At 40.0% G+C, this 72,089-nt stretch overlaps 1 protein-coding gene across 1 annotated transcript; it reads left to right on the top strand.

Annotated features, from left to right (window-relative positions):
• The first annotated feature begins 15,754 nt into the window (after nt 1-15,754).
• On the top strand, nt 15,755-69,068 carry Rab40 (RAS oncogene family member Rab40). The gene is made up of 5 exons (XM_053773553.2): nt 15,755-16,592; nt 36,454-36,647; nt 51,010-51,232; nt 60,808-60,950; nt 68,449-69,068. Exons 1-5 carry the CDS (start codon nt 16,424-16,426, stop codon nt 68,545-68,547), a joined length of 828 nt encoding a protein of 275 aa, XP_053629528.1. The 5' UTR covers nt 15,755-16,423; the 3' UTR covers nt 68,548-69,068.
• Nucleotides 69,069-72,089: the final 3,021 nt, after the last annotated feature.

Genomic DNA, 72,089 nt, shown 5'->3' with positions numbered 1-72,089 from the left:
AGTCAGGTGATTCAGAGGAAACTGGCTGGCACTACAGTGCATGAGTTACACCTAAAATATCTGATGAATAGGTTCACGATACAACAAATTGTTGAGGGGTTGGGAGATCTGTTTCTCATTTGAGTATAGGTGTGAGAGAAGAGTCACCACCATCACCACATAAAAACCCAGACAGTTACTCAAAGATCTCGAGAGATCAGTCTAAAACTCATACGACTAACGTTGGAGTGTACTATGGTAAAGAAGTGTCTAAGGTAAGAACCTCTAAGCAGGACCTCAGAGGCCCTCATGCCAGAATATGCGTGTTCTGCGAAGGCGAACACGCTAGCACGAGTTGCCCGGAGTACACAACACTGAGCAGTAAGCAACAGAGACTAAAGGAGTTGAGACTCTGGTTCAAGTGTTGTGAGGAACACTTTGCGAGAGACTGTGGCACCCAGCTCAGTGAGTGTCGAGTCTGTTGCAAAGGTTAGCACCATACTGCACTATGTCTCAATAATTTAAGAGAACCCCAGGCTAGTAGGGATATCTCTCAGGTAGAGATAGAAAGTGAGTCTGAGCCTGAAATGGTAGCCAGCGTGATTAGTGGGAGTGAAGTCTCTAATCCGAGTGAGAATCACGGAGGTGCTGCCCTACCTACAGTCATGGCAATAGTTATGAATTACCTGGAGTTTACCTGGAGAGAGTTCCGGGGGTCAACGCCCCCGCGGCCCGGTCTGTGACCAGGCCTGGTGGATCAGAGCCTGATCAACCAGGCTGTTGCTGCTGGCTGCACGCAACCAACGTACGAGCCACAACCCGGCTGATCAGGAACTGACTTTAGGTGCTTGTCCAGTGCCAGCTTGAAGACTGCCAGGGGTCTGTTGGTAATCCCCCTTATGTGTGCTGGGAGGCAGTTGAACAGTCTCGGGCCCCTGACACTTATTGTATGGTCTCTTAACGTGCTAGTGACACCCCTGCTTTTCATTGGGGGGATGGTGCATCGTCTGCCAAGTCTTTTGCTTTCGTAGCGAGTGATTTTCGTGTGAAAGTTCGGTACTAGTCCCTCTAGGATTTTCCAGGTGTATATAATCATGTATCTCTCCCTCCTGCGTTCCAGGGAATACAGGTTTAGGAACCTCAAGCGCTCCCAGTAATTGAGGTGTTTTATCTCCGTTATGCGCGCCGTGAAAGTTCTCTGTACATTTTCTAGGTCGGCAATTTCACCTGCCTTGAAAGGTGCTGTTAGTGTGCAGCAATATTCCAGCCTAGATAGAACAAGTGACCTGAAGAGTGTCATCATGGGCTTGGCCTCCCTAGTTTTGAAGGTTCTCATTATCCATCCTGTCATTTTTCTAGCAGATGCGATTGATACAATGTTATGGTCCTTGAAGGTGAGATCCTCCGCCATGATCACTCCCAGGTCTTTGACGTTGGTGTTTCGCTCTATTTTGTGGCCAGAATTTGTTTTGTACTCTGATGAAGATTTAATTTCCTCATGTTTACCATATCTGAGTAATTGAAATTTCTCATCGTTGAACTTCATATTGTTTTCTGCAGCCCACTGAAAGATTTGGTTGATGTCCGCCTGGAGCCTTGCAGTGTCTGCAATGGAAGACACTGTCATGCAGATTCGGGTGTCATCTGCAAAGGAAGACACGGTGCTGTGGCTGACATCCTTGTCTATGTCGGATATGAGGATGAGGAACAAGATGGGAGCGAGTACTGTGCCTTGTGGAACAGAGCTTTTCACCGTAGCTGCCTCGGACTTTACTCTGTTGACGACTACTCTCTGTGTTCTGTTAGTGAGGAAATTATAGATCCATCGACCGACTTTTCCTGTTATTCCTTTAGCACGCATTTTGTGCGCTATTACGCCATGGTCACACTTGTCGAAGGCTTTTGCAAAGTCTGTATATATTACATCTGCATTCTTTTTGTCTTCTAGTGCATTTAGGACCTTGTCGTAGTGATCCAATAGTTGAGACAGACAGGAGCGACCTGTTCTAAACCCATGTTGCCCTGGGTTGTGTAACTGATGGGTTTCTAGATGGGTGGTGATCTTGCTTCTTAGGACCCTTTCAAAGATTTTTATGATATGGGATGTTAGTGCTATTGGTCTGTAGTTCTTTGCTGTTGCTTTACTGCCCCCTTTGTGGAGTGGGGCTATGTCTGTTGTTTTTAGTAACTGTGGGACGACCCCCGTGTCCATGCTCCCTCTCCATAGGATGGAAAAGGCTCGTGATAGGGGCTTCTTGCAGTTCTTGATGAACACAGAGTTCCATGAGTCTGGCCCTGGGGCAGAGTGCATGGGCATGTCATTTATCGCCTGTTCGAAGTCATTTGGCGTCAGGATAACATCGGATAGGCTTGTGTTAATCAAATTTTGTGGCTCTCTCATAAAAAATTCATTTTGATCTTCGACTCTCAGTCTGGTTATCGGCTTCCTAAAAACTGAGTCATACTGGGACTTGAGTAGCTCACTCATTTCCTTGCTGTCATCTGTGTAGGACCCATCTTGTTTAAGTAGGGGCCCAATACTGGACGTTGTTCTCGATTTTGATTTGGCATAGGAGAAGAAATACTTTGGGTTTCTTTCGATTTCATTTATGGCTTTTAGTTCTTCCTGCGATTCCTGACTCCTAAAGGATTCTTTTAGCTTAAGTTCGATGCTTGCTATTTCTCTGACCAGTGTCTCCCTACGCATTTCAGATATATTGACCTCTTTTAGCCGCTCTGTTATTCTTTTCCGTCGCCTGTAAAGGGAGCGCCTGTCTCTTTCTATTTTACATCTACTCCTCCTTTGGAGTGTTCAGTGGTCAGTCGTCACGTGAGGTCACAGACCCTGAGCTGCTTTGGGGATTAGCGTGGACGGTTACAAAGCATGGCTTGCTTCTGCAGTGTTTTAAAAACTGAGTTTGGAGAGTTGAAGGAGGAGGTCTTGCTTCTCCAGGAGGAGATTAGGAGGCTGAAGGTCCACCTCAATGGGCCTGGGAGAGAGTGTGAGGTGGTTGGAGATGTGGGGAATGAGGCTTCTAGCAGTGAGGTGCAGTCTGTCTCTCACTGTGAGGAGGCTGTAGGTGGGGAGGTAGCAACGGGTACCAGCAGTGAGGTGCAGCCCAGCACCTGCTACAAGTGGCGAGTTGTTCACAGTAATGGGAGGCGCATCAGAGTAAGGAAAGTTAAGAGTGAAGATCTGAAGGTAGGAAATCGCTTCTCTGTTCTCCAGGATGAATGTACTTCAGTGGCCAGTGAAGGTAAGGGTACTACTGCCCCTGCTAATGAAGGTAAGCGCATTCTTGTGGTTGGTGACTCTCAGGTAAGATATGTTGACCGTGCTTTTTGTAATAGGAATAAGAAGATGAGAGATAGAGTGTGCTTCCCTGGAGCTGGTGTTGGGGACATTGTCAACAGACTGGATAATATCATGTCAGGTAATGGGAACAAGCCCATTATCTGTCTCAGTGCTGGTGGAAATGATATTGGGAAGGGTAGGAGAGAAGAGCTGCTAGATAAGTACAGGTCAGCTATAGATTTCATTAAGTCTAAGGGAGGGATCCCAATCATATGTAGCATCTTGCCTAGAAGGGGAGTAGGAAATGAATGGTTGTCTAGGGCAATTGGTGTAAATTGCTGGCTAGACAGATACTGCAAGGAACTTGCAATCCCATTCATTGACAACTGGAACAACTTTTATGGCAAACATGATATGTATGCAAGGGATGGGGTTCATCTCTCTGGGGCAGGGGTGGTAGCACTTGCAGACTCGATTGAGAAGGCCATTGGTGAAATGCCTATGATTTTAAACTGATGGAAGATAGAGGTATGGGTGTGTGTGGGAAACAAGCAGGTTGCAACACTAGGGTTGGAAACAGTAAATGTATAAAAGGCATTCAGCATGAAGTTATAAATAAAGACAATAGAACAGGTCAGAAAACAAAGGGGGACAGCAGAGGGCAGCAAGGGACTAGCTCCCTTAAGGTTTACTATACTAATAGCAGGAGTGTTAGAAATAAGATAGATGAGCTAAGATTAATTGCAAGTGCAGGAAACATAGATATTATTGCTATAACAGAGACCTGGCTCAATCTGAAAGATAGAGAGATGCCATCTGAATGTCACATACAAGGCTATAAATTATTCCACACTGACAGGGTCAACAGGAAAGGTGGTGGAGTAGCGATGTATGTCAGAGACAATTTAAATTGTTGTGTTAGACAAGATATTAAATTAGAAGCGTCAGCCACTGAATCTGTTTGGTTACAGCTTCTCGAGGGCCGAGAAAAACTAATTTTGGGTGTGATTTACAGGGCCCCAAATCTTGATAGGGAGTGCAGTAAACTTCTATGGGACGAAATTCGTAAGGCATCTACATACGAAAATGTTGTGCTAATGGGAGATTTCAACTATAGACAGATTGACTGGAGCAATTTGACAGGAAATTTAGAGTCGGGTGACTTTCTTGATACGATCCAGGATTGTTTTTTAAAACAGTTTGTGACAGAGCCAACTAGGGGAAATAACCTCCTTGACTTGGTTCTTGCCAGTAGGGAAACACTAATTAATAATCTTGAGGTTAATGATGAGCTTGGGGAGAGTGATCACAAATCACTCAGTTTTAACATATCATGGAATTCCCCTAATAATGGCAATCAAGTCTCCGTCCCTGACTTTCGCTTGGCTGATTTCATAGGACTGAAAAATTACTTAGGTGGGCTGAACTGGAATGACCTGACTAGGGGTCAGGTAGGTGGTGATGGTTGCCGATATGATGCTTTCCAGGGCATAGTTCTAGCTGCTCAGTCAAATTATGTTCCAAATAGGGAAATCAGATCAAACAAAAATGATCCTAAATGGATGAACAATAGATTAAAATATCTGATTGGTCAAAAGAGAGGCATATATAGGCAAATCAAAAGAGGAGAGGGGCAATTAAGAAATCGATATATTCAGTTAAAGAGAGAAATAAAAAAGGGAATTAGAAAAGCAAAAAGAGATTATGAGGTTAAAGTTGCAAGAGAATCGAAGACTAACCCAAAAGGATTCTTTCAGGTATACAGAAGTAAGATCAGGGACAAGATAGGCCCACTCAAAAGTTCCTCGGGTCAGCTCACTGACAGTGATAAGGAAATGTGTAGAATTTTTAACACATACTTCCTCTCAGTTTTTACACAGGAGGATACCAGTGATATTCCAGTAATGATAAATTATGTAGAACAGGACGATAATAAACTGTGCACTATTAGGGTCACAAGTGACATGGTCCTTAGGCAAATAGATAAATTAAAACCTAACAAATCCCCAGGCCCTGATGAACTGTATGCAAGGGTTCTAAAGGAATGTAAAGAGGAGCTTAGCACACCTTTGGCTAATCTTTTCAACATATCACTACAAACTGGCATGGTGCCAGATAAGTGGAAAATGGCAAATGTGATACCTATTTTCAAAACAGGTGACAGGTCCTTAGCTTCGAACTATAGACCAATAAGCCTAACCTCCATAGTGGGAAAATTTATGGAATCAATAATTGCCGAGGCAGTTCGTAGCCACCTTGAAAAGCATAAATTAATCAACGAATCTCAGCATGGTTTTACAAAGGGACGTTCCTGCCTTACGAATTTATTAACTTTTTTCACTAAGGTATTTGAGGAGGTAGATCATGGTAACGAATATGATATTGTGTATATGGACTTCAGTAAGGCTTTTGACAGGGTCCCACATCAGAGACTATTGAGGAAAATTAAAGCACATGGAATAGGAGGAGAAATTTTTTCCTGGATAGAGGCATGGTTGACAAATAGGCAGCAGAGAGTTTGCATAAATGGGGAGAAATCAGAGTGGGGAAGCGTCACGAGCGGTGTTCCACAGGGGTCAGTGTTGGGCCCCCTGCTGTTCACAATCTACATAAACGACATAGATGAGGGCATAAAGAGCGACATCGGCAAGTTTGCCGATGACACCAAAATAGGCCGTCGAATTCATTCTGACGAGGACATTCGAGCACTCCAGGAAGATTTGAATAGACTGATGCAGTGGTCGGAGAAGTGGCAGATGCAGTTTAATATAGACAAATGCAAAGTTCTAAATGTTGGACAGGACAATAACCATGCCACATATAAACTAAATAATGTAGATCTTAATATTACGGATTGCGAAAAAGATTTAGGAGTTCTGGTTAGCAGTAATCTGAAACCAAGACAACAGTGCATAAGTGTTCGCAATAAAGCTAATAGAATCCTTGGCTTCATATCAAGAAGCATAAATAATAGGAGTCCTCAGGTTGTTCTTCAACTCTATACATCCTTGGTTAGGCCTCATTTAGATTATGCTGCACAGTTTTGGTCACCGTATTACAGAATGGATATAAATTCTCTGGAAAATGTACAAAGGAGGATGACAAAGATGATCCCATGTATCAGAAACCTTCCCTATGAGGATAGACTAAGGGCCCTGAAACTGCACTCTCTAGAAAGACGTAGAATTAGGGGGGATATGATTGAGGTTTATAAGTGGAAGACAGGAATAAATAAAGGGGATGTAAATAGTGTGCTGATAATATCTAGCCTAGACAGGACTCGCAGCAATGGTTTTAAGTTGGAAAAATTCAGATTCAGGAGGGATATAGGAAAGTACTGGTTTGGTAATAGAGTTGTGGATGAGTGGAACAAACTCCCAAGTACCGTTATAGAGGCCAGAACGTTGTGTAGCTTTAAAAATAGGTTGGATAAATACATGAGTAGATGTGGGTGGGTGTGAGTTGGACCTGATAGCTTGTGCTAACGGGTCGGTTGCCGTGTTCCTCCCTTGAGTCAATGTGACCTGACCTGACTAGGTTGGGTGCATTGGCTTAAGCCGGTAGGGACTTGGACCTGCCTCGCATGGGCCGGTAGGCCTTCTGCAGTGTTCCTTCGTTCTTATGTTCTTATGTTCTTAGAGGAATAAGCCTTGTGCATACATCGAGTGCCACCGAGTTAATCTGTTCTAGGCATAAGTTGGGGTCTGTGTTGCTTAGTATATCTTCCCAGCTTATATCGGTTAGGACTTGGTTTACTTGGTCCCACTTTATGTTTTTGTTATTGAAGTTGAATTTGGTGAATGCTCCCTCGTGACTAGTCTCATTATGTCGGTCTGGGGCTCCACACATACATGTCTGAACCTCAATTATGTTGTGATCTGAGTATATTGTTTTTGATATGGTGACATTTCTTATCAGATCATCATTGTTAGTGAAGATGAGGTCTAGTGTATTCTCCAGTCTAGTAGGCTCTATTATTTGCTGGTTTAAATTGAATTTTGTGCAGAGATTTAAAAGCTCGTGTGAGTGTGAGTTTTCATCAGAGCTGCCTCCTGGTGTTATTACTGCAACAATATTATTTGCTATATTCCTCCATTTTAGGTGCCTTAAGTTGAAATCCCCCAGGAGCAAGATGTTGGGTGCAGGAGCTGGAAGATTTTCCAGACAGTGGTCAATTTTTAACAGCTGTTCCTGGAATTGCTGGGATGTTGCATCCGGAGGCTTGTAGACTACCACAATGACTAGGTTTTGGTTCTCGACCTTTACTGCTAAAACTTCCACTACATCATTTGAGGCATTAAGCAGTTCTGTGCAAACAAGTGACTCTGCAATGTACAGGCCAACCCCCACCCCTTTTGCCTGTTCACTCTGTCACATCTGTATAGGTTGTAACCTGGGATCCATATTTCGTTGTCCAAGTGATCCTTTATGTGGGTCTCAGTGAAAGCTGCGAACATTGCCTTTGCCTCTGCAAGCAGTCCACGGATGAAAGGTATTTTGTTGTTTGTTGCTGGCTTTAGACCCTGTATATTTGCAAAGAAGAATGTTATCGGACTGGTGGTATTGTTGGTACTGGGGGGGGGGATTTTTTTCCGGCATTAGTATCTGTATCTGTTGGTTTGGAGTGGAGGCTATCGACTGTGGTTCCATTCCAGGAATGACTGGATTTGGTGTACGATTTCTGCCATTTCCTGCCAGTTTTTTTTTCCTTCCTGGCACTAAAAAACCTCTCCCTCTTGAGTGGCTATGGCTACCCAGGTTTTCCCATGGCCTGGATGTTTTGTATCTTTTTGTCCCCTTTAGATGGTATGCCTGGCAATTTAAGTTATAGCACAGTCTTTCCTGTACTGAAGAGGTACACAGTTCAGGGTGAAAAATCTTACAGGAAGGGAGTTTGCATTTTCCTGTTGTCATATGGGCATGGCATTTTCTAGGGTGGTCATAGTTGCACGTCCCATCTGTTTTTCCAGATTTCCCATGCCAGCAGATACCAAGTGCATAGTATGTGCACAGGCTTGGTTTCCGTTTGCCTTGGGTTTCTGTGACTGTATTCCCTGTTGGTGCATGTTTCCCTGTCTTACTTCTATCCTCCCTAGCACCAACAATGGAGCTCCCACCAGTTGTTTTTGGTAATATATCCTCACTATTGCTAGTGGAGTCCTCTTGTTTGCTATTTCCTGCGGTATTTCTAGTTTGCAATATTGGTTTTATCTTATCTTTGACTACACTTGTTTCCCTACTATGGCTCCTGTCCCCTATGAGGTCATTTATATGCATTCCTTCCTGCGTATAATTCCCGACTACCTGGACAAAATCTCCAGCTTCACCATTACTGTCTCCCAGGACAGCATCTCCAGCTTCACCATTACTGTCTCCCAGGACAGCACCTCCAGCTTCACCATTACTGTCTCCCAGGACAGCACCTCCAGCTTCACCATTACTGTCTCCCAGGACAGCACTATCAGCCCCACATTTACTGACTACCAGGACTTCATCTCCAGCCGATTATTCTTTGACTCAGGAGCACAAATATCCTTGATAACAAAGAAGTTGGTGGCTAAATTAAAGTTGAAGGCCACAAGGAAAGTTAGTATGATGTTGGGAGGGGCTATAAATCAGGCCCCACCCAAATCTTATGATGTGGTGGATGTCACAGTCAAATTAGGTGGACATCGCAGAGACATTACAGCCTTGGTGGTAGAGACATTACCCACAGCAATTACAGTGAGAGGTCTTGCTGCAGCAGCTAAGCGATTGAAAGACCTTGACGTGAAGCTGGCAAACCAGGGAATTACCACTGACACAGTCAGAAATGTAGGTATCCTGGTGATAGCCAATCAGATAGATGACTTCCTGTCTACACGACGGACGTTTAGGGAAGGAATTGGTTTATACAGATCCCCAGTAGGATACATCATAGGCGGCAGGATTCCACCTGAATTCCCTGCCACGCCAGAGAGAGAAGCTGTCCCCATGATAGCTGGGGGAGTAGTGATAATGAGTACCAGCTGAACTAGGTAGGGAGTGACAAACACTCGGCCACCTTGGGAAAACAGTTTTACAGGGTAGGTAAAGAGGGAGATAGATTGCCATTAAATACAGGGAACCTTGTATCAGTGGGAGGAAAGGCTACCAGGGCATGTGGGCCAATGGGTGGGAAAGTACGAAGCCATTCAGTCAAGGCTAGACATACGAAAGATGTTAAAGTTAAAGGAAAGGGTGCTAAGACCAATGGAGCCAACAAGTTTACACCCTCAGAGGTCCATGCAGGGGAAACTGGATGGTTGAAATTAGACCGGAGTCTGCTCGACGAGAGTGGCCGGACGGCACTCGTGCCCAGGGTCCGCCGTGGGGGCTCGCGGAAGGTGAACTTGATTTAGACTTAGCACCTACCTTCGTTGGCGGGAGGATGTGGAAATTTATTTGGTCCCTAAAGTTCCACAGGACAGATATGGCGTACAAAGGTCCCAGCATGGCCGTTATAGAATGGCTGAGTTGGGTGGCCCTTACACCCAACCAAAAGACACACACACCCGGGCTGGAGAAGGTGGTTGGGAGGTACTTCTTAATTGATAGATTTACCCTTCAAGGAAGAAGTAGGTAGTTTATACTGTTAGTACACTAATATTAGGATTATTGAGGCAACTGTAGATAATAATAATGTAGACCTAAGACCTTAACATAGGTAGTAATAGGCCGAATGTAGGCAAACACTAGGTTATGTTAGCTAGGGAGAACTGGCAGCCCAAGTTTGAATGACGAGGTGCGGGTCTCAAAGATGCCAGAGCTTTCTTCTAAGACTAGACACCATCTTAACAACACGTGCCGTGATCAGCAGGTGGCGCCCCCACGTGTCTTCACATATTAAACCTGGGGAAATCTGGTGGAGGTACCTCGACGTACCGTAGATGTCCTCCTCCGTCAGGCACATACAGTAAGACAAGACCTCCCTTTTTCTTAGGATCCTGGCCAGTGTCTGGGGAAAATTGCGAGTGAGTCGTGCTGTGGCCTTTGTGCAGCCGGCAGTTCATGACCAGTATGTAATTTTGTCTCTTGTCAACCTAGAAGCTAGTGTCCGTTTCTGCATAGTTATACTAGGGGATACACACCCCCTTGGATACAGGAACTTCTGAGGTGCAGGCAGGTCACTAATATCGATTGAATATTGCAGGAACTAAGGCTCCCGGTTGCACGTGGTTTCTGAGGGGAAGTCCAAAGGGGCTAAACTTAAGGAGGTAGAAGACCAGAATAGATTCTACATCACCAAGTAAGTTAGTCCTTTAAACGTGCATGCAGGCGAGATTTCTTGCAACATCAGTCATTTATGAAAATCTGTCCTATAAGCCACTTGTGAGGCTGAGGTACCGACCTCAGAGCTCGGTGTCAACAGAGCTTGCCAGGGTAGGCGACTCACTTGGAGGCAGTCCAGACAAATTTTCACAAGCTTTATCATGAAGGAGTAATCCAATGTGTGATGGGATCCATACTAATTGTACATCAATTCCTTTGTCCCTGATTTTTGAGTATCTATACCTGGCTTCTCCAATCATCTAATTACGTAAAGATGAATAAACAATTGTGGCGGTGACAATCGGCCAAATTGTGAGAGTACTCAGCTAGGCAAGTACGTGTGAAGTAGACACACATACTTGCCTGGCTATTTCTTTAAAGTTTTCTTGTAGAGTCCGTCACTGGAGGCGCAGGACACTGAGGAGGTGAGCTGCTGTATAGCCCTTGTGGTTTAGCGCTTCTTTTTTATTATAATAATAATGTAGCTTAATGGAGCACTGTATATGTCCTGAGCGGCGAGGAGAGGCAACACTGTCTGTATGGCGTGCAGACGACAGGCGTGGAGACTTCAGGCAGCAACAGGAGTGCAGAGGGAGGCTTCCTGCCCTTGGGTAGGCAGCCACCGACGCACCAATCCTGATGGTGAAGATGAAGACGAAGGTCCAGCAGGCACCATTCTGAGGGAAAAGTCACTCCCTACACGGGGTTATTCGAGAAAGGCGAGATCGATTGTTGATCGAGGATGATGTGATCTGAACTGTGTGATCGATGAAAAGGAGAGAAGGAGGGGACTATATGTACGCAGGAGGTAGTGGTAATAGCAGAGGTAGAAGGTTGTAGTAGTGGGGAAGGTAGTATGGAGGAGGAGGAGGAGCCAGTCAAATACCTACCCTCTGTGGGCACCTAGCTCCCTTGCAGTGCTCCTCTTTCTTAGTATTTGACTGGCTCCTCCTCCATACTACCTTCCCCACTACTACTATCTTCTGCCCCCACTACTACCACTACCTCCTCCTGCCTACACATACTCTCTCCTCCTCGTTACTAAATGATTATAAATGACCACAACTTTTAAAGGGGTGGACCGGTAAGCCAGCGGAAGGCCTCGGTCAGATGATCAAAAACTCCAAAGGCGGGTCATCATCTAAGACCCGCATCAGGAAACACTTGTCCTGTTTCCTGACGAACCTTATCTAACCTAACCTCATTTTCGCTAGTGTGACTTTGTAAATGGTCCAAGTCGGACTGAAACGTCGTCGTAAGCTCCTCTCTTCTATATGTGGGTTATTTGGGAGGGGTGAAATGCTCTTGTTGTCTACAGCGATACAGTTCATGCAGGTTAAAAAACTTAATATAATTGCATGTTTTCACAATCCATTTAGATCTGTGTGTGTTTACTTCTACACATTTAGTAAGATTCATAGTGACAGTGCCTAGTTCATTTCTTAACATTCTAATACCGAGTATCCTATCACTGATACTAGAAATACCAAGCTCCTTCCTCATATTAAGAACCTTTGTAGATTTGGGATAGCCAAGAATAATTCTGAGAGCTTCATTTTGCATTAACCCCAAGGATCGGAGAGAACTTTTTCTAGCTAATATGGGAGCAGCATAATCAGTTAAGGACCTAACATAGGTTATGTACATCATTCTCACGATTCTCACATTAGCACCATAATTGGGGTTGTAACCAACAACAGCTTTGAGAGCATTTAGCCTATCTTTGTATTTCTTATCTAGTTGTGGTATAGTGGATTTATTAAAGGGTATATCTACACCAAGGTATCTGTAAGTCTGATTAATGCTTTTCCTAAGTGCTCTACCTGCCTCATCTAAACATAGCTATAAGCAATGCTAAAGACATCATGATCCATACAACAGGGCATAAGATGAATTTGCTATGTAAGTGGAATTAAGTCATTGTGTTTGCACTGAGGAAGAAGAGGACTATGCTGATTATTAACTCCAAAGAGTTAGAAACCCAGGATAACACAATAAAGCCAATCAATATGCCTTATTTCCATTCGGGTTCATATTTTTTTTTTTGGTGTCTCGTGGCTCAGTCAGTAGCAGCTTCAACACGCCCCCTGAGGAACTGGGGTTCGATTCCCGGTATGAGTGGAAATGTAGGGTATGTTTCTTTACACCTGCTGCCTTTTCACCTAGGAAGAAGTAGTTACTAGTGTTTGCCGACTATTGTGGGGTCGCGACCTAGGGGAGAGGTTTAAAGATCCTAATGGAAATAAGATGGACAATCCTCCATGACATCCTGAATTTATCAAGTCCTTCTGGGTTACTAACCTACCTGGTTAAATAATCCGAACACCTTCCTCAGGGCGACACCCCACCACAGTCGACTAATTCCCAGGTATCTGTTTAATATTACGATGCTGATGATCTTATTGTCACGTTTGAATATTAACTTTAGTATTTCTTTTGTCGTAGTTATATTTCTATGACTCCTCGAAGAACAATCGCTAAAGTTTGTGTAGCCATAATTTTACACAATTTTCGATTATTACATTTGTCTTATTTGTGATACGTGTAAATTATCTAGGTTAATAAAAAGGGAAAAGAAAGTAACTTATTTGCATTGGGGCTCTTGATAATGTCCCCTCAAGGAAGGTTCCTTGATGTTGGTGAGGGGCTCTTGATTTAGGGAATTGGATCTGTGCTCCAGTTCCCCGAAGTTAGTTTAGTTTAATATGTTTATTATGCACCCCATACCCATCCTGTGGGCGGTAGTCAAAAGATTACAGAGGTACATAATGGGTCCAGGGACTGGGCCTCAAAGTTTTGATAGCTGAGCAAGTTACAGAGGTAATGAATTCACAATTTACAAAGGTAATGAACTCACAATTTACAAAGGTAATGAACTCCAGGTAGGTCTAGTCACAATCATGACAAGTTACAAAGGTATTTACAGATTACAGAGGTACACAATGGGTCCAGGGACCGGGCTCCAAAGTTTTGATGGCTGAACTAGGTACAAGGTAATGAACTCACAAGTTACAAAGGTAATGAACTCACAAGTTACAAAGGTAATGAATACTGTAAGAATGGTTACTTACGTGTATACATGGCTGCAATCATGAACAAATTTTAGAGTAATGAGCAATTCACACTTCCACACCCGGTCACAACTGTAGTGAGTTATTGGTGCAAATGTTGATTGCTGAGTCTCTCTCTCTCACACACACACACATACAAATTCATACACACACACATAATCACACACACACACACACACACACACACACACACATACACAAACTCAAACACACACACGCACACACACTCATACACACACACACACACTCATACACACACACACACTCATACTCACACACACACACACACACACACACACACACACACACACACACACACACACACACACACACTCACACACTCACACACTCAAACACAAAAACACACACACACACACACACACACACACACACACACACACACACACACACACACACACACACACACACACACACACACACATGCACATATGTGGTAATGCTTTATTTACAGCTAGCAAAGTCAGGGTATTTCTCCAGAATGGTCTGTAATATACCACTGTGGATAAAATACTTAGCCATTTCTTGAACACTTCTGAGTGAGTTGTTTCTAAATTCATTAATTTTATCGCACTCCAGTACATAATGACGCAGGGTGTGACAATAATCCATCTGGCAAAGTTTACATTTCGTTTAGTCTACATCTGGTGGTGGTGATTTAACCTGCCAAAGATACTTGTAACCCAGCCGGAGCGGGCGGTAGTGACATCCAAGAGTCTGCTTAAGCATTTTGTTGGATGCACCATAGACATGTGGCTCCTCCTGCATGATAGAATGATGATAGATGGACTCACTGGTGTCAATCTCCCTGAGCCTTAAGTCCATAAAATTCAGCTGAAGTTCTTTTCGTATTATTGTTCTCAAACTACTACCTGACAAGCCGAGATTGTAATCTACCCCCTCTTTGAAAGCATACAGCTTAGCCAATTTATCAGTTCTATCATGCATCTGAAGACCAACGTGAGATGGAATCCACAGCATGTGCACTCTGACTCCACTGTCCACAATCCTACCATACCTGTGTCTGGCTTCTGACACAAGCATGCCACAATTTATGCTTAATGAGTTGAGAGCATTTATGGATGACAGAGAATCAGTTACAATTAAACTGTCAATCTTTGATACATAGATGCATTTCAGTGCAAGGAGTATGGCAAACAGTTCTGTCTGAAGGGTAGAGGCCCAATAATTGATGCGTGCTCCAATTAAGTCTGAATGCCTTCCACATCCCCCCCCCCCAGGCGCTGTATAATCCTCCGGGTTTAGCGCTTCCCCCTTGATTATAATAATAATAATCTTGATAATGTCCCAACTTATTATTATTACTATGGCAATACGTTACTTTGACTTTTTTGGGTTACTAGGTAATTTACAAATTTTATTTTCTATGATAATTTGTTTAGCTGTATTTATGTGTACCTGTGGCTAAATAAACTTATTTACTTACTTGCTTATGTAGCCAAATCTCAACGTGAGTTACTACATTAATTATTATTATTATAATAAAAAACAAGGGCTAAACCTACAAGGGTCACACAGTGCCGGTTACATCAAAAAAAGTAAACGATAGCAACTTATTTCTACTGGGACCCTTGATAATATCCAACTCATTATCATTACTAACAATATAGCTTAATCATCTCAACATGAGTTACTATATAAGACCATTACGACAAAGCATTAACTTAGGTACGAAGCCTATAATATATATACATATATATATATATATATATATATATATATATATATATATATATATATATATATATATATATATATATATATATATATATATATATATATATATATATATATATATATATATATATATATATATATATATATATATATATATATATATATATATATATATATATATATATATATATATATATATATATATATATATATATATATATATATATATATATATATATATATATATATATATATATATATATATATATATATATATATATATATATATATATATATATATATATATATATATATATTTATTATATTTGCAGCCATGATTTCAGCGGAGAAAGACAGATTGTGAGAGTTAGTGTTGTGATGTTGGTGTTCTGTGGTGTGTGTGGCCAGCCATGGCCTGGTGCTGCCATCTGCTGTACTCACTAAGTTTGTTTTGTTACTGTAACACAGGAGGAGGTCCTTGAGTACCTCACAACCACACACTGGATTACCTTGTCTTCACCTACTTCTAGCAGCCCTCTAGCGTCATACTAGTGCTTCTGGAGCGTTTGTGTTGGCTGTGTCATCGCTGGATATCATCTAGCGAGTTGTGTGGATAATAATAGTGGTGTGGATATGCAACTTTCACAGCGCAAGTGTTGATACTTGGTGTTCAGTGGTGTTTTATGTGTCCTTGGCTGTGCTTGCTGACCCAAGTACCACCAGCACTCGCTAGTGTGATGGACTCACACACTTGCTAGAGCCTGACTACTTACAAGCAGCTCACTGTCACTAGACTCAGCAGAACTTGTGGACACATTCATCTGCTGTGGAGGTCGCCGAGCTTGACACTGGCATAAGGAATGTAATTTGTGTATTAACTGTGGAGGAATATATAGACAAATGGCAGTGCGGGCAAGATTTGAGACTGTTTGCTTCAGTGCCTTGCAGGAAGAGAAAGTCCAGCCAGCATCAGTGCAGATCATATTTCAGTAACAGCTCCATTTTAAGCTCAACCAGGGAAAGCAAAGTGTCTTCCAATGTGTCCATCAGCAGCAGCAGTTCGAGTGATGAGATGAGCCTGACATCAGATGGTGGGGGGCAAGGTGGAGGGGGAGAGTCCAGCAAGCCATATGATTACTTGTTAAAGTTTCTGTTGGTGGGCGACAGTGATGTTGGCAAGCACGAGATCCTACAGCCCCTCGAGGACGGCTCCACCGAGTCCCCCTTCTGTGTTGGCAGTGGTGAGCTAAGCACTACTTTCTTCTTTATTAGCCCCATACAACTCTATTGTACCCTTAACAATGCTGTCCTAGTAGCTCAGTTGGGTGTGTTTTCTTAAGATTCCTGCTGTCCTTGTTCACCTAGCAGTGTAGGTACTTAGGTGTTAGTCGACTGTTGTGGGTCTCTTTCTGGGGACAAATTTAAAATTAATCCAATTGCCTGAAATGCTCTGCATAAACAGGTTTTCTGTAAGTAAGTAAGTAAGTTTATTCAGGTATACACAAATACAGTTACATAGAATTATCATACATAGCAGCATATGTGTAGAGAACCTAGGATAACTCAAAAAAGTCAGACAGAGTGACTTATTTCCATTGGGGTCCTTTTACCTTATTATTATAATATAAAGGTTATAATATTTTCTTATTCTACAATGAAGATAACATCTTATTATCATACTAAAAAGACTATTTATTTATTTATTTATTTATTTAAAATTTGAGCACACATACAGAGGTACAAAAAATACAGATAAGAGCAGCATGCCAAAGCGACTTATACTATGCATAGCATTACGGGCTACACGAGGGTCATTAAGACTATCTACAATACGAGGGTCATTACTAGGAATAAGGTAAAATTTACACGTATGTTAGCTAAAAACTAGAAAATTATTCCCCTCCCTTTCTGTAGCTACATTCATCAGACACCTTTTGGCACTCTTCTTAAACTGGTTCATGCTATGACTGGCTTTGACATGTGTGGGTAGTCTGTTCCATTCCTTTATTGCTGTACAATAAAAGGTGTTTGACGCCTGGCCAATGACTGTGGGTACTACAAAGTTGTGCTCTCTCCCCCTAGTACTATGATTGCTTTGGTTCCCAACCTTGACAAAATTGACAGCAAGATATTCTGGACACTGTTTGTGAGCAATTTTATAAACATGATTTAGCTTCAGTTGTTTTACTCTGTCTTCAACATTCAGCATATCCAACTGCTGTAATTCATCCTGGCCTACATGTTCTCTTGGTCCCAGCCCCAGGATGAATCTTACGATTTTGTTCTGGGTGATTTGCAGTCTTATCTTTCAGTTTTTTTGTCAAGGCAGAGTACCATGAATGCAAGCGTAATCCATATGGCATTGTATAAGGGCTAGACATAGGGTCCTGCTTGCCTCAGTAGGTAGACACTGTGCTTGTCTATACAGGAACTTCAGTCTGGCATTCGCTTTCTTTACTACAGTGTTCCCTATCAATTCTCCTGACATGCATGGGTCAAAGGGGATTCCCAGATATTTTACTGATGAAACCAAAGTGATGGGCTCCCCATTACACTGAACATTAAAATTATTTATCCTTCTCAGTTTGTTTCGTGCCAAAGAGAATGGCTTCAGTTTTCCCTAGGTGTAATGATAGTTTGTTGTCTACTAACCATTTGCTGCAGGACTCCAGTTCCAGTGTTAAAACATTAGCAATATCTTGTGGGTCTTTACCTGTCACTACCAACTAGGTGAGTACAAATAGGAAGCGCGTCTGTCTGGCGCTCAGCAGACGGAGGATCAAGCCTCCATGTCATGCGCTGAATGATCCCCATGGATTTAGCGCTTAACATAAATTAAAAAAAAAAAAAAATTTACCTGTCACTAACAGAGCACTGTCATCTGCATACAGTAGGAGTTTGCACTTGACACTGATAGGCATATCATTGACATAACATAAGAATAATAAGGGACCCAGAATACTACCTTGGGGAACTCCACATGTTATCGGCAGGGGTTCTGATTCCGTTTTGTTGATTTTGACTATTTGTCTCCTGTTGCTAAGGTAGGACTTAAACCAGTCTACAGAACCTATACCGATAGCTTGAAGTTTCTTACTTAATATATTGTGGTTGACAGTATTGAAGGCCTTTTGCAGGTCTAAGGTTACCATACCTATGAGGTTCCCCCTTGACATTTCAGTTCTCAGGTAATCCATCAGATTAATAAGGGAGGTGTCGGTTGAGTAGGATCTTCTAAAGCCCGATTGATAGCTATGGAGAATGCTGTTGTCATTAAGGTACTTAACTACTTGAGAATACACCGCCCTCTCCAGAATTTTAGATATTATACTGAGTATACTAACAGGCCTATAGTTGCTTACATCAGACCTATTATTTTTCTTGAAGATAGGAGTAACTCTGGCCTCCTTGAACCCCTCCGGTACGGTATTAGTGGTGATTGATAGATTTATTATGTGAGCAATAGGGATTGACAGTTCAGAAGCACCATCTTTTAGGAACTTAGACGGGATGTTATCAGGGCCTGTGCTCTTAGTTGGGTTTAACCTGCTTAGTTCTTTTTGAATGAAGTCATGAGATACACTTACTAGTTGACAACTGTTTGGGGTTACCCCTTTATTGGTATAGTATGTTTGAAACTTATCAGAGTCTGTGTTAAAGGTATTTGATGCAGCTGGTAGTTTACTTACTAGTGTTGATGCAACAAATGTGTAGTAGGAATTAAAGCAATTTGCCACCTTAGATGTTTTGTGGCATACCTCATTATCGATAGTGAGTACTATGTTAGACCTATCTACTGGCTTATGGCTATACCCCAACTGTTTTAGTTGTTGCCAGAGCTTTCTGGGGTTATGCTTATACTCTTCAATTTTTGAGCAGTAGTGCTTTGCCTTTGCTCCTTTTATAAGTCTCTGTACTCTGTTCCTCACCCTTTGGAATTCATTTAGTGTTGCAATATCCCGTATGTTTGCTTTAAATCTTTTTAGCAGCTGGTCTCTGAATTTCATATTATCTAATATCTCAGTAGTCATCCAGGGTTCAGTTCTTCGTTTAATCCTAACCTCTTTAACTGGTGCAATATTATCAAGGATGGTAGTGAACATTGTTTTGAATTTTTCCCAGGCATCGTTCACGTCCGTGCAACTTGTTATCTCTGTCCAGTCACAATTGTGTAGCCTATTTACCAGTGTTTCTTTACTGTAGTTTCTAGTTGACCTCATTTTTATTGTCCTGTGTAGGCCTATCCTATCCCTAGTGATTTTCCTGGTGCAGTAAATGATGAAATGATCACTTAAGACCTGTGGTAATGACGCCTGACTGACTAATGTTCTCAGAGCGGTTACAAAGTATGTGGTCAATTAGGGTGGCTGAGAACTGTGTGATCCGGGTTGGTGTATTAATTAGTTGAGTGTAGCTATTTAATCCTAGAATTTGCTTATACCTTTTGCATAGCCCGTTATTTTGCTGCTGAAAACAGACATTGAAGTTGCCCAGTATTATTGTCTCGCAATTGTTTTCAACTCCGGACAAGACTCTGGAAAAGTCTTCTAAGAACTGGTCCTGGGTAGGAGGGTGGTAACTAGTTCCTACTAAGATGGGTTTGGCCTTGGGAAGCAGCACTTCAAACCATAGAATCTCCAGTTTATTGTTATTTAAATCAGGTCTTGGGTTGTAAGCTAAGTCATTTCTAATGTAGGCACATACTCCACCACCCTTTCTGTTCCTATCTAAGCGTTTTATATTGTAACCTTCTATTTTGACCTTGTCGTCAGTCACCGTATCATCCAACCAATACAATAATACAATATACAATAATAGTATGTCATTGATGTTGGTTAGGTTTGTATAAGTTATATCATTATTATTATTTGTTTAAGTTGTATCAATTATTATTATATAAGTTTTATTATTATTATTATTATTATTATTATTATTATTATCCTCATTCAATTTAAATTATTTTGAAGAACTTATATGATATTTTAGGTTAAGTAATCATAAATATCACTTCCATAGCATTAAGGCATATTGCTAACTGCTGGATGAATTACAGAAACCTGAAATGCTTACAGTGACAGATAGATCAAAGCAGCTAAAATTTGTATTATCTATAGAGTTCTTAACAATCAGTTTCTAGAATGTTTCCTCATATTGTGTAAAGGTTATTAACCAAAGCCAGTATGATATTAGGGTGAGCGAACATAATTTTGTAGGTGCCCAGGCCTCAAATACCTATTATAGTAAGTTTATTTAGTCACAGTTACACACAAGCACAAATATCATACATAATGTAAGTTACTTAGGATAACCCAGAAAAGTCAAAGTGACTTATTTCTATTGGGGTCCTTGATAAAGGAATGGAATGGATTACATTTTCATGTTAAGGCAAGTCTTATTATACAATAATTTAAGAATAAAGCAAAAATTATCTAATGAATGATGTTCTACAGGGAAGATAGTGATTTATGTATTGTGACAATATGTATAATTTGTTTTTGAGTTCAATATTGTGATGATTAACTTTTATTAATATTGAGGGTATAAATAAAATGACATTTACATATGACTATGTAAAAATAAAACTGGAACTGTATATATAACACAAGGCCCCAAATGGAAATAAATCACCCTACTTAACTTTATTGGGTTATTCTATATTAAATTTTACATAATAAACTACATAAAACCATTGTAAGAGTTTAACTTGTGTATGAGGCTTAGATAAGAATGTACTAATGTTGTGGTCCCTTGAGTTATGATATTAATCCATTTCAGATGTCTGTCAAAACTATCATAACTCAGACCCCAGAATACATAATTTTATGGTAATTTGTTCAAAGACACTAGAAGTACAACTTTTACTGTACCTTACTCTACCATCTCATGTGCTAAATGCACTAGTTCTAACTCCATTTTGGTTTTCACAGTTTCTTGCTTTACCTTCAGAGAAATTGTCAGTTTAATGCACACTTTAGGGCCATGAAGACTTGGTAACACAAAAGATGGTGTAATTAAACCACAAATGCAGTTATGAAGGGTGAATAATCCAGAGTTAGTATGGGCACTATGTGTTGCTTCAGATTGAAGAGGAAATAATAAATTGTAGTGTATATATTGTTATTGGCTGAGATGCTATCATAGAGACATTCATTCCCATTGCTGACTAGCTGCTAAGCCACCCCCACACACCCTCATTGATGCTTCTATTGGCTTAGATGCTGTCCAGGAGGCAAGCTACCATATTGCAGGTTGGCTGAGACCCACAACACATTAACACCAACCATCGTATGTATATTGTATCTCAAATTTTTCACTAACTCAAAAACTAAATTCTTTTATGAGGGTAAATTATAACTCATGCCCAACATAACTCAAGGGACCACTGTATAAACTTGCATTCAGCATATATGTGCATAACTTTGCTTACCTATGTTCATAATAAGTCTTGTTCCTTTGATATTTTCTTTCCAACATCTGCTAGGAAAATGATAGGATGGATAATGTAAACCTTCAAAACTAGGGATGCTAAGTCAGTGATGATTCTCCTCAAACCACTTTTTCTCTCTAGGCTGGAGTACTACTGTACACTAATGGCTTCTTTTAAGGCAGACAAAATTGCAGACCTGTAGAATATACAGAGAGCTTTCACTGCATGTATAAGTAAAATAAAGCACCTCAGTTACTGGGAAAGGTTGAAACATCTTGACCTGTACTTTTTAGAATGCAGGTGAGGAAGATACCTCTAATATACTACTGGAAATTCCTAGAAGAACTAGTCCCAAATCGGCACACATAAATGACTCCCTATGAAAGCAAAAGACTCAGCAGGTGGTGCAACATCCTCCCCAAATGAAAAGGAGGGATGCCATGGGTACACTAAGAGATAACACATTAAGTGTCAGGGGCTCAAGACTATTCAACTGCCTCCCAGCATCCATAAGGGGGATTATCAATAGACTCCATAGCTGTCTTCAAGAGGGAACTGGACAGACACCTAAAGTCAGTACCTGATCAACCAGGCTGTGGTTTGTACATTGGATTACCGGCTGCCAGCTGTAACAGCCTGGTTGATCAGGCCCTGATCCACTGTTATTCCAGATCCTGGACTGGGCCATGGGGGTGTTGATCCCCCAGCACACCCTCCAGGTATGCTCCAGCTGTACAAAGGAGGCCTGGTCTGTGACCAGACTTTGGGGAAGATAATCTCCAGAATCACATAAAATAACTATAGCTAAGATTACCAACTACTACTCAGCAGAACTTGTTCATTAGTTACATTTTACAGTACAGCCTCTCCTCACTAACGACAGTTAGGTTCCTAAGAACCCGTTGGTAAACGAATTCGTCGCTAAACGAGGAGCATACCATAATGGTAGTGGATTTGTGTCAACCATGTTTGATATTGTTTAAATGTCACCATTTATAATATTTCTGCTATATTTTTAAATGTTTATACAGCAGTGTACTGTACAGTGGTACCCCGAGTTTTGTACAGCTCCCAGCTCGAACAGTTATGTAAGTGTATTATTTATTTATTTATTTATTTATTTATTTATTTCCAATTTGTGCACACATACAGAGGTACAAAAAAAATACAGATAAGAGCAGTATGCCAAAGCCACTTATACTATGCATAGCATTACGGGCTGGCTTAAAATTAACTTAAGATTAACTAAGCAATGATTATTATTATTATTATAATCAAAAAGAAGCGCTAAGCCACAAGGACTATACAGCGCTGCTACTAAGCAATGATGAAATCAGTGATAAAACATTAATGTAAACAGATAACTATAAAGCACAAGTGAGTATTACAAAGACAGGTCATATGGTTGCATTCAGTTAGGTAGTGATTCTGTTAGGTAGTGTATTTAAAAAATAATAAAGTTAGATTGGGTCTTAGGTTTAACATTTATGTGATATAATTGTGAGAAACATTTAAGATATACAATTTATAATGTTCAGTTATTCAGTATTTATTTGGTTTTGGGTGAGTAAGTAATCTTTGAGAAGAGACTTGAATTTATAAACAGGTTGTGTTTCTTTTATATTTACAGGTAATGAATTCCAGATTTTAGGGCCTTTTATGTGCATTGAGTTTTTGCATAGTGTGAGATGGACACGAGGAACATCAAAGAGTGATCTGTGCCTTGTGTTATGGTCATGTGTTCTGTTGAGGTTGGCAAGGAGATGTTTGAGGGGAGGGTTAATATCAGAGTTAAGTGTTCTATGTATGTAATAGGTGCAGTAATAAGTATGGATGTTTTGTATGGTGAGTAGGTTTAGTGTATTGAATATTGGTGGAGTGTGCTGCCTGTAGTGAGAATTTGTTATCATTCTAACTGCAGCCTTTTGTTGGGTAATTAGTGGTCTGAGATGGTTAATTGTTGTTGAGCCCCATGCACAAATTCCATAGGTGAGATAGGGGTAAATAAGAGAGTGATATAGGGCCAGGAGGGCTGACTGTGGAACATAGTACCGTATCTTCGATAGTATGCCTACAGTCTTGGAAATTTTCTTAGAAATTTGATGTATATGTGTATGAAATTTGAGTCTATTATCAAGGTGGATTCCTAAGAATTTTCCCTCTGTTAGTTTTGTGATAGGTGATCCATTTATCATTATGTTAAGAGGGACATCTGTAGCTCTGTTACCAAACTGAATGAAGTAGGTTTTGTCAATGTTTAGTGTAAGTTTGTTAGTCCTCATCCAGGTAGATATTTTCTGTAATTCGGTATTTACAGTATTGGCTAGCGTGACTGGGCTCGGGTGAGAGAAGACGTATGTAGTGTCATCTGCAAATAGTGTAGGTTTGAGTAATTGCGAAGCATTTGGAAGGTCATTTATGTATAGGAGAAAGAGAAGAGGGCCAAGGACACTTCCCTGTGGGACACCAACTGTAATTGGTTGTGCAGAAGAGTTTGCCCCATTTGCGTACACATATTGGCTTCTGTTGCTGAGGTAAGACTTGAGGTAGTTGAGGGAGTGCCCTCTTATACCATAGTGTGACAATTTTACGTGCTTTTGTAAGTGTATTTTTGGTGGGTCTGAAACGGACTAATCTATTTTACATTATTCCTTATGGGAACAAATTTGTTTGGTAACGGCACTCAAACAGCCTTCTGGAACGAATTATGGCTGAAACTCGGGATACCACCGTACAGTGGACCCCCGGATAACGATCAGCTCCCAACTCGACCAATTATGTAAGTTTATTTTTGTAAGTGCTCTTGTAGGTGTATTTTTAGGGGTCTGAAATGGACTAATCTAATTCACAATATTTCTTATGGGAACAAATTCGGTCTATAACGGCACCCAAACAGACTTCTGGATTGAAATAATATCGTTATGCGGGGGTCCACTGTATATTGTAATAAACAGAATTGAGGAAATCAGCTCTGAAATGCATTATTTAGGTATAAATACTGGTTAGAGAGCCCATCAGAGAGTCCGAGGCTTCGGTAAACGAGTATGTCGCTAAGTGAGGAGAAGCTGTACATATATACCACCTTGTACACCATGGAATGATTCACCAAAAGGAATCTTAAGACAACATTTTGGGCCATCCTGAACCAAACTCATGTCGCAACTAGGGTAAGAAAAGTAGATAAGACCAGAAGACAGTATGGTTTGGGTTGGGTTAAACAGGAAGTAGTAGCAGGGATGGTGGTAGTAGTAGTGGTGGATGTGAAATTAGCCACATTAGTAGTAGTAGTAATAGAACTAATAAAGTATAGTTAGTAGTAGTACAGAGGAGCACTGAAAGAGATCTGCAACCATTGCTTTTGATGGTGCTTGCTTTGATTTGGACATAAATTTGACTACCTTACAAAACAATCAACACTTATATCTCTAATTGGTGAAACCGTCATGGCAGAACATTCCCTTATCTCTAATGGCCTCTGGTCCAAATTCTCTCACTGACTGTGTTACTTCATCTTCCTTGTAGCTATCAACATGCCCTAACTTCTCTTAGATATAGTACTGATATTATCCAACTGCATAACATAAGAACAGAGGAACACTGTATCAGGCCTGCTGGCCTATACTAGGCAAGTTTTTTTCAAATCTAACTATACCCACTAAACCGGTCCAAAAATACATGTTAATTTCAAAAGAAGTGTGCTCCACAATGTAATTTTTATTCCACTGTATGAGCCTGTACCGAGTGCCAAAATTTGGACCATTTCATGCATATTTAAAGGTTGCGGTGCAAAACTTCATCTTTGGTTTCTATCGCAGATGGCATCCTCAGCACCAAGTACACGAAGTGCATCGGAATGGTGGCTAGTAGGGTGTCCCCTCGAGTTTTTCTCAACTGCCCAGCTTCCGATGCGAAGTGACATACTTCGCATGTCACAATTCTTTCACCTGAAGCAGAACCTACTCTCACCTTTCATTGCCTTGATCTTCCTCCGGTTCTGGAACAAGGCTCCATGTGATGTGCAAGCCCCTCACAATGACTTGGACTTCCTCCAAACCCTTTGAACGTATCTGGACAAAGAGATCACAAATGCTGCTGCCATCACCTTTGCATGCCATTTCTGGTATCAGGCGGAGCAGCTGGTTGGATTGGCTTTTTTTGGCAAGAAAGTAAACATTACGACAAAGCACAAGATGGTGACCAATCTCGAGCAGGAAAAGAAACCCAGGGTGCCTCCATTGCTTGCAAGGTGCCCCAGAGATTGGAGTCGGACTGGAGGAGTTTGTTACTATGAGGACGCATCATTGCTGAGCAGAGGAAGGGGAAGGAAAAATCTTCTTTCTTGAATGAAGGCCCCAATGTTCCTAGAAATGAAAAGTCTGTGGGCTCTTTGAAGGTCATGAACAATGCAGCAGAAAGAGCTGTTTCCCTCGTTCAGACCTTCAGCATGTTGGTGACCAAGGATGAGGAGCAGAAACAGTACCTTCTTCGCCTCATGGCGGATGACCATCGCCGCATCCCTGCTCCAACCAAGGAGAGACTAATGAAGGAGGGTGATTACTGAATTTTAGAGGGACAGATTGAAGTCCCACCTTATTTCATCATTCAAGTAGATATGAGGAAGCATTATTACTGGCAGTTGGTGTGACAAATGAGTGACCCGACACCACCCGACCCGACCCGACCCGACCCGACCCAACCCGACCTGACACGACCAGATGCTTTTGAGCGGCTAATAACTTTCCCTTTATAAGATAGAGACCTAATTCCTTTTGAATCTGATAGTCTCATGAAATAAATTATGTTATTAACCATGTGTTTCACTGAAATTCAATGGGAAATCCCCATGGATGGGATGTTTGGCCAAATTTCAATGTTTGTTCAACTTGAGAAGTGAATTGCCTGAGATTTTCTGTTGTGATACTGTTTTCTTTACTGAATTTGAAAGATAAAAGACGAGAGAATACGATTAAGAATTTACATTAACGTTTTTTCAACTGTTAGTGGGAGAAATCAGCTGGGGAAAACACCCATTTTCAGTGATTTTTCAGTTGAATACATGTACTTAGTTCAGTGGTTGGCAAAGGTACATCAAAACTGACAATTTCTCATCCAAGAATTCGTGACAAACATATGCTTTATTTAAATCGAGTGGCACCTCCTCTTCAATGCACATATAATCGCTCGCTCGTTTCGCACTCAACAAAGCGCTAAAAACTGGTTATTGATTCAGTCATTCTGCTTTCAGAGAAAATTGGAGCTATGATATGCAAAAGAGGAACAAAAATTAAAATTTCTTCAGTTTTTCTTTTGTCAGTGAGAGACACCTTTTTGCACGACCCCTAAAATTGAATGAAATTTCCTGAAAATTGGTCTGAATGTTACTTAGGAACAGTGTAACAAAATAAAACTTGTGGAGCGAACAATTTCACAACTTTATTTTTTTGGACCAGTCTAATATCCCCCCATATATTTATTCAACCTATTTCCAAAGCTACCCTAGCATTTAGCTTCAATACCTCATAATAGGCAGGTCAGTCAAACCCAACCTTTCTCACTCGGATATTTGTTTAACCTATTTTTATGGCTCCTCAAGGTGCTGGCTTCTATGAACCTACTTGGCAGGTTGTTGCACTCATTGACAACTCTATTTGAGAATCACTACTTTTCCTACACCCTTTCTGAATCCAAATTTATCTAATTTAAATTTGTTATTTTGAGTTTTTTCTTGATTTGATATCCTCAGTACACTTTATTTATACCTCCTTTGTTTATGCCTGTCTTCTGCTTATACCTCAATGATATTTCCCCTTGTTCTATGTCTCTTTGGTCTAACAACATCCAGTATTGGGCCCCTGCTTAGGTGGGATGGGACATACACAGATGATAGCGAAGAAATGAGTGAGATACTAAAATCCCAATATGACTCGGTGTTCAGCGAGCCACTGCCCACTTTAAGGGTCAACAATCCAAATGAATTCTTTATGAACGAAACCCAAAATTTGGTCATCCCAAAACTCTTGGATATTATTATAACTCCACAAGATTTTGAAGAGGCAATTGATGACATGCCCATGCACTCTGCCCCAGGCCCAGACTCATGGAACTCCGTGTTCATCAAGAACTGCAAGAAGTTCCTATCGCGTGCCTTCAGCATTTTATGGAGAGGGAGCATGGACACAGGGGTCATCCCACACACACTAAAAACAACATACATAGCCCCACTCCACAAAGGTGGCAGTAAAGCAATTGCACTAACATCCCATATCATAAAAATCTTTGAGAAGGTTCTAAGAAGCAAGATAGCCAGCCACCTTGATACCCATTAGTTACACAACCCAGGGCAACTCGGGTTTAGAGCAGGTCGCTCCTGCCTGTCCCAGCTACTGGACCACTATGACAAGGTCCTGGATGCTGTAGAGGATAAACAAAATACAGATGTAATATACACAGACTTTGCAAAAGCCTTTGGCAAGTGTGATCATGGTGTAATAGCACACACAATGCGGGATAAAGGAATAATGGGAAAAGTTAGTAGATGGATCTACAGTTTCCTGACAAATAGAACACAGAGAGTAATAGTAAACAGTAAAGTCCCAGGCAGCCATGGTAAAAGGCTCTGTTCCACAAGGCACAGTACTCACTCCCATTCTATTCCTCATCCTCATTTCTGACATAGAGATGTAAGCCATAGCTCCGTGTCTTCCTTTGCGGATGACACCCGGATCACCGTGGCAGTGACCTCCATTGAAGACGCTGCGAGATTCCAAGCAGACATCAACCAAATCTTCGAATGGGCCACTCAAAACAATATGAAGTTCAATGAGGAGAAATTTCAACTACTCAGATATGGAAAACTTGAAGAAATTAATGTGTCAGGGTATACCACAAATTCTAACCATACAATAGAGCGGAAAAGTAATGTGAAGGACCTGGGAGTGATAATGTCAGAGGATCTCGCCTACAAAGACCGCAAGAATGTATCTACCTCATCCGCTAGGAAAATGATAGGATGGATAATGAGAACCTTCAAAACTAGGGACGCCAAGCCGATGATGATTGTCTTCAAATCGCTTGTGCTCTCTAGGCTGGAATACTGCTGTACACTAATGGCCCCCTTCAAGGCTGGTGGCATTGCAGACCTGGGGAGTGTACAAAGAACTGTCACGGCACACATAAGTGCGATAAGGCACCTAAACTACTGTATTCCCCCGAACGCAGGCGAGAGAGATACATGATAATATACACTTGGAAGGTCCTGGAGCGATTGGTACCAAGCCTGCACATGAAAATCACTCCATATGAAAGCAAAAGACTTGGCAGGAGATGCAACATTCCCCCGATGAAAAGCAGGGGCGCCACAAGTACACTGAGAGACAACACAATAAGTGTCCGGGGCCCAAGACTGTTCAATTGCCTCCCAGCATACATAAGGGGGATTACCAATAGACCCCTGGCTGTCTTCAAGAAGGCACTGGACAGGCACCTAAAGTCAGTACCTGACCAACTGGGCTGTGGTTCGTACGTCAGCTTGCATGTGGCCAGCAGCAACAGCCTGGTTGATCAGACCCTGATCCACCATGAGGCCTGGTGTCAGACCGGGCCATGGGGACGTTGACCCCCGAAACCCTCTCCAGGTAAACCTTGTATGAGAGATTCCTTATGCAATCGATTAATTCTGTCTTCCTTCTCTGTATGTTCCCCAGTGCATTATGTACAGTATATTCATCCTAGTAAGTAAGTTTATTCGGGTATACACGAATTCAGTTACATAGATTATCATACATAGCAGCATACACTTATTTAGTTTATCATACATAGCAGCATGTGTGTAAAGAACCTAGGATAACCCAAAAAAGTCAAAGTGACTTATTTCCACTGGCATCTTTTACCTGTAGTATGGAGACCAAGACTGAACTGCATAATCTAAGTGAGGCCTTACTAATGATATATAGAGTGATAACATAACCTTTGGACTCCTGTTACTTATACTTCTTGATATAAATCCAAGTAATATGTTATCTTTATTGCATACACCTAACCATTGATATCTTGGCTTCAGATTTCTGCTTACCATGACTCCCAAGGCTCTTTTACATTCTGTATGATTAAGCACAGATCACCTAGTTTATGAGGGTCATTGAACTGCATCTCTCACTTTCCAGACCATGACATTAGTTTCTCCATATCTGCCTAAACTTCAGCGGTATCCTCCTCAGAATTTATTATTTGGCCTATTTTTGTGCCTTCAGTGAATTTACTCATTTCACTTGTTATTTTCTTGTCCAGATTATTGATGTAAATTATAAACAACAGTGGGTCTAAAACTGATCCTTGTGAAATGCCACTTGTGTTTGGTCCCCATTCTGATTTCACTCCATTTAGGCATAGTATTCTGTTTTCCTTTAGTCAAACATGCCTCAATCCATGACAGAACTTTTCCTCCTGTACCATGAGCTGTCACTTTTTTTCAGCAGTCTTTTGTGAATTACTCTATCAAAGGCCTTGCTGTTATCAAAATAAACATCATATTCCTTATTGTGGTCCACGGAAAAGCTCTTGGAGCAGGGAGAGAGTGGATCTAGTAGCAACAGGCAGAGAGGTCGGGCCAGGAGCTATGAATTGACCCCTGCAACCACAACTAGGTGCGTACACACACACACGCACATGCACGCATGTGCGCTCTAATAGAAATAAAGATGACTGCATGGATAATGAGAACTTTTAAAATGGAAAATAGTGCCAGTATACCTACCTGGATTATACCTGGAGAGGGTTTCGGGGCTCAGTGCCCCCGCACTGTCTGTGACCAGGCCTAATGGTGGATCAGGGCCTGATCAACCAGGCTGTTACTGTTGCTACATGTAAACCAATGTACGAACCACAGCCCAGCTGATCAGGTGCTAACCCTTTGAGGGTCAGTCATGTACAAGTACGTCATTGCAGCCAGGGTCGGTCATGTACTTGTACGCCTAAATTCTAGCACCTTCAAATCTGGTGGAAGAACGCTGGCAGGCCTACGTATGAAAGAATGGGTCTGTGTGGTCAGAGTGTGTGCAGTATAAAAAAATCCTGAAGCACGCTGTGCATAATGAGAAAAAACTTTGACTGTGGTTTTTGTTTAAAACAGCGACTCTCTAGTGAATTTTCGTATGGTATTTATGGTCGTATTCTCGTTTCCTTGGTCTCATTTGATAGAATGGAAGATATATTACAGAATTAGAGATAATTTTGACTGGTTTCACGATGACAAGTACCTTGAAATTGAGCTCAAAATAGCGAAAATGATTGATTTTTGCCGATATTCAAGAGTAAACAGATCAATTCACACGTCCAATACACGTCAACTGGTGAGTCTAATATTCTTTCATAAGTGCGCTGATATTTATACCATTTTTACAATGATGCAGTAGTATACATAACAGAAAGCTTTCTATTTTCTGTGAGAATAAAAATTCAAAATGAAAAGCAAAAGTAATGTAAGAGGGGCCTTGAGATGTGGCTAATGAACAGATAAAATGTTATTTTAGTGCCATGAATGTCTGTCTTGTTTATTCTGAACCCTATTTTGAAATTGGCATCTTTTGAAATTTGTGTGAAATTTCCCAAATTGCCAATTTCTGACCACTTTATTGGGCAGTTGAAATCGGTAAATGGGCAGATTCTTGTGCTCAATCGATAGAACTAATTGAGTTCTAGGGAAATAGCTATGATTTTAGTCAACTGCAACATTGGAATTGGCCGAAAATAGGGCTCAAAGTGAGCAAAATTGCCCACTTTGAGTCTGCTAACTTCGCAAGAGCATAATTCCGTAAGTTTTTCATCAAATTTCATACTTTTGGTGTTATTATGATTGGAAAAAGATTCTCTATCATTTCATAAGAAAAAATTATTTTTTTTTTTTTAATTTTTCGACCCTGAGAACGAGTTTCGGAGAGGGCCTCTTGACCCTCAAAAGGCTAACTTTAGGTCCCTGTCCAAAGCCTTCTTGAAGACAGCCAGGGGTCTATTGGTAATCTCCCTTTTGTATGCTGGGAGGCAGTTGAACAGTCTTAGAGCCCCTGAGGCACTTAATGTGTTGTCTCTTATTGTGCTAGTGGCACCCTTGCTTTTCATTGGGGGATGTTGCATTACCTGCTGAGTCTTTTGCTTTCATAAGGAGTGATTTTCGCGTGTAAATTTGGTACTAATCCCTCTAGGATGGTGGTGACACTTTTCAAATTGCTTGTTCTCTCTCTCATTTTGTAATATTGTTCAGTACACAAATAACCCGCACATAAAAGAGAGAAGCTTATGACGACGTTTCGGTCCGACTTGGACCATTGACAAAGTCACACTAACCAGAAGTGGAGCAGGATGGCTATATATAGGCAGGAAGAGGTGGTGGTAGTAGTAGTAGTAGTAGTAGTACAAGAATGGTATATAATACCGACAAGATAAAATTAAGACACATGCGCAACACCCGGGCATCCCTATCGGGTGTTGCGCATGTGTCTTAATATCATCTTGTCGGTATTATATACCATTCTTGTACTACTACTACTACCACCACCTCTTCCTGCCTATATATAGCCGTCCTGCTCCACTTCTGGTTAGTGTGACTTTGTCAATGGTCCAAGTCGGACCGAAACGTCGTCGTAAGCTTCTCTCTTTTATGTGCGGGTTATTTGTGTATCGTTCCAGTCACGGTATTGTGCCTTTTTTTGTTATTTAATATTGTTCAGTGTTGATTGCTGTTCATTGCAGGAGAGAGATCAGAGCTGAAACATTCAGAGATCATTTATGGACTGCATAGACCCAGTGAAGCGTTTAAATTACTACGAATGCCTTAAAAGTAATAAATATGTAATCACTGGATCAGAGGAGAGATACATGATAATATACTTCCAAAGTATTGAGGGCCTTGTCCCAAATCTGCACACTGCCATAATAACACACTGGAGTGAAAGATACTGGAGGAAGTGCAAAATAAATCCAGTGAAAAGCAGGGGTGCCTTGGGAACAATAAGGGAAAGGTGCATCAACGTCCTTGGACCCAGACTATTCAGTATCTTACCAGAAGATATCAGGAACACTGCTGGGACAAGTGTAGAAATCTTCAAGAGGAAAGGCTACCTGGAGAGTATTCAGGGGATCAGTGCTCCCTGTGGCCTGGTCCACAACCAGGCCTCCCAAGTGGGCAAGTACAGTGGAACCTCTGCTTATGAGTTTAATCTGTTCCGTGACCTTGCTCGCATCTGGATTTGCTCATTTGTAGAGTCAATTTTCCTCATTTAAATTAATTGAAATTGAATTAATTCCTTTCCAGAGGAATTCCAGGGACGACAAAATACTTCAATATTTTCCTAATATCAACTCTATTGCATATTTATCAATCACACTTCATCTAATATAACATAATAAACAATATAAATAACATAGAAACCTGATATATACTCTAGAATGAATAAAATATGTCATTACATATGTGGCTATGTAGTGGTGTTGGCAGTGGACGAGAGTTTGTTTGGAGACAGGACAAAATGCTCCTTAAATATTTTGCTAATATCAACTCTGTGGCTTATTTATCTATCATAATTCATCTAATATGACATAAAAACAATATAAATAACATAGAAACCTGATATATACTCTAGAATGAATAAAATGTCATTATGCGACAAGTGGAGACAGCCATAACCGCTCCCGCATTGTTGCGGTATTCACTGCCATCTAGTGATGGCCTTCAAAGCCGTCTGTTATAATTATTATTATAGCACATTATTATTATGCATGTATTATTATATTATTATACTATTATTATTCTACATATTATTATTACATTATTATTATTATTATTATTATTATTATTATGTATTATTTATTACCATTTGAAATTTTTATTCACGCAAAAAATAGAAGATTTACTGTTATGCAGACTACTGCATTATTGTAATAACTGTATAACTAATGTCAACCCATTCATGACTGCATATTGGAATGGCCACTCGGACAGGTATTGGACGGTGACGTCATTTGTTTACTCTTGAACATTGCCAAAGAATCGAACATTTCCGCTATTTTGAGCTCAATTTCAAGGTACTTTTTGTTGTGAAAGCAATCAAAATCATATCTATTTCTGTAATATATCTTCCATTCTATCAAATGAGACCAAAAAATGAGAATACAACCATAAAAATCACACGAAAATATACTGCTGAGAAATGAGCTCCATTATTTATGGTCCGATTTCTCTAAATTTTGGTGTATGTTAAGAAGAATCTTTCCATCATATGATGCTCACGTTTCGATAAGATAGTCCAACAAGCAACTGAGATCCAATTCCCTAGGTCAAAAGCAAGAGCCCCTCGCCAGCGTCAAGGAACCTCCCTTGAGACCCACTTGCGTCTGGAAATTTCACTCACGTATGGAAGCAAAAAATCAACCGAGCGACTTCGTATCTGGAAAAACGTGGATGCACTTGTAAGTAGAGGTTCCACTGTATCTTTACCAGGTGCCAGACCAACCAGACTGTGATGGTTGACCAGGCAAGCACAGATGAACTGGAAGTAGAAAAGCTCTTGGAACTCATCAGAGGTATATCAGAGGTAATGTACACTACCTCCCTCACCTTGGTGCTTTGTTTATATGCATCCTGTATGATTACCGGGAGTGCTTTAAAATCTTAAACATATACTCACTGGAGCAAAGGAAAGAGAGATGCATGATAATATATACCTGGAAAGTATTCAAGGGCCTGGTCCCAAATTTGCACACTGCCATAACATGCTGGAGTGAGAGAGATGGGAGGAAGTGCAAAATAAACCCATTGAGGAATAGGGGTGCAGTTTGAACATGGGAACACTGTATCAATATCTGGGGTCCCAGACTATTCAACATCTTAACAGAAGATATCAGAAACATGGCTGAAACCAGTGTAGAAGCCTTCAATACGAAACTGGACAAGTATCTTCACCAGGTGCGAGATCAACCAGCCTGTGATGGATATGTGGGGCAGCAGGCCTCCAGCAGCAACAGTCTGGTTGACCAGGCAAGCACCAGATGAGCCTGGCCCATGGCCAGGCTCTGAGAGTAGTGAGACTCTCGAAACTCATCAAAGGTATATCAGAGGTATATCCTATGTGATACTTGACCTGTGTTAGTGAATTGATTATTGATCTTTTCATCTTCTCTTCTCGTCTCTGGAGAGTAACCATGACACCCAAGAGGAATGTGAGTGATCTAAGATGCTGTACAAGCTTGTGCAATGAATAACCCAGGTTTTGTGACTTGAAAAGAGACTTACAGATCACAACAGTTAAGTAAGGTGAAAAAGTTATTGAGCAGATTGAGAAAAAAACAAAAAACAAACAAGAAAGGTGCACTAATTTCATCTTAATTAGGAAAAAGCATTAGAATGAATAATCCAGGTTTTATGACTTGGAAATAGACTTATAGATCACAACAGTTAAATAAGGTGAAATTTTTTTGAGCAGATTGAGCAACAAAAAAATAAAAGTGCATTACTTAATTTCATCTTAATTAGGAAAAAGCATTAGAATACTATAAAACAGTGTGTTATGAGGAAGGCATGAACAAGAGTGCTTGTTTGATATAGGTTGGTCCACAAGTTCAAATTCCAATGTCGGTTTCATACTAATAAATTTTCTGGTGAATGTGCTTCTGCTGACCACACTGCTGTAGGAAATTTTATTGGTGAATTACAGGAAATTATTTTTGAGGGTACAATATTTGAAACACTTCAGCAAAACTTTGAGTGATCCAAGATTCTCAGTCTTGCGTAGCAAACTATCAACTCTCAAAGTGTTGTTGACATTGTTAACTACTAGGTTTGAGAGTTACACCACTGACTAAAATATGATACTCAGCACCTTTCTAGATTTCTGTTATAACAATAACTTCTTCACTGTCAGTGCAGCAGATGAGTCTTGTAAAACAAGCTTTGATAATATTGAGAATGAACTAAAAGAAACTCGAGAGAAAATTTGCAGCTCAAGAACTCAAAGAGCACAACTAGTTTGCTGGTAGTTTCAATCAGAAATGATAATGAGGAAAACACATGTGCAACAGTTAGGTACCTATCTTTATTTCTGAAACATTTTGCCCCACAGTAGCCTTTTTCTGTCATAAAGGCTTTTACTGTTCTGATAGAACTCTAATCATTGAGAAAACCAGGTCCAGTAGATGATGGAAAGGTGGAAAGAAGCATAATGGCATGAAAAGTGTTGAAGTCTTAAACTGGTGATTTAAGAGAAGGACTGGTAGGCACGAATTCCTGTAGTGGTTTATTGAGCTAGGTATTCTACAGAATATTTTTCATTCTTCAAAATGTACACGGTACAGGAGGTTCAAAATCTGCCAAAAAAAATTCAGGGAATTTCAGCTTATGAATGTGTTGATTGCGTTGAAATTTGTAGTACAGAAGATGGTTGTCTTGTTTGTGTTGCTGATCTACTTGCTATTTTAAAAATGCAGTTTATTCCTAAGAGTGCTGTGAATGTTTGTAACTTGGAAAATTTGTAAATTGAGACTCTGTATTGCTAGGGTTTAATTTAATAGAAGATGTGTTACTTTGACTCAGGTATGGATAGTGGCACATTATACTATTATAAATATTGTTGTAGATACAATTTTATGTTTTCAGAGCAGTGGTAATTTGCATATATATTTTTTTTCAGGCCACAAGACTACCACAATCCTGCTGGACGGGAAGAGGGTCAAATTACAATTGTGGGACACTTCTGGCCAGGGACGCTTCTGCACCATCATACGATCTTACTCACGAGGGGCACAGGGAATTCTGCTCGTGTATGATATTACTAATAAGTGGTCCTTTGAGGGCCTTGATCGATGGATGAAGGAGATTCAAGAGGTTAGAAATAAGCCTTATTTAATTTATTGTATGTCAAAATTATAAATTATTTTTCCTGCAGTCTGGGAAGCCATTCATGTTTCAGAAGAACTGAGTTATCAGTTTGAGCTTATATTATTTAACGTAACCATCACATGCCTAGGTTGAATTTTATAAAATGTATTTTGTCTTAGAGATTAAGTACAGCCTCTCCTCACTTAGTGACGTACTCGTTTACCGACAACTCGGACTTACGGTAGGCTCTATGACCAATATGCATACCTAAACAATGTACAGTAGGGCCCCACTTATACGCCGGGTTAGGTTCCAGGCTGTCGCCGGAAAGCAGACATCGCCGGAAGGCAGAATGCCATTTTTTTCCATTTACAAATGCATATAAATGCCAGACAACAAGTTTACACTAAATTATATTAAGTTAGTAATAGAACTAGGCATTAAAAACATACAAAGTAAAATACATTCACAGTGAATTCATTACTTATCTTAAAGTATTTGTAATCTTAATGTAGGGAGGGAGGTGAGTAGTACTTATTTGTAGGAAGTCAGGTGCAGGTAGCCCAGGTGTAGGTAGCACTGGCTCCCCGTCTCATACTTAATATACGATATTTAAAACATCCCAGAGAAGTAAAATACACATACAGTACACTCATTATTTACCTTAAAATATGTGTAGTCTTAATATAGGAAGAGAGGTGAGTAGTATTTATTTGTAGGAAGTCAATGTAGGTAGCCGGTAGGTGGCCCAGAGCCATATTATTAACATCGACATGCCTTGTTCACTGAATTTAATCATTTCTAACAACTACCTTTAGATGCCATCATAAACGAAGGTAGAAGTAATGAATAATTCATGCCGAAAATTGTAAACAAAAGCGGAGTGAGGGAGTGGCTGGGCCAAACGCAGATTCATACATGTTTTCTCTGATGGCTGAGCTGAGAAAATGTAATGTTGTCCCTCCACCCAGCTACCACACAGCTCCACAAGTATTATTATCAGAGCACACATAAAATATGCAATAAATGCCAGACAACAAGTTTACACTAACTTATATTAAGTTAGCAATAGAAATAGGCATTAAAAACACAATAAAAGGTAAGATACACACAGAGTACACTTATTACTTACCTTAAAATATTAATATTAATGTGTGAGAGGTGAGTGGCAGGGTGTTTATTGAATAAAATCAGAATGGCATGCCATCATCCTCTAACTTGGCACTTAAAGCAAGAGGCTTATGACTTCTCTTTTTATCACAGCTAACCTTAGACTCCATCGTCAATGAGAGCCAACTAGTTAAAGAAAGAGTAAATGAGAGAGAGAACGAGATACAGAGTTGAGACAATGTAAGAACACAAACTGAACAGGTAGTGGATGATCACTTGGTCAGGCGAAATAAATGCGTATTAATATGTGTCTACTTTTAGTTCATTCACGTCCATTTGTAAGAGTTTGTAAAATATTTACCTTTAATATTTTTTTATTATAATAATAATTACCTCACAATATAAATACTCTTACATTGTGTACAAGTTGTACAAGTTAATTCAGAATAAACAAACTGCAACACACCATTTTTAGAGTAAATGAAGATATTAATAATAATAATAATAATAATAATAATAATAATAATAATAATAATATTTATTATTATTATTATTATTATTATTATTATTATTATTATTATAAAAAGCACTAAACCCACAAGGGTCGTGAATTGCTATATATAGAGTAAAGGCATACGAAAAGAATATTTTTCTACAAGTATCCCCCAGTTTGACTAGAGAAAACGTAATTCTTCCGACACTACCTACACAGCCGCTTTGTAAACAAATCTCATATTTACATCAATTTTTATTCTGTGAGTCTATGTATCATGTTCATATGCTATGTAATGGGTTTCATATATAATTTTGAGGAAAATATCATAGATGGATTAATGAAAATGCCTTTATTGATGTAAAATAAGACATTTAGTGTGCCTAAGAGTGATTATTATTACGTAGTATTGGCATCATGAGTAGAGAGAGACTTAGCGATTTTAATGTGTACCTGCACACTAGCACAGTGTGTAAGTATATTTAGGTACAGGTACACTTAAGTATAATTATCAGAGTACATATAAAATATGCAGTAACTTTAAAACACTTGAAATTTTGGAAAATTTCCTGACATAATAGATGTCACGGAAAATGTAAACAAACTGGGTAGGGGGCGCCGTATTTGAAAGACCGCTTGCCGTATAGCAAATTTTGGTCATAATTTGACATCGCCATATTAGCGGAACACCGTAAGGCGAAACGCCGTATAGCGGGGCCTTACTGTATATTAGAGCTGATTTCCTCTATTCTGTTTATTACAATATATGTACAGTACACTAATGTATAAACATTTAAAAAACATAGTGCAAATGTTATAAATGGTGCAGAGGGGACATTAAATCAGTATCACAGATGGTTGACACAAACCCACTACCATTATAGTATACGCCTTGTTTAGCGGCGAATTCATTTACTGACGTGGTCTTAGGAACGGTACTCCATCGTCAAGTGAGGAGAGGCTGTATGTATGACAGCCTCTCCTCACTTATCGACAGAGTTCCATTCCTAAGACCATGTTGGTAAACGAATTTGTCACTAATCGAGGAATCACCCCTTACTGACACTTCAAAAGTGTCACCACCCAAAATTAAAACATTCAGTTTTATGTTTGCTGGGAAATTCCTTTCAATCTGTTTATTATTAATGGTAATACAACATGAAATAGGTCAATGACTTACTTCTGAGATATTCCAGGAAACGCGTGCATAGCTGATTACTTGGGAAATTTTTGTTTTTTTTTTTTTTTTTTTTTTTTTTTTTTTTGAGAAAATCACACTCTTTTTCAGTCTTTGCATAAGATAAGAGTGATCTTTTATAGTTACCCATCAGGCGCATAGTGTGTAACGTTTTCTGTAATGGTCATAGTCACTTTTTTTTTTCTTTTATCCCTCCCCGGACTCCACCCTTCAATACCTCTCTGTATAATGTCAGTTTTTATTAATTTGGGCATCTTTATCATGCTTCTACATTATTTATGATATGTGTACCTAATATTATTCTGGAATAAATATGATAGGTAGATAACCTTTATTGATAGTGGAGGCTGCTGCTATGGGATAAGATCACAAGATAGATACGTTTCCTCATCTGTACCTCTGGTCTATAACGAAAGAAAGAGGCGTTTGCATCAGGGCAAACACTCCCAGATCACTTGTCGTGAGAAAAAAACTAAAAAATACCTCGATTTTCCCCGATTTTTTTTTCTGGGTCATATGTTATGCTCTCTGTCTCACGGCATCTTAAGAAAAGATTTAAACTCAGTGAGCAAAGTATGTCGGTGGGAAACGACCGATGTGTTAAAAAACAATTTTATTTTTTTTTTTTATCATCACACTGGCCGATTCCCACCAAGGCAGGGTGGCCCAAAAAAGAAAAACTTTCACCATCATTCACTCCATCACTGTCTTGCCAGAAGGGTGCTTTACACTACAGTTTTTAAACTGCAACATTAACACCCCTCCTTCAGAGTGCAGGCACTGTACTTCCCATCTCCAGGACTCAAGTCCGGCCTGCCGGTTTCCCTGAACCCCTTCATAAATGTTACTTTGCTCACACTCCAACAGCACGTCAAGTATTAAAAACCATTTGTCTCCATTCACTCCTATCAAACACGCTCACGCATGCCTGCTGGAAGTCCAAGCCCCTCGCACACAAAACCTCCTTTACCCCCTCCCTCCAACCTTTCCTTGGCCAACCCCTACCCCGCCTTCCTTCCACTACAGACTGATACACTCTTGAAGTCATTCTGTTTTGCTCCATTCTCTCTACATGTCCGAACCACCTCAACAACCCTTCCTCAGCCCTCTGGACAACAGTTTTGTTAATCCCGCACCTCCTCCTAACTTCCAAACTACGAATTCTCTGCATTATATTCACACCACACATTGCCCTCAGACATGACATCTCCACTGCCTCCAGCCTTCTCCTCGCTGCAACATTCATCACCCATGCTTCACACCCATATAAGAGCGTTGGTAAAACTATACTCTCATACATTCCCCTCTTTGCCTCCAAGGACAAAGTTCTTTGTCTCCACATACTCCTAAGTTTTAATTTTCTTCTTTTGCACACCCTACCAAATTCATCCACCAATCTCTGCAACTTCTCTTCAGAATCTCCCAAGAGCACAGTGTCATCAGCAAAGAGCAAATGTGACAACTCCCACTTTGTGTGATTCTTTATCTTTTAACTCCATGCCTCTTGCCAAGACCCTCGCATTTACTTCTCTTACAACCCCATCTATAAATATATTAAACAATCACGGTGACATCACACATCCTTGTCTAAGGCCTACTTTTACTGGGAAATAATTTCCCTGTTTCCTACATACTCTAACTTGTGCCTCACTATCCTCGTAAAAACTCTTCACTGCTTTCAGTAACCTACCTCCTACACCATACACCTGCAACATCTGCCACATTGCCCCCCTATCCACCCTGTCATACGCCTTTTCCAAATCCATAAATGCCACAAAGACCTCTTTAGCCTTATCTAAATACTGTTCACATATGTTTCACTGTAAACACCTGGTCCACACACCCCCTACCTTTCCTAAAGCCTCCTTGTTCATCTGCTGTCCTATTCTCCGTCTTACTCTTAATTCTTTCAATAATAACTCTACCATACACTTTACCAGGTATACTCAACAGACTTATCCCCCTATAATTTTTGCACTCTCTTTTATCCCCTTTGCCTTTATACAAAGGAACTATGCATGCTCTCTGCCAATCCCTAGGTACCTTACCCTCTTCCATACATTTATTAAATAATTGCACCAACTACTCCAAAACTATATCCCCACCTGCTTTTAACATTTCTATCTTTATCCCATCAATCCCGGCTGCCTTACCCCCTTTCATTTTACCTACTGCCTCACGAACTTCCTCCACACTCACAACTGGCTCTTCCTCACTCCTGCAAGATGTTATTCCTCCTTGCCCTATACACGAAATCACAGCTTCCCTATCTTCATCAACATTTAACAATTCCTCAAAATATTCCCTCCATCTTCCCAATACCTCTAACTCTCCATTTAATAACTCTCCTCTCCTATTTTTAACTGACTAATCCATTTGTTCTCTAGGCTTCCTTAACTTGTTAATCTCACTCCAAAACTTTTTTTTATTTTCAACAAAATTTGTTGATAACATCTCACCCACTCTCTCATTTGCTCTCTTTTTACATTGCTTCACCACTCTCTTAACCTCTCTCTTTTTCTCCATATACTCTTCCCTCCTTGCATCACTTCTACTTTGTAAAAACTTCTCATATGCTAACTTTTTCTCCCTTACTACTCTCTTTACATCATCATTCCACCAATCGCTCCTCTTCCCTCCCGTACCCACTTTCCTGTAACCACAAACTTCTGCTGAACACTCTAACACTACATTTTTAAACCTACCCCATACCTCTTCGACCCCATTGCCTATGCTCTCATTTGCCCATCTATCCTCCAATAGCTGTTTATATCTTACCCTAACTGCCTCCTCTTTTAGTTTATAAACCTTCATCTCTCTCTTCCCTGATGCTTCTATTCTCCTTGTATCCCATCTACCTTTTACTCTCAGTGTAGCTACAACTAGAAAGTGATCTGATATATCTGTGGCCCCTCTATAAACATGTACATCCTGAAGTCTACTCAACAGTCTTTTATCTACCAATACATAATCCAACAAACTACTGTCATTTTGCCCTACATCATATCTTGTATACTTATTTATCCTCTTTTTCTTAAAATATGTATTACCTATAACTAAACCCCTTTCTATACAAAGTTCAATCAAAGGGCTCCCATTATCATTTACACCTGGCACCCCAAACTTACCTACCACACCCCCTCTAAAAGTTTCTCCTACCACAATTACTCTCTCACTTGGTTCAAAGGCTCCTATACATTCACTTAACATCTCCCAAAATCTCTCTCTCTCCTCTACATTTCTCTCTTCTCCAGGTGCATACACGCTTATTATGACCCACTTTTCGCATCCAACCTTTACTTTAATCCACATAATTCTTGAATATACACATTCATATTCTCTTTTCTCCTTCCATAACTGATCCTTCAACATTACTGCTACCCCTTTCTTTGCTCTAACTCTCTCAGATACTCCAGATTTAATCCCATTTATTTCCCCCCACTGAAACTCCCCTACCCCCTTCAGCTTTGTTTCGCTTAGGGCCAGGACATCCAACTTCTTTTCATTCATAACATCAGCAGTCATCTGTTTCTTGTCATCCGCACTACATCCACGCACATTCAAGCATCCCAGTTTTATAAAGTTTTTCTTCTTCTCTTTTTTAGTAAATGTCTACAGGAGAAGGGGTTACTAGCCCATTGCTCCCGGCATTTTAGTCGCCTCATACGACACGCATGGCTTATGGAGGAAAGATTCTTTTCCACTTCCCCATGGACAGTAGAAGAAATAAAGAAGAACAAGAGCTATTTAGAAAAAGGAGAAAAACCTAGATGTATGTATATATATATATATATATATATATATATATGCATGTGCATGTCTGTGAAGTGTGACCAAAGTGTAAGTAGGAGTAGCAAGATATCCCTGTTATCTAGCGTGTTTATGAGACAGAAAAAGAAACCAGCAATCCTACCATCATACAAAACAGTTACAGGTTTCTGTTTCACAGTCATCTGGCAGGACGGTAGTACTTCCCTGGGTGGTTGCTGTCTACCAACCTACTACAATAATTTATAATACAGTGGACCCTCGGTTATCAGCTGTTCCGGATATCGGCCAACTCAGTTATCGCCCGTTTTTTGGCCAAAATTATATTCTGGTTGGCCATCATTTCGCTTATCGGCTGTATTGGACACGTCCACCCGCCCGCCAGCCGCTCACGTTCGTGAGTCAGTCTGGCTGTGTGTCTGGGCATGTGAGAAAACTTCTGCTCATTCATCTAAACATTTCATTATAATCCATTGTTTTTTGTGGTTTTTGATTGAGTGCAACTGTGAAATAAGTAACCATGGGCCCAAATTTCCAAGTAAAGTTCCTTTGATACAGAAAATGAGAAACACGATGGAATTTAAGAAAGACGTTGTTGAAAAGTATGAGAGTGGTGTTAGAGTGCTAGAACTTGCCAAGATGTATGTAAAATCCAAATCAACAATCACTTCCATCCTGGCAAAGAAAGTAGAAATCAAGGAAGCTAATGTTGCAAAAGGGAGTTTAACAGGCAGGCAGGGAGTGTAGCAGGCAGGCAGGCAGGCAGGGAGTGTAGTGGGGAGGCAGGAAGTGTATCATGGAGAGAGGGGGTTTAGCAGGGAAGCAGGGAGTATAGCAGGGAAACAGGGAGTATGGAAGGGAGGCAGGGAGTGTAGCATGGAGGGAGGGAGTGTAGCAGGGAGGCAGGGAGTGTAGCAGGGAAACAGGGAGTGTGGAAGGGAGGCAAGGAGTGTAACAGGCAGGCAGGAAGTGTAGCAGGCAGGGAGGGAAGTAGCCGCAGAGAGGGCTTTGATACCTGAAGTCCTTATGGAGGGGGATTCCCCTTCCAAACACTAATCAGTCCTCCCTCTCTCCTCCTCCCCGTCTTCTATAAGCCAACAAGAGTCTTCAATAAAGGTATGTAATAGTGATTTAAATGTTCATTAATTTATTTTATTTAGTTCTCATTGTTTTGTGTATGTAAAACTATAATTAATCTTTAACCCTTTCAGGGTCCCCATGCCCTCTCCGAAACTTGTTCTCAGGGTCGCCAAATTTAAAAAAAAAAAAAAATTCTTATGAAAAGATAGAGAATCTTTTCGCAATCATAATGACACCAAAAGTATGAAATTTGATGGAAAACTTACAGAATTATGCTCTCGCGAAGTTAGTGGACTCGACAATGTTTACGCATCGGCGATTTTGCCCACTTTGAGCCCTATTTTTGGCCAATTCCAATGTACTAGTCGACAAAAATCATAACTATTTCGCTAGAACTCCATTTTTTCTTTCGAATGAGTACAAGAAACCACCCATTTACTGATTTCAGCTTTCCAATAAAGTGGTCAGAATTTAGCAATTTTGCCAATTTTACACAAATTTCAAAAGATGCCAGTTTCCGAATAGGGTCCAGAATAAACAAGAAAGACATTCCTGGCACTAAAATAACAAGTTCTCTGTTCGTTAGTCACATCCCCAGGCCCCTCTTATATTTCTTTGGCTTTCCACTTTGAATTTTTATTCTTACAAAAAATAGAAGATTTACTGTTATGCAGACTACTGCATTAGCGTAGAAATGGTATAAATAATATCAGCGCACTTGTGAAAGAATATTAGACTCGCCAGTTGACGTGTATTGGACGCTTGGCATGATTTGTTTACTTTTGAACTTTGGTAAAAATCGAACATTTCTTCTACTTTGAGCTCAATTTCCAGGTACTTTATATTGTAAAACCAGTCAAAATCATCTCAATTCCTGTAATATGTCTTCTATTCTATAAAATGAGACCAGGAAAACTAGAATACAACAATAAATACCATACGAAAATACAGTGTAAAGTTGCTGTTTTAATCCAAAAACACGGTCAAAGTTTTTTTTTTCTCATTACGCACTGTGTGCTGCAGGATTTTTTTTATACTGTGCACACTGACCACATATACCTATTCTTTCATATGTAGGCCTACCAGCTTTCTCTCGCTAGATTTGAGGGCGCTAAAATTTAGGCATACTAGTACGTCAAAAACCCTGGGGCGTAAGCCGTACTAGTACAGCCGAAACCCTGAAAGGGTTAAAAAATGTATTTTTTGTTAATGTTTTTGTGTGTCTGGAATGGATTAATTGCATTTACATTAATTCTTATGGGAAATATTATTTTGGTTTTAGGCCATTTTGGTTTTGGGCCAACCTTCTGGAACGGATTATGGCACCGATAACCAAGGGTCCACTGTAATAATTTATAATAATAATAATTTATAATAATAATAATTTATAATAATAATAATTTATAATAATAATAATTTATAATAATTATAAAAATATAATAAATAATCACTCTGGATCATTTTAAATGTCATACGTATTTCGTATAGGTTTGTTAGCTGACATTTAACCCGTAAACGGTCCAAACATGTACTATATACATTCTCTCCCGTAGTGCCCCAACTTTTTTGAGAGAAAAATAATCGTTTTTTTTTTTAATAGGAAAAAAGAGCATATGGTATCCAGGCATCCCTAATTACAGTATTTTAATATGGCACACAGCAAGTGCACACACCCATTCTCTCATGTCTAGGCGACTCAGGCTTATTGTGGCAATGTTGAATGTATGACAGAAAAAATGTATATATACGTTTGGGGCACTAGCGGTAAAAACGTATATACAGTGGACCCCCGCATAACGATGGCATCACATAGCGATTTTTCCGCATACCGATTACTTTTATCGCAAAATTTTTGCCGCGCATACCGATTAAAAACCCGCTTACCGATTTTCGTCCGAGACGCGTCCAATGTGCCCTCAGCCAGCCTCACATGTGCCGGCCGTCCCATTGTTTACCAGCCAGCCTCCGCGGTAACATCCAAGCATACACTCGAAATATTTCGTATTATTACAGTGTTTTCGGTGCTGTTTCTGGAAAATAAGTGACCATGGGCCCCAAGAAAGCTTCTAGTGCCAACCCTGTGGTAAAAAGGGTGAGAATTAGTATGGAAATTAAGAAAGATTTTGAAGGGTTTGGGGCTAACCCTGAGAAGCCTATGCCAGTTGTGGAATCCATTGTGCCTACTTCAAAGATTAAGGAAATGTGTGCACAGTGGGTTGAACTGCAAACCTTTATAGATGAAAATCACCCTGACACAGCTGTTGCAAGCCGTGCTGGTGACTATTTCAATGACAATGTTGTGGCCCATTTTAGACAAATCGTAAAGGAACGGGAGGTACAGAGCTCTATGGACAGATTTGTTGTGCGACAGAGGTCCAGTGACTCTCAAGCTGGTCCTAGTGGCATTAAAAGAAGAAGGGAAGTAACCCCGGAAAAGGACTTGCTACCTCAAGTCGTAATGGAAGGGGATTCCCCTTCTAAACAGTAAGAAGATAATGCTCTCCCCTCCTCCCATCCCATCAATCATCACCAGATCTTCAATAAAAGTAAGTGTCATGTAATTGTGCATGCCTTTTTCAGTTTGTGTGTATTAAAATTAACATTTCATGTGGTAAAAAAAAATTTTTTTCATACTTTTGGGCGTCTTGCACGGATTAATTTTATTTCCATTATTTCTTATGGGGAAAATTCATTTGCATAACGATTATTTCGCATAACGATGAGCCCTCTTGCACGGATTAAAATCGTTAACCGGGGGTCCACTGTATATGTTTGGGCCGTTTACGGGTTAAAGCACTCCAGAGCGATTATTTTTATTATTATTATTATTATATGATTATTACCATCAACATACCTTGTTCACTGAGTTTAATCACTTCTTAACCTGCCATGATACACCGAGAATGTAAACACATATACGAACACACCAGCTAACCTCTTTACTGTGAACTTCTTTTGTACTTCTTCCATTTTCCTCTTGTTTTTCTCTTCCAAATGCTGCTGCATTTCTAACTCTGTCTTCTACTGTGGGATGCACAATAAAGTACAAATTTATAGATGAAATATGTAGTCTTGGAGATTGCTTGATGCTGAGATGCATCATTAACCCCTTTACAATGAACTTCTTTTGTACTTCTTCCATTTTCCTGTTGTTTTTCCTCTTCCAAGAGAAAAAAACAACAGTAAATTTGTACAAATATGTAGTCTTGGAGACTGTGAAAGCTAGTATACTGAGTGGCTGTAGGAAGGAGATTGAGATGCTTGACGCTGAGACACTACGCTGCCCATTCATGACCCAAGTTCTTGTACATTATACAATAACTACTCATCAGAGAGCCCGTTGTAATTCCGAGTTGTCGGTAAACAAATAAGTTGGTAAGTGAGGAGAGGCTGTATATTGATTTCTCATCTTTCGTCAATCCTTTCAGTGTCGCAACCCCTGCTGGCAAACTTGCTCCCAGGGTCAAAGAATTAAAAAAAAAAAAATTATCTTATGAAATGATAAAAAATCTTTTTCTGAAGGTAATGAAACCAAAAGTATGAAATTTGATTGAAAATTTACGGAATTATGCTCTCACAAAGTTAGAGGTCTCGGTGATATTTATGCATAGGCAATTTTGCCCGCTTTGTTTTATTTTTGGCCAATTCTATTGTTCCAGTTGACCAAACTCGTATCTATTTCACTAGTATTCCTTCTATTTTATCGAGTGAGTTCCAGAAACTGCCCATTTACCTATTTCGGTACCCAATAAAGTCATCAGAAATTGGTAATTTGGCCGGTTTCACATAAAATTCAACATTTGCCACTTTGAAAATAGGATCCAGAATAAACAGTGTAGATACATTCCTGGCACTAAATAAACATTTCCTCTGCTCCTTAGTCACATCTCCAGGCCCCTCTTATATTAAGCTTACTTTTCATTTCAAATTTTTATTCACACAAAAAATAGAACATTTGCTTTTATGCAGACTACTGCATTATTGTAATAATTATATACATAATGTAGGTGCATTCCTAAATGCATATTAGACTGGCCAGCTGGATGCATATTGGACAAGCGACATCATTTGTGTGTATTCTGGAATATCGGCAAAAATCGAACATTTCTGCTACTTTGAGCTCAATTTCAAGCTACTTACAGTTCTGAAATTAATCAAAATCATATCTATTTCTGTAATAAATCTTCCATTCTATTAAATGAGACCAAGAAACTGAGAATACAACCACACATATGGTGTACACTTACTGCATAGACCCATTCTCTCATATCTAGGTGCCCAAATTTACCACTTACAGCTTATCCGAGTGAGCAGAACTTATGGCATCATACTACTGGACCAACACTGGCTTGAAAGCCATGATACAACAGGACTGACACTAAAAAGGTTAAGTTTAGATGTTGGATCACTTTGTTACATCACTCACTCCAGCTTCAACTTTGAACCAGTCACTCTCATGTATCTGTTCTCTTTACTTTTAAAGTTCTTGAATGGTTCACTAATCCTGCTTTATGCAATTCAGGTATATCACATGCACTACATTTTACAACTTGTTAATAATAACTACAGTAATAATAATTTTACTGTATATTGCTGATACTTGGATTTCCTTGTGAATATACCTCATGAGGATAGCTAAAGCATAAAATCCTTCAAGGAAAATTGTCATATGTACTTGTCTAACTTGTTCTTTTCATATATCTAACCTTTATAGTACACACTGTTCTTGTTTTCCTTAATTTTTCCTTTTTATGACTTGTGGTAAGCCCATTCTGAAACTGATTTCACTAAGTATATTGAGAGTGAAATGCATTACTGTACAGTATATGAATGTTTCTGTGGTCTTTGGATTAGCTCTGTCTACTCCATGATTCCCTATTTTTTGTTCAAATTGTGAAAAAATATTCTCTTTTGCATTTTTGCATTATGGAAAGATTAACACATACTGTGATTGGTTAAATTTGTTTTGTTTATCTTGAGCAAATAACACATGAAAAGAATTTTTTTTTTTTAACAAGTCGGCCGTCTCCCACCGAGGCAGGGTGACCCAAAAAGAAAGAAAATCCCCAAAAAAGAAAATACTTTCATCATCATTCAACACTTTCACCTCACTCACACATAATCACTGTTTCTGCAGAGGTGCTCAGAACACAACAGTTTAGCAGCATATACGTATAAAGATACACAACATATCCCTCCAAACTGCTAATATCCCGAAACCCCTCCTTTAGAGTGCAGGCATTGTACTTCCCATTTCCAGGACTCAAGTCCGGCTATATAAAAATAACCGGTTTCCCTGAATTCCTTCACTAAATATTACCCTGCTCACACTCCAACAGATCGTCAGATCCCAAATACCATTTGTCTCCATTCACTCCTATCGAACACGCTCATGCACGCCTGCTGGAAGTCCAAGCCCCTCGACCACAAAACCTCCCTTACCCCTTCCTTCCAACCTTTTCGAGGATGACCTCTACCCCGCCTTCCTTCTCCTACAGATTTAAATGCTCTCCATATCATTCTACTTTGATCCATTCTCTCTAAATGACCAAACCACCTCAACAACCCCTCTTCAGCCCTCTGACTAATACTTTTATTAACTCCACACCTTCTCCTAATTTCCACACTCCGAATTTTCTGCATAATATTTACACCACACATTGCCCTTAGACAGGACATCTCCACTGCCTCCAACCGCCTCCTCGATGCTGCATTTACAACCCAAGCTTCACACCCATATAAGAGTGTTGGTACTACTATACTTTCATACATTCCCTTCTTTGCCTCCATAGATAACGTTTTTTGACTCCACATATACCTCAATGCACCACTCGCCTTTTTTCCCTCATCAATTCTATGATTAACCTCATCCTTCATAAATCCATCCGCTGACACGTCAACTCCCAAGTATCTGAAAACATTCACTTCTTCCATACTCCTCCTCCCCAATTTGATATCCAATTTTTCTTTATCTAAATCATTTGATACCCTCATCACCTTACTCTTTTCTATGTTCACTTTCAACTTTCTACCTTTACACACACTCCCAGACTCATCCACTAACCTTTGCAATTCTTCTTTAGAATCTCCCATAAGCACAGTATCATCAGCAAAAAAGTAACTGTGTCAATTCCCATTTTGTATTTGATTCCATTTACAGAGTACTGTATAAAAGGAGATCTGGTTAACTTCTCACCTCTCTTTTATTTATATACTCTCATCTGTCTTTGTCTGTTGAAATCTTTCTCTTAGTATTTCACCTCTCTCTAATCCCTACTCCTATGCCATCCAGATTCCAAGCTGCTTACTGCTTCTCCCTTTCTCAGCTTAACAACTGCTTACACCTGTCTATTGATTAGATAATGTTTATAAATTTACTTAGAAGTCACAGGTCTCCTCAGATTTGACTATTTCAACTGTTTCCTGCATCAGCAGTCCATGCATGCATGTACATGCATATGTGTAATTGTGTATATATATATATATATAAATCACACATGTGCATGTGCGCACGCACGTACACACACACACACACACACACACACACACACACACACACACACACACACACACACACACACACACACACACACACACACACACACACACACACACACACGCACGCTGTGAATCGACCCCTGCAACCACATATAGGCGAGTACACACACACAGTGAGTGAGTTATAGGTATATACAGTATAGTGTATATTATTTTTTCAGCATGCTCCTGGTGTTCCCAAGGTATTAATAGGTAATCGGCTTCATTTGGCATTCAAGAGACAAGTAAGCCAGAGTCAAGCAGAACAGTATGCTGCCAAGAATCATGTGAATCTGTTTGAAGTTAGTCCTCTGTGTGACTTTAACATTGTAGAAAGCTTCACGGAGCTGTCTAGATTGGCTCTTAAACGCAATGGCATGGAACGACTGTGGAGAGCAAATAAAGGTGAGGAGGTGGTAAAGGTTTATTTTTATCCCAGGAATTTGTTGGTTTAAGTTTTCAATTGAAACTTGTATACTTGATTTTTCTTCCAAAAAAAAAAAAATTGTGTGTACTATATCAGTGTCTTTCTTAATGTATCGACAGTTTGCTATGTAAAACAAATTAAACCCTTTTAAAAGGTTTTATGATCCTTTAAAGATATGAGATTGATTATTGCATCTGGATACACACACTTTAAGCCTTGTGATTGCTGCTAGGCTATTTAACCTTTTCACTGTCAAGACCTCTACTTACAAACTTGCTCTCAGTGTCGAAAAATATTTAAAAAAAAAATTTGTTCTTACGAAAATCTTAAGAATAATTTTCTACATGTTATAAAAGAAATTTCTTTTTTTTAGCGATCAGTAGTTACTGAGATATAGAGGTGTGAAGTTGACAGAAAGTGAACCGCTTACGGGAACATTGGCAACTGCCGCTCACTCAGTATTATTATTTTTACTTTTATTCTATTTTTTCTTTTCTAATATTTTATTTTTTCAAGTAACTTTTGTGGCCTATGAGACCAATACAGTGGAACCTCAAAAATCGAACTGCTCCCAACTCGACCAATTATGTAAGTGTATTTTTGTAAGTGCTTTTATAAGTGTATTTTTGAAGGTCTGAAATGGACTAATCTAATTTACATTATTCCTGATGAGAATAAATTCGTTTGGTAGCGACACTTGAACAGCCTTCTGGACCGAAGAAAGTTCTATATTTGAGGTTCCACTGTATAATGCATAATGTATACACAGTGGTACCTCGAGTTATGACTTAATTCGTTCCAGAAGGCTGTTTGAGTGCCGATACCAAACTAATTTGTTCTCACAAAGAATAATGTAAATTAGATTAGTCTGTTTCAGACCCCCAAAAATACACTTACAAAAGCACTTAGAAAAATACACTTACATAATTGTTCGAGTTGGGAGCTATTCGAAACTCGAGGTACCACTGTATATCCACTCATATGCAACACAATAACCACACAAATATTATCATTATATTGTTTACAAAACTTGTTTACACAAACCCACTCTGTCTTCCCCACCACCCATGCTGCCTTCCCTACCAGTCATGCTGGAAATACATCACTTTGACTTTTTTTTGGGTTATCCTAGGTAATCTACACATATGCTGCTATGTATGATAATCTATATAACTGTATTCGTGTATACCTGAATAAACTTTCTTACACCCCATCTTCCCAACCACCCATGCTGTCTTCCACACCCACACCATCTTCCCCACCATCCACGCTGCCTTCCCCACCATCCACACTGCCTTCCCCACCATCCATGCTGCCTTCCCCACCATCCACACTGCCTTCCCCACCATCCACGCTGCCTTCCCCACCACCCACGCTGCCTTCCCCACCACCCACGCTGCCTTTCCCACCACCCACTCTCCCTTTCCCACCACCCATGTTGCCTTCCTCACCACCCACACTAGAAATAAGTCACTTTGACTTGTTTGGGTTATCTTAAGTAATCTACACATGCTGCTGTGTATAATAATCTGTGTAACTATTTGTTTATACCTGAATAAACTTACACGCTGTCTTCCCTGCCCACACCATCTTCCCCACCATCCACGCTGCCTTCCCTACCACCCACGCTGTCTTCCCTTTTCACTGTCTGTATCTGGTATCCTGGGCATTGCTTTCGGTCACAAACTCCTCAAAACCATGAAATTCATCTTCACTGACACTTCCTTCTGTGTTAGGACTATCACTTGGGAAGAGAAGAGTCCCAGATTCACTGGGGAGTGAGGTGTTCCTTATTGCTAGGCATCGTGAACAAGGCGTACTGAATTGGCATTCCCACAATGCACTGCAGCCTCCCAGATTATTTTCATACTGCACACACAGACCCATTCTCTCACATGTAGACCTACCAGTTTTCTGAAGCTTCTAGAATTTTGGCATGGTATTACGGGACCGACACTGGCTTGCAAGCCATAATATTATGGGACCGACAGTGAAAGGGCTAATGGTTACTTGTATGTGTTTTTTTTTTTTCCCCCAGGCCATTAGTATATGCAATACACTTTCTGTGGGCATGGAGAGTTTTTAATTTTTATTCATATTGTCTCTCATTCCTGGTTGTTGTAAGACCAGGCCTGCGGGTCACCTGTAATGTAACTGGACATTTTCTTATAGTTGATAGCAGTCATCCTGCTGTTTCCCAAAATACAGTCACATGCAATGAGTCCAGTACATGTACGTGTATCTATCACTCCTTCTGCATGTCTTCCCTTCATTTGAATAAGTCTTCCTACTAATTAGCTCTGTCATTAGAATCTTCCATTGTCCTTTTAGCTATTGACAATTTTTAACACTTCATCAGAGTATTGCTGAGAAAGAGCAGGAGGATAACATTTTCATTATCACATTTCATACTTTATAAGACTAGGTTCATATTGTCTATGGGGACTGGATAGAATATAAGCTTGAGAGGCAAACTGCAGGCAGTTTGTGGCTTATTCATCATGGTCAGACACCATGGCAATGAAGGGTTTTTCATCCAAGAAGCAACTTTTCTCCACTTCCTTGGATCAAACCCGAATGCCTTTTATTCCCCAGGCACTATGGTTTCACCTCTACAGGTTGGGCTCTGCCCTATTGATGTAATAATAATAAGAATGTGTGGCCTGGGATTAAAAGATAATGAATCTAATACAAAGCAGGAGTTGTCACAGTTGCTTTTTGCTGATGATACAACTCCTTCATTGCAAAGGTTGATTAATAAATTTGGAAGGGCATGTAAAAGAAAAATTAAAAATGAGCATAGCAAAGAGCAAGGTAATGAGAGTAAAAAAAAAGTAACTAAGGCAATGAGGATTGGATGTTAGATTGGAGGGAGGGAGTGTGGAGGAAGCAAATGTATTGAGACATTCAGGGGTGGATTTATTGGCAGGTGGGTCTATGAAAAATGAGGTGTACCACAGATTTGAAGTCTCTGTGGAGACAGAACCTTATCCATGAAGGCAAAAAAGGGAATGTATCAGAGTATAGTGGTAGTAACACTCTTATGTGGGCATGAGGATTAGGTTTTAAACACTGCAGTGAGGTAAAGGTTGGAGGCAGTGGATACATATTAAAGGGTAATGTGGGTTGTGAATGTGGTGTTATGCAAAGATTTCACAGCTTGGAGATTAAAAGAAGGTGTGGGGTTACTAAGAGTATTATTCAAAGGGCAGAGGAGAGGTTGTTGAGGTGGTTTGGACATATAGAGAAGATGGAGCAAAATAGAAAGACTAAGAGGGCATATAAATCTGGGTTAGAGGCAAGATGGATAGGGGTCCTCCCAGGAAAGGTTGGAAGGAAGGGCTAAGGGAGGCTTCGAGTAATAGGGACTTGGATATCCAACAGGCTTGTGTTATATTTATGAGGAAATTCAAGGAAACTGGTAAGTTAGACATGAACCTGGAGGTGGTGCCTGCACTCTGAAGGAGGGGTGGAGATGTTACAGTTTAGAAAGTTATCCAAGATATGACGTTGGCATGCTTCGGGCAAGACAGTGATTGAATGAATGATGGCAGAAGAGTTTCTCCTTTTTTTTGGGTCCTCCTGCATTGGTGGGAGACTGCTATTGTGTTAAAAAAATATTGAAAACCTAATAAAAATAATAATGTCCAAGGGGCTTGGACATAACACTAAGCAGGTGAGAGTTTATTTGATAGGAGTGACAAATGATTTTTGGGACTTGACATGCTGTTGGAGTATGAGCAAGGTAATATTTTGTGAAGGGATTTAGGGAAACCAGCTAGCTGGAATTTGAGTCCTGGAGGTGGGAAGTGCAGTGCCTGTACTCTAAAGGCAGAGTTCGGGATATTTCTGTTTGTAGGGACATCTGAATTGTCGTATCTGGGGTCACACTGCCTTTGTGGGAGACAGCCAACATGTTAAAAAAAAAAAAACTGTAGTGGCAACAGCAACTTTGTTGAGATGGTTTATTTATTCAGAAAAAAATGAACCATAATACATTGAAATCTCGGCTTACAAACTTAATCCGTTCCGTGGACTTGTTCGTATCCTGATTTGTTCGTATGCTGGGCCAATTTTCCTTGAATGAATAAAATATGTCATTATGTGGACAGCAGAGGGAGGAGGATTGTGGTCGAACATTCTAGCTATGAAAATGTCAGAGGTGTTATAAGAGAAAACAGAGTTTGTGAGGCTAACTGAATAACAAAAAAAGGCACAATACGTTGACTGGAACGATACACTACTACTACCTTCCACCTCCACTACTGCCACCACCACCACCACCACCACCACCACCACCACCACCACCACCACCACTACTACTACTACCACCACCACCTGCCTATATATACCCATCCTGCTCTCCTTTTCGTTAGTGTGACTTTGTAAATGGTCCAAGTCGGACTGAAATGTCGTCGTAGGCTCCTCTCTTCTGTGGGCAGGTTATTGGTGTAGGCTAACTGAATTAGATCTGGTGTACACACGACATTTACATATCTTGGAGAAGAAATGCAGAGCGGCATATCCTGTCAGGAGTTCACACTTTTCTGAAGGACTGCTATGTACAATTTTTATGTTTATCTTGCTACACTATGTGTGTCCTGTGAGCTGTTTCTCCGTCAACCATGTCAACAATTATTGTAATGCCCTTTGCTGGTGCTATAGCCTTTATACACTCCTGCTTTAGTATTGCACATATAGTAGATTATTATTATTATTATTAGTATTTTATTATTGTAATCATGGGGAAGTGCTAAACCCATAGGTACATATAGTAGAGGGGCTATGTTTGTACTGCGGAACCTCAAAAATCGAACTTAATCCGTTCCAGGAGCAATATTTCCCATAAGCAATATTCCCGAAGCAATATTTCCCATAAGAAATAATGGAAATACAATTAATCCGTTCCAGAAACCCAAAAATATTCACACAAAAAATACATTTTGTAGAGATTAATTACAGTTTTACATACAACAAATACTATAGTTTTTAATTATGTATAGTAATACATATAAAATAACATTTTTACTTACCTATATTGAAGATTGGTGATGGCATCTGGAAGATAGGAAGGAGGTGAGAGGGAGTTGGGGTTAGTGTTTGGAAGGAGAATCCCCCTCCATGAGGACTTCAGGTAAAGCCCTCTCTGGAGTTACTTCCCTTCTCTGTCTTTTAATGCTACTAGGACCAGCTTGAGAGTCACTGGACCTCTGTCTCGCAAAATAACTGTCCACAGTCCTCTGTTTCTGGCGTCTCTCTAACATTTCCCTAAAATGGGACATGGTTCTGTCACTGAACTTGTTGCAAAGATGGCTTGTTTCAGCTTGCTCAGGGTGGTACTTCTTCACAAACATTTGGACATCATTCCACTTGGCACAAATCTCCTTAATCTTTGAAGAAGGCACCTCATCCACTCCCTATATTAACACCTTTCGCAGCATCAGCTTCCTTGATTTGTTCTTTCTTTGACAGGATAAAACCGATGGCCGACTTGTTTTTCCCATACATCCTGGCAAGCTCAACAAGTCTCACACCTCTCTCATACTTCTGTATTATTTCCTTCTTCACATCTATGGTGTTTCTCACTTTCTTTACCACAGGGGTACCACTAGCAAGTTTTTTTTGGGCCCATGGCAGCTTATTTCATAGTCCCACAAGCACTAAACACAACGAAATAATCGTAAAATGCATGAATGAGAGCGCAGGTTAGTGTTCACTCAAGCATAAACAAAGCTAGACTACTCACGGCGCCTGCGCGGGGACGCAGACAGAGTGGGCGGCAGACAGGTCCCATACCTGGTGGTCCGAAAATTGGGGCGCGTTCGATAATAGGGACACAGTTTGTCCGAAAAAATGGTCCTATTTTCGAAACGTGTGATATGTGATACGCTCAATTTTTGAGGTTCCACTCTACTCAACTCGCCAAGTCCTCAACCCTTGTACCTAGTCTGTGCTTATTAATCATTTCTTGCTTTAATTCCATGAAAATCATCCTCTTTTTCTTCTCGGCACTGTCCTTTGCACTTGCTTCCTTAGGACCCATGATTAGAAGAAAGAAAATTGGCGAATTAACTGCACGAAACATAAGGAAATCGCAAGAATTCCTTGAACTGCGAGGGTAGCTCCATAACCACATGTGCACTGGTGAGCATTGTGGTGGTGCTGTCTAACTAAATTATACACAGTACCTACATAGTATTATTATTATAATTATTATTATTGTATTATTACTTCTTTTTTTTTAACAAGTCGGCCATCTCCCACTGAGGCAGGGTGACCCAAAAAGAAAAAAAATCCCCAAAAAGAAAATACTTTCATCATCATTCAACACTTTCACCTCACTAACACATTATAACTCTTTTTGCAGAGGTGCTCAGAACACAACAGTTTAGAAGCATATACGTATAAAGATACATATCCCTCCAAACCACCAATATCCCAAACCTCTCCTTTAAAATGCAGGCATTGTACTTCCCATTTCCAGGACTCGAGTCTGGCTATATAAAAATAAATGGTTTCCCTGAATCCCTTCACTAAATATTATGGACCTGGAGCACAGATTCAATTCCCTAGATAAAGAGCCCCTCACCACGTTACTACTACTACTACTACTACTATTACTACTACTACTACTACTACTACTACTACTACTACTACTACTACTACTACTACTACTACTACTACTACTACTACTACTACTACTACTACTACTACTACTACTACTACTACTACTACTACTACTACTACTACTACTACTACTACTACTACTACTACTACTACTACTACTACTATTACTACTACTACTACTACTACTTTCTTCTAATGATACAGTATGATAGTAATAATAATAATTCTAGGTAGTAGGTTGGTAGACAGCAACCGTCCAGGGAGGTACTACCGTCCTGCCAAGTGTGTAAAACGAAAGCCTGTAATTGTTTTACATGATGGTAGGATTGCTGGTGTCCTTTTTTCTGTTTCATAAACATGCAAGATTTCAGGTACGTCTTGATACTTCAACATACACTTAGGTCACACTGCATATACATGTACAAGCATATATATGCATACCCCTCTGGGTTTTCTTCTATTTTCTTTCTAGTTCTTGTTTACTTCCTCTTATCTCCATGGGGAAGTGGAACAGAATTCTTCCTCCATAAGCCATGCGTGTTGTAAGAGGCGACTAAAATGCTGGGAGCAAGGGGCTAGTAACCTCTTCTCCTGGATATATTACTAAATGTAAATGGAGAAACTCGTTTTTCCTTTTGGGCCACCCCGCCTCAGTGGGATATGGCCGGTGTGTTGAAAGAAGAAAGAAGTAATAATATTAATAATAACAGTAAGGAGAAACTTCAAAAGGCTGTCAGTAGTTGGCGCCACCATCAGCAAAACATTGGTAACCACTGCTAGTACACTTTTCACCTGTCTAGAGTTAAGTAGTCTATTAGTATATTAGGTTAAGTCTGCCCGAAATACCTCAGCTTGATAGTGGCTTTCTTTGCTCCAATCATATTATATGTAAGCACATATTGTAACCTTTGCAAAGAAATAACTATTTTATTTATTAACTTATTTAAGGAACCTCCCTCGAGGGGGTAAGTTCGCAACTTGAAATTTCCTTCGTATCCAGAAGCAAAAAATTGACCGAACGATGGTTCGTATCCTGAAAAATTCGCATGGTGGGGCATTCGTAAGCCGAGGTTCCACTGTAGCTTGTTTAAGAGAGAGTATAAATGTTGAGTGGATGGACAGTGGTGTCCAAGGAAGAAATATATAGAAGGTTCAGTATATAGAACTTGGGACCTGAATATTCAGCAGTGAGTGGAGGAGAGTGGTCTTAGATTCGTTGTGGTGTTGGATTTAGAAAACTGTCTAGCGTTACTTGAGTAATGGAATTGGCTGCACTTAGAAATTTGGGTGGAGATTTTGCAGTTATGAGAATCAGCATTGCATCTTAGTTTGTACCACAATGGAAAGGCTGTGTCTTCTTCCTTGGAGCCCTTATGGGAAATGAATGTGTGGCACGATTAATCTGTGTTCCTTTTAAGCTGCACACCTGTGTGGATGTGCCATGCAGGTGTACAGTGCAGTCTCAGTGATTGGCAACATTGAATCTGTGACTTGTTTGTATTTCATTGACTGGTATGTTTTTTTATAATTATTTGTTGCTGTACATTAGTCATTCTTCTTTGCCTATGGGCTATGGTTACTACACACATGGCATTTATGCTTCATATTCAGTTATTACTGATAGCCCACATGTGTATATTGCTTCCACACTTGTGTAAATATTGTTTTCATCTGCATATGACTGGAAAAAAATGAGGAAACACTGCTTGTAATGATTATCTGTTTTAAGTAGCAGTTTACTCGAGTCAGACATAAACCTAGTGTCTCAAGAGTCTCTCAGCCCACACTATTTCTTCTTCACTCTCAACCATTTCATATCAGGCAGGTATCACAGTCGGTTCAGACAAAGTGAGCTTTCAAAGTCAGCATTTTTGTCTTGTAGTTTTGATAATTTTCTTACATCTGCAAGTGTTCAATGTATAACCTAGAGATAAAAACAAAAAGGTTTCTGGTAACACACTGTAACAACCACGACCATGAGTAGAAGTCCTCAGGTTGTTCTTCAACTCTGTATATCCTTGGTTAGGCCTCAGTTAGACTATGCTGCTCAGTTCTGGTCACCGTATTACAGAATGGATATATGTAAATGCTCTGGAAAACGTACAGAGGAGGATGACAAAGATGATCCCATGTATCAGAAATCTTCCCTATGAGGATAGACTGAGGGCCCTGAATCTGCACTCTCTCAAAAGGCGTAGAATTAGGGGGGATATGATCGAGGTGTATAAATGGAAAACAGGAATAAATGAAGGGGATGTAAATGGCGTGCTGAAAATTTCCAGCCAAGACAGGACTCGCAACAGTGGTTTCAAGTTGGAAAAATTCAGATTCAGGAAGGATATAGGAAAGCACTGGTTTGGTAATAGAGTTGTGGACAAGTGGAACAAGCTCCCGAGTACAGTTATTCAGGCTAAAACGTTGTGTAGTTTTAAAAATAGGTTGGATAAATACATGAGTGGGTGTGGGTGGGTATAAGTTGGACCTGACTAGCTTGTGCTGCTGGATCTGGCGCCATGCTCCTTCCTTGAGTGGAGGTGACCAGACTGGGTGGGTCATTGGGCTAATCCGGGGAGGGTGGGTCATTGGGTTAATCTGGGGGGAGGGGGGGGGCATGGACCTGCTCCGCATGGGTCAGTAGGCCTGTTGCAGTGTTCATTCTTTCTTATGTTCTTATGAGTACTGATCTCTTCATTAATATTTCTCAAGATTCTTAGTGCAATTCAGTACATTACCTTCAAGGGAAGTGTCTTGATGCTGAAGGACTTTTGATCCAAGGCATTGGAGCTACCCATTTTCTTCTTGGATCACGCCTGATTATCTCCTGTTCTCTAGGCACTGCATGACCCATAAGGGTTTAGTGCTTCCCTTGGATTGTAATATTAATACAGTACATTCATTGTTTAAACAATTTCTTTTAATCCTGCAGTGCTAACGCTGCAAGAATTATGCAGTCGTGCCATTGTAGCAACAACTACTGTGTATGGGATTGAACATCTGCCACTTCCACAGCCTATCAAGTCACATCTCAAAAGTTATACTATTCACAACCACACCACCCGACTCAGACAGGTTAGTAGAATGTTTGACTTGTAGGGTCATGTAAGTGGCTCATACAGGTGGAAATTGTTAATGATTGATTTTATTGGTCTTTCCATATGGTAGTGTGCTAAAATGTTGCCTTGCATGTCTTGCGTTTAGAGACTGGTGGTAAACTTGTATATGCAGTAAATCGGCAAAAATCTATCTGAACATAATGAAAGCAATATCAATCATTGATTTTAATTAAAAGTCAGTAAATTAAAACTGATTTTGCATATGTTTAGTAGGAGTGGGCTAAAATTAATTATGTGTACATTATGAAACAATGTCAGTTTTGATTCAGTTTTGTATTTTCAAAGTGTTTATGAAAATAAAATTATAGTACATTGTTCATTATTTTATTTTGAATATTTTTGCTGTTGCAAATGAGAGTACATAGCCCTGTCAGTATTTAAAGATTATTATTATTATTTATAACACCGGCCATTTCCCACTAAGTAAGGGCTGACTCAAAAAATCACATTTTTCTCTTTACATTTAGTAATTTCCTAGGTAGTAGGCTGGTAGACAGCAACCGCCTAGGGAGGTACTACTGTCCTGCCAAGTGAGTGTAAAATGAAAGCCTGTAATTGTTTTACATGATGGTAGGATTGCTGGCGTCCTTTTTTCTGTCTCATGAACATGCAAGATTTCAGGTACGTCTTGCTACTTCTACTTACACTTAGGTCACACTACACATACATGTACAAGCATATATATACACACCCCTCTGGGTTTTCTTCTATTTTCTTTCTAGCCATTTGTGAGTTTGGAGGAAGTTCGTGAGGCAGTAGGTAAAATGAAAGGGGGTAAGGCAGCTGGGATTGATGGGATAAAGATAGAAATGTTAAAAGCAGATGGCGATATAGTTTTGGAGTGGTTGGTGCTATTATTTAATAAATGTATGGAAGAGGGTAAGGTACCTAGGGATTGGCAGAGAGCATGCATAGTTCCTTTGTATAAAGGCAAAGGGGACAAAAGAGAGTTCAAAAATTATTGGGGGAGAAGTCTGTTGAGTATACCTGGTAAAGTGTATGGTAGAGTTATTATTGAAAGAATTAAGAGTAAGACGGAGAATAGGATAGCAGATGAACAAGGAGGCTTTAGGAAAGGTAGGGGGTGTGTAGACCAGGTGTTTACAGTGAAACATATAAGTGAACAGTATTTAGATAAGGCTAAAGAGGTTTTTGTGGCATTTATGGATTTAGAAAGGGCATATGACAGGATGGATAGGGGGGCAATGTGACAGATGTTGCAGGTGTATGGTAGGTTACTGAAAGCAGTGAAGAGTTTTTACGAGGATAGTGAGGCTCAGGTTAGAGTATGTAGGAAAGAGGGAGATTATTTCCCAGTAAAAATAGGCCTTAGACAAGGATGTGTGATGTCACCGTGTTTGTTTATTATATTTATGGATGGGGTTGTAAGAGAAGTAAATGCGAGGGTCTTGGCAAGAGGCGTGGAGTTAAAAGATAAAGAATCACACATAAAGTGGGAGTTGTCACAGTTGCTCTTTGCTGATGACACTGTGCTCTTGGGAGATTTTGAAGAGAAGTTGCAGAGGTTGGTGGATGAATTTGGTAGGGTATGCAAAAGAAGAAAATTAAAAGTGAATACAGGAAAGAGTAAGGTTATGAGGATAACAAAAAGATTAGGTGATGAAAGATTGGATATCAGATTGGAGGGAGAGAGTATGGAGGAGGTGAATGTATTCAGATATTTGGGAGTGGACGTGTCAGCGGATGGGTCTATGAAAGATGAGGTGAATCATAGAATTGGTGAGGGGAAAAGGGTGAGCGGTGCACTTAGGAGTCTGTGGAGATAAAGAACTTTGTCCTTGGAGGCAAAGAGGGGAATGTATGAGAGTATAGTTTTACCAACGCTCTTATATGGGTGTGAAGCATGGGTGATGAATGTTGCAGCGAGGAGAAGGCTGGAGGCAGTGGAGATGTCAAGTCTGAGAGCAATGTGTGGTGTGAATATAATGCAGAGAATTCGTAGTTTGGAAGTTAGGAGGAGGTGCGGGATTACCAAAACTGTTGTCCAGAGGGCTGAGGAAGGGTTGTTGAGGTGGTTCGGACATGGAGAGAGAATGGAGCAAAACAGAATGATTTCAAGGGTGTATCAGTCTGTAGTGGAAGGAAGGCGGGGTAGGGGTCAGCCTAGGAAAGGTTGGAGAGAGGGGGTAAAGGAGGTTTTGTGTGCGAGGGGCTTGGACTTCCAGCGGGCATACATGAGCGTGTTTGATAGGAGTGAATGGAGACAAATGGTTTTTAATACTTGACGTGCTGTTGGAGTGTGAGCAAAGTAACATTTATGAAGGGATTCAGGGAATCCGGCAGGCCGGACTTGAGTCCTGGAGATGGGAAGTACAGTGCCTGCACTCTGAGGGAGGGGTGTTAATGTTGCAGTTTAAAAACTGTAGTGTAAAGCACCCTTCTGGCAAGACAGTGATGGAGTAAATGATGGTGAAAGTTTTCCTTTTTTGGGCCACCCTGCCTTGGTGGGAATCGGCCAGTATGTTAATATAAAAAATAATAATAATTCTTACTCTTATTTCCTCTTATCTCCATGGGGAAGTGTAACAGAATTCTTCCTCTGTAAGCCATGCGTGTCATAAGAGGCGACTAAAATGCTGGGAGCAAGGGGCTAGTAACCCTTTCTCCTGTATATATTACTAAATGTGAAAGGAGAAACTTACATTTTTCCTTTTGGGCCACCCCGCCTCTGTGTGATACGGCTGGTGTGTTGAAAGAAGAATACATGCAAGGTTTCAGGTATGTCTTGCTGCTTCTATTTATGCTTAGGTCACAAAATGCATAAGTGTACAGGCATATATATAGACACCCCTCTGGGCTATCTTCTATTTTCTAGTGGTTCATGGTTTATTTCCACTTATCTTCATAGGGAAGTGGAACAAAATTCTTCCTCCATAAGTCATGCATGTCATTGGAGGCAGCTAAAATTCTGGGAGTAAGGGGCAAGTAACCCCTTCTCCTGTGTATATATTACTCAATTTAAAAAGAGAAACTTTCATTTTTCTTTTTGCTCTACCCTGCCTTGCTGGGATACAGCTCATTGCTCCCGGCATTTTAGTTGACTTTTACAAGACGCGTGGTTTACGGAGGAAAGATTCTTATTCCACTTCCCCATGGATATGAAAGGAAAAGGAACAAGAATTAAGATAAAATCAAAGAAAACTCAGATGAGTGTGTGTATACATAAACATGTACATGCATGTGTAGTGTGACCTAAGTGTAAGTAGAAGTAGCAAGACGTACCTGAAATCTTGCATGTTTACGAGACAAAAAAAAAGACACCAGCAATTCTACCATCACGTAAAACGAATACAGGCTTCTGTTTTACACTCACTTGGCAGTACAGTAGTATCTCCCTGGGTGGTTGCTGTCTACCAACCTACTACCTTTTTGGGTTTTTTCTTTCTTTTTGGGTTACCCTGCCTCGGTGAGAAACGGCCAACGTGTTAAAAAAAAAATCATTGTTGTCTTACAGAAGTTTCATATTAGGGTGTGCATGAGAACAGAGTAATCTTTTCCAGTAAAATATGGCATTAGGCAGGAGTTTGTGATGTCACCATGATTGCCTAATGTATTTATATATCTGGAGATTAAACAATTGAATGCTTAAGTGATGGGGAGATAGGTGCAGGCTTGAAAGGTATCGAATCTTATGTAAAAGAGGTTTCACAGTTTTTTTGCTGATGGCACAGTGCTTTTGGAAGATTCAAAAAAGTTGCAGAGGTTAGGTGTAGTAGTTTGGGATGGTGTGTAAACAAAGGAATCTGAGAATAAAACATAAGTGTGAGGTGATCAGAATAAGAAGTTTAAGCAATGAAAGACTGAATGTCAGGCTGGAGGGAGGAGTATGGATGAAGTGAATGTATTCAGATACTGTATTCGGGAGTGGATGTCTATAAAAGATAAGCTGAATTGTAGACTGAAGGAAGGTAGCTGGAGTGTTGAGGGGTGTGGAAAAAATTAATTAATCCATAGTGTAGGTGTAAGGCATGGCCTGACACCCAGAAAGATTTTGTGTGTGCATGTGTGTGTGTGTGTGTGTGTGTGTGTGTGTGTGTGTGTGTGTGTGTGTGTGTGTGTGTGTGTGTGTGTGTGTGTGTGTGTGTGTGTGTGTGTGTGTGTAAGTGTGTGTGTAAGTGTGTGTGTAAGTGTGTGTAAGTAAGAGTGTAAGTGTAACATGTTGGCTGTTTCCCACCGAGGCAGGGTGAACCAAAAGAAAGAAAAACCCAAAAAGACAGAAAAAACTTTCATTATTATTCAACACTTTCACCATCACTCATACATAATCACTGTCTTTGCAGAGGCACTGAGGTACAACAGTTTAGATAGTCACTGATCTGCCAATATCCCAAACCCCTTCTCTAAAGTGCAGGCATTGTACTTCCCATTTCCAGGACTCAAGTCTGGCTAACTGGTTTCTCTGTTGTTGTTGTTAAAGATTCGCCGGTATTCTCCCGGCCCGGGCCCTTCCAAGTGGTGGCCCGGCACTGGCTTCCTGTCTAGAGAGTGTCTGAGACCCAAGTCTCCCATGGGAGGAGGCACAACTACTCCCCTCATCTTGTGAGCTGCAAACTTGGGCTCTGGCACCAACCCTGCCCTAGAAGGGCAGGGCATGGTGTCGATCATGCTAGCGCTGTGCTCTCCTGTGTGGAGTGTCGTGTGTTGGTGTTCATTTTCATTCATTCATTCATGTTGATGATCCGGTACTTCCGGCCCAGGTCTTCTCCAGATGGTGACCCGACAGTGGCCCCCCGGGTGGGGGGTGACGTCGTCTTCTATCTTGCGCTGACTTCCCCGAAGAGAAGCGCAGTCGGGCAGAGGCAGCAGTTACAGGGTCGATTGGAGCCACACCCCAGCTTTAGCGGACAGCAAAGTGCTGGGGAAACTTATCTTCATGGTGAATGGTCATGGGTAGTCGTGCTAGAGGAGGGTACTGTCTTCAAGGTCCCCATTCTGAAGCATCCTGAAATTCCTCTTTGAGGTGTACTCGACTTCCACAAGGTGTTGGGTGTTGGCAGTGAGTAGTCTGGTCATGTCTGCAGTGGTGTATGTAACAGTTTGGTCGTAGGTATACTTGACTGTTCAGTCCTGGAGGTGCTGATGGATTTCTGAAGACAGCATTCTGTTCTTATACTGCTTGGTTGTGTAGAAGTGTACACCCTTCAGGCATCGGACTTGTGGTGCAGCAGTGTCAGTGTCAGTGGCACCGTGAGGTGCATCCGCAGTTTCTTGTGTTTTTGCTTTCTTGGCTGGTGGCTGAACTGGTGAAGGCGAGATTTCCGACTGGTCAGTTGCTCTAGCAATGGATGCAAGCGGTAGTGGACTCTCATTGGTGGGGTTTGCCGACATCTCAGTGGTCTCTGATTGGTCCATCTCTGTGTCTAGTGGAGGTTGTGACAGCGGTGGAGCAGCGGTGATGCTGGTAATATTTGCAGTAGATTATAGGATCTCAGTGATGCAGGGAATGTGAGGCCAGACATATTATTTAGTTTGAAAAGTTCATTGATGGTGGTGTTGAAGGAACCAGGCTCAGCTGCATTCTGTACATGAGCATTAATAATGCAATAAAGAATCTTGGTGGAGTCGGCAGTAGGTGCTGGCAGGGAAGTGGTGGGAGCAGCTTGTGTGGCTTGTAGTATCTTGGTAGTGTCTGCTTGAAGCTTGGCAATAGCAGAATATGTGGTTGCTTGTGGGTTGGGTTTCTTTTGTTGTTGTTGTTTTTTCTTGAGTATGTCTCTTCTGGTAGGGCACCTGGCAGCAAGAGTATGGTGGTCATTCTTGCAGTTCAAGCATTTAGGTGGTGAAGCAGTAGTGCAATTCTTGAAGTCATGACCCTCACGGCCACAGGTGGAGCAGAACTTCTTGTCCTTGATAGGACAATCATTTGTGGTGTGTAAGTATGAGTAACAATTATAGCACTGTGAGATATGTTGGAATTTCTCTGCTTCGATGAAGGCTGGGTTGATGTGGAAGTAGTGAATAGCCAGGCCCGCAGCGAGAGCTCTGGCTGCCATGTTGATGTCACTGAAGGTCACCTTCAGTATGGATGAAGCATTGGGTATTTTAGTAATGAAGTCCACCTTGGCCCATGGGTTCTTTGCTTCGATAGATGACTTGATTTCTTCAGTGGCCTGTACAGTGATAAGGTTGTCGAGTCGCTTGAGGAACACAGTTCTCCTGGCCCTCAGTGCTGGGGAAGTCAAGACAAGAAATCCCTGGTCTCATAGAGTGGTAGCAGCAGTAGTGGTAAGTAGTTTCTCAGCCTCTGTGTCGTCTGTACAGACGACAACAAAGGCCTTCTTGAGTGATAAAATCGCATTACATTTGACTTGCAGCCTGCCACTAACGACAGCTGCAAGTGCTAGTTTGGACGACTCATTGGTTGTGCCATTTCCAGGACTCAAGTCCGGCTATATAAAAATAACCGGTTTCCCTGAATCCCTTCACAAAATATTACCCTGCTTACACTCCAACAGCTCGTCAGGTCCCAAAAGCCATTCATCTCCATTCACTCCTATATAACATGCTCACGCATGCTTGCTGGAAATCCAAGCCTCTCGCCCACAAAACCTCCTTTACCCCCTCCCTCCAACCAAGATGTATGACATATAATTCAGGTAGCATCATTTAACCCTTAAACGGTCCAAACAGATCGACGTTCAAATCCGTAGTGCTCCAAACGTAGATCTACTTTTTTTACATATTTTCGAACATAACAAAAAAACAAATGTAGATAAGTTTTTTACACATTTTCAAATGAAAAAAAAAGATGATCTACATTTTTTTTACATGCTTTCAAATGTTGAAAAAACGTATATACAGTGGACCCCCGGTTTACGATATTATTTCATTCCAGAAGTATGTTCAGGTGCCAGTACTGACCGAATTTGTTCCCATAAGGAATATTGTGAATTAGATTAGTCCATTTCAGACCCCCAAACATACACATACAAACGCACTTACATAAATACACTTACATAATTGGTCGCATTGGGAGCTGATCGTAAACCGGGGGTCCACTGTATACGTTTGGACCATTTAAGGGTTAAAAAGAAGGTGGAGTAAGATATGTTGATAAGAAGGGCATATAAATCTTGAGTGGATGTAAAGTGGTGTAAGGAACGTCCCAGAAATGGTTGAAAAAGGTGTGAAGTTTTTTTGAATTCAAGTCTTGAGCATCAAGAAATGAAGTGTGAGCATGTTAGATCAGAGTAAGTACAGACAAGTGAACTTTGGGATTTGATGTAGTGAAGGATGGGTTTAGATGTTATGGCTGTCTATCAGTTGAATTAGGATGTTAATGCACTAATGGAAAGACAGCCAGAGAACAAGTGGTGGTAAATGTATTTTCCTTCCTTGGTAGGAAACTGCTGATGTGTATCTAGTTCATATTTTTTATAAGTACTGAAAAGTATTAAAATATATATACAGTAATAATTTTTTCTTTTGTTCAGGGGATTCCATTAACAGATAAACACAAAAAGAAGCACCTGATGATCCCAGGGGACACTACAACATCTTGTGTCAACACTTCAACGTGCACTATTTGCTAGTCACCTTCACCACCTATGATTTACCATCAACTGCTGCCAGCCCTTGCAAACATGTAGGAATCACTGTCAAGTGCTGTTAATTCACAGTAGTCTATAAAAATCTTGTCTTTGCAAACTTATTCTATTCTGTAGATGGATACTATATACATTTAATTGGTCATCTTTCTCTAGTGATGTGTAAAAAAAATACCGTAAGTTGTGGTAATAATTCTTAAAAAAGTATTTCCACTGTTTTTAATCTTTAGTGCACAAGTAAGTGCTACAGCATAAAACAGATAATTACACATTGTGTTCATTTCACTAGAGTACTTTGAAAATATTATATGTAATGTATATTTTTAGTTGAAGTTTTGAATGTATTTTGATTTTGATGGATACCACTTTATTATGATGCTCAGAATGGTTTTGTTTGGCAAAAGATAGAATCATTCACATGAATTGTGTAACATATTTATATTATAATTTTATAAACTTTATTTTGCATAATATGAAATTCATGCAGTATTAATTTAAGTGCAGAATCGACTTTTCACCATCCTCCAATGTTGTGAATGAAGTTGCCGAGTTGGTGCTTGTATCAGCTAGTAAAATAACTTCCATCATTCTGAATGTGTTATGTAAATGTGTTTACACATTTTAGTTCTGCTGTTGAGAATGAGATATAATTGATGAAAAGGAAGAAGTTTTGTGGAGAAATTGACTAATAATGCAATAGTTTTGTGAGAAAACTGTTTTTTGACAGCATACTAATGAGAAATCAGTGATATGGACAGCTCACTAAAGTGTTGTTGGATTAACTGGGTGGTGTAAAATAATTACACTTGTGATATGAGAGTGGAAATTGAATTGCAATATGTCTTTTGATGGTGAAGAATATTTCTTCAGGTTTGGGCAAATCTGTGTTGGGCAACTAATATTTAATTTATATTCACTGTTTATAGTCTTTAAAAAAAAAAATTGGGTTTTACTCATAAGAGCTCTTAAAAAAATATTTGTTTTAGAATTTGCTATAAATTCTGTCTTGTGATTGTCTAGATGTAAGAATTTTCAGAAAAATGAGAAAATTTGTATATATAATATATATAATTCACACATGCAATGATAAAAATCACTTGACCAACTAAGTGCTTTAAGCACAATGATAATTGCCTCAATACTTACAGCAGCCCTGATATTATAGTAGCTTGAGTTAAATTTAGATTATTACCTCGTGAGTTCATGGAGGTTATACAGTACTAGGGGGATGTTGGAGATAATCAGGTATGAGTCAAGGCACTGGAGGCACCTTCCATTTGAAGGTTAAATTGAGAGATTAATGCATTAGGAAATTGAAAAAAATCTATCCAGTGGTAATTATTTATCAAGCTTGTTAACAATATCAACAAGAAATGTAAATTAGATTTATTTGGCACCACTATAAAATATTGTGGTTGCCAAAATTATCGTTTAGTATATTAGGGATACTAAACCCTCCTATACCTGCTACCAAAAATGTTTTATTCACATTCAGAATATTCTGTTTTTTTTTACTTGAAGCTTATTGAAATCAGGAAAAATACTTAAATTAATCAAATATTATTTAATAGAAAGTGTTTGTTAATTTCTCATTGGTAATGTAGATGTTTGTAAGAAGGCAGCTGTTGATGTGATTTGGTAAACTTAGTCATCCTATTTTGACCGTCTTCTCAGTTGAAATAGGTTAAAAACAAGTTTGTCTATCTTTTTTAGTTTTTTATTGAGAATTGTAAATACTGTACATTGCATTTCTTATGGCAATATAGCAGTTCCTTTTTTTTTATAACACTCCTAAAACTTAAGACTCATATTTGATGTAATTTTGAAGTGTCAGTGTAGCATCATGATGACATGAGGAAAAATGTATTATTTTTATATATGTGGGGAAGTACTCAGCCCATATGGGTCATGGGGAAGGGTAGGTAAACAGGTTTGATCCAGGAAAGGGGAGGCTAGCTCTAATTCCTTTGATCAAGAACCCATCACTAACAAAGGGAGGGGGGGAAGGTATGGACACTATTCAAATCATTGTTCATTTTAAGTATCTCATTAAAAGAACAATGATTAATTAAAATGTTAAAATATTTTTTGTGCAGTGCTAGTCATGGTAATGTGTGTCATACTTTTTAAGCCAAACTTGTAGACTTGGCTTATTTAGCAATTATCGTTTTGTCAGACATGCAAATAATTTATTTTGCTATAGCAGGCTTGTATGTGTGTTAGAATGAGGTGAAAGGAGGCTAGTGGTGTTTATAGCTGTTAGAATGGGAGCACGGCAACCTTTGTGAAGGGATTCAGAGAAACCAGTTAGCCAGACTTGAATTCTAGAGGTGGGAAGTACACTGCTGGTTGATGAATGATTGTGAATATGTTTCTTTTTGTACTTTGGGCCCTACCTTGGTGGGAGATAGTTGGTGTGTTTACATAACTAAAAGAAGTAAAGGGCAGAGGAGATGTCATGTTTGAGAGCAATATGTGGTGTTAATATCTTGGAGAATTTGTAATGTAAAATTTAGAAGGCAGTGTGGGGTCATCGAGAAGATAATTTATAGGGCTGAGGAGGGGGTTGAGGTATGTTAAGAGGATGGACAGGAATAAATTGACAGGGTGTATATACCTGGGGTGGAAGGTTGAGGAGTCATTTCAGGAATAATTGGAGGGAGAGGCTACAAGAGACTTTGAGTTTTTGGGGCTTGAGCATCCAGCAGGCTTGTGGGAGTGTGATAGATAGGAGTGAATAGAGACAAGTGGTTTTTAATGGATGTGCTGTTGGAGTGTGAGCAAAGTAAATTTTATGAAAGGACTTGGAAAAAACTTGTTACTTGGATTTGGGACCTGGAGGAAGAAAAGACAGTGCCTGCACTCTGAAGTAGGGGTGGGGATGTTGCAGTCAGAGGTAATCCGATTGTATTTCAGCACACTTCTGGAAAGATGACGATTGAGTGAATGTTGATGGACTTATTTTCTTCTATAGGTCACTGCTTGATAGATGACTGATGTGTTTATAACACATGCATTTTTGTAAAGACAAGTTTAACTACAGAATAAATGAGGGAAAAAAGATAGGTGGTAGGTTGAGGCATTTGTGAAAAAAGTTTTATCTTTGGAAGAAAAAAAAAAAAGGAAAGTATTAGAGATAGTAGTACCAGCACTTTTATATGGGTGTGAGGCATGGGTGCATAGGTTTTGAATTTCGTAGCAAGGCTGTGACTGGAGGTAGTGGGGATGCCATATTTGAGAGAAGTTTGTGGTGTAAATATTATGCTGAGAATTTGGCATAATATATCCTCATCAGAGGGCTGAGGACAGGTTGAGCATTTAGAGGTTGGAGAGGGATAGAATGATGAACAAGATGCACATCTTGGGTAGAATGTAGGAAGGGTAGGTGTTTTCCCTGGAATGGTTGGGAGTAAAGGAGGATTTAAGTGTTAAGAATTTGAGCATCCAGTAGACATACGAGCATTTTAAGAGAGAATGGAAACCTAAAGGAGGGATGATGATGTTGCAGTCGGAAGGTATTCTGAACT

This window comes from Cherax quadricarinatus, chromosome 12, assembly GCF_038502225.1.
Source record: "Cherax quadricarinatus isolate ZL_2023a chromosome 12, ASM3850222v1, whole genome shotgun sequence".
Lineage (NCBI taxonomy): Eukaryota > Metazoa > Arthropoda > Malacostraca > Decapoda > Parastacidae > Cherax > Cherax quadricarinatus.
The sequence above is the reverse complement of the archived record's forward strand: the minus strand, read 5'-3'. Positions and strand labels throughout refer to the sequence as shown.

Bases quoted from the DNA above. Each gene is read 5' to 3' on its own strand.
- Rab40 (XM_053773553.2), top strand. From the start codon at position 16,424: ATGAGCCTGACATCAGATGGTGGGGGGCAAGGTGGAGGGGGAGAGTCC. The intron at 36,648-51,009 runs GTTAGAAATAAG...TTATTTTTTCAG, and splicing joins GGATGAAGGAGATTCAAGAG to CATGCTCCTGGTGTTCCCAA. The intron at 51,233-60,807 runs GTGAGGAGGTGG...TTAATCCTGCAG, and splicing joins ACTGTGGAGAGCAAATAAAG to TGCTAACGCTGCAAGAATTA.